We start from the raw sequence: 72089 nt of genomic DNA, 5'->3' as shown, positions 1-72089 counted from the left end.
GGTGTAAGTACTTTCTGATGGCTCTGTCAGTGATGCTTTTATCTTGGCAGGCTTGTTATTGGAAAGAAATGGTGGTTTAATTGACCCTGGTCCCCCAGTTGACTGCCTGCCCCTCTCCCAGCCTTTAGTCGGCTCGACGGAAGTTTCATCAACTTCTAGTGTATCTTTTTTATTTCAAGAAAGTTCTACTTGGGATGTGCTAGACTACTTTATGTAAAAATAAAAAAAAACAGCTGGGGCTGATTTGCTTGACCCTTTCTTGCTGCAGCTTTCCGCTACTCTAATTGCAGAATCTTTAACACATGTTTTACCTTACTATTATTTATTGTACCATCACAAGGGTCCTAAAGACGTCCCATATACTCCCCCTTCACAAAGGCGGTGACCCGTGTGACCTAAATATTTAGCGCCCCATTTCCAAAATGTCTTGCCCAGCAAAAATTCTAGAATCCTTGATAAATGCACAACTTAGATCCTTTTTAACTGTGAAATGTATTCTAAATGTACACTAGTCAGGGTTCAGACCAGGTCATAGCACCATCTCTGTTAATTCTTTGGTTTGAAATGATGTTCTTAACTTTTTGAACAAGAAGAAACATTGTGCTGCCCTTTTAATTCACCTGTCTAAAACGTTCAACACACATTACTTATTCAGAGGCTTTCATCAATTGGCCTGGACCAGGCTGCATGTAGCTGGTTTGAAAATTAGTTAAAGGACAGAACACAGTGTGTATTTACTAATGGTTTGGACACAACAAAGGGGTGTCCCACAGGGATAGATTCTTGGTCCTGTTCTTTTCACTATTTACATTAACAATGTTGGTTTATTTGTAAATATATAAATACTTTCACCTGTATGCAGATTAAACTATGCTATTGTCCCCACAGCTGACCAGGCTCTTTATCTGCATTTATTGCTCTGCACAAAGCCTGTGTTGAACTGAAATTGGTACATTATGCAGGTAAAATCAAATATAATTTATTTTCCAAATAATGTAAAAATGTTTCTGATGATTTATTCTTACGTACTTTGGATGGTGCCCTCAATGATGAACCCCCCCCACTTACAAATATCTGGGCTTTTGGATTGACGTAAAGCTATCCTTCAAAAGCATGTTGATCAGTTAATTAAGAAACAGGTCCACACCTGCAAACCATTTTTTTTAAATGTTATCTTTATTGTTGTCTATCACTTTTTTCTTTGGTGCAAATAAATATAACTAAAGAAAACAAAATTTAAATAAACAGGTCCTGGTTCTATACACTCTTAGACAAAAAGGTGCTATCTCAAACCTTAAAGGGTTCCCATAGGAGAACCCTTTGAAACAACATGTGCAAAAGTATGTGGACAAAAGTATGCTCGTCAAAAATCTCATTCCAAAATCATGGGCATTAATATGGAGTTGGTCCCCCCTTTGCTGCTATTGCAACCACCACTCTTCCGGGAAGGCTTTCCACTAGATGTTGGAACATTGCTGCAGGGACTTGCTTCCATTCAGCCACAAGAGCATTAGCAAGATCGGAAACTGATGTTGGGTGATTAGGCCTGGCTCGCATTCGCCGTTACAATTCATCCCAAAGGTGTTCGATGGGGTTGATGTCAGGGGTCTGTGCAGGCCAGTCAAGTTCTTCCATACCAATCTCGACAAACCATTTCTGTGTGGACCTCGCATTGTGCACGGAGGCATTGTCACGCTGAAACAGAGAAGTGCCTTCCCCAAACTGTTGCCACAAAGTTGGAAGCGCAGTATTGTCTAGAATGTCATGTAAGCTGCAGTGTTAAGATATCCCTTCACTGGAAATAAGGGGCCTAGCCCGAACCATGAAAAACAGCCCAGACCTTTATTCCTCCTGCACCAAACTTTACAGTTGGCACTACACATTCGGGCAGGCAGCGTTCTCCTGGCATCGGTCAGACTGCCAGATTGTGACGCTTGATTCATCACTCCAGGGAACGCGTTACCACTGCTCCAGAGTCCAATGGTGGCGAGCTTTACACCACTTGAGCCGATGCTTGGCATTGCGCATGGTGATCTTAGGCTTGTGTGTGACTGCTATGGAAAGCTATTTTGTTAAGCTCCCGATAAACATTTCTTGAGCTGACGTTGCCTCCAGAGGCAGTTTGGAACTTGGTAGTGAGTGTTGCAACTGCGGACAGATGATTTTTACGAGCTACACGCTTCAACACTCCGCGGTCCCGTTCTGTGAGCTTGTGTGGCCTACCACTTAGCGGCTGAGCCGATGCTGCTCCTAGACAACTCTACTTCACAATAACAGCACTTACAGTTGACCTGGGGCAGCTCTAGCAGGACAGAAATTTGATGAACTGACTTGTCGGAAAGGTGGCATCCTGTGACGGTGCCATGTTGAAAGTCACTGAGCTCTTCAATATGGTCATTCTACTGCCAATGTTTGTCTATGGAGATTGCATGGCCCTGGCTGAAATAGCCAAATCCACTAATTTGAAGGGGTGGCTACATACTGTATATATAGTGTATTTGTAGTGTAATTGTTGTTTATTAATGTGTTCATGAGGGCTCATCTGTGAAAGAGACTGTGGCATGATTCCTTGCTTAAATAAAGGTTCAATGAAAATACAAATAAAATCCTCTCCCACTCAGGAACAGTGCTTCCAGTCTTTTCTCTCTTTTTCTCTTTCTTTCTGTCTGTCTTGTGTCAACCTCTCTATTTCTATATTTTGCTCTGTCTCTTTCTCTCTCTCTTTCCCTCTCTCACTTTCCCTCTCTCTTTCTCGCTCTCTCCTTCCCTCTCTCTCTTTCCCTCTCTCTCTTTCCCTCTCTCTTCTCTGTCTCTTTCTCTCTTTATGTGTCTCTCTCTTCTTTTTTCTGGCCCTCAGACGATGGTTTCAACAAGCAGCTTTACGTCACCATGTTAAGGCCGCATTAAAGAGACGCCTGTAGCAAATCCACTCTCAGTCCCGGCTTAGGGGCATTTTCAGGAATTTAGGACTTTTAGTCTTTTCCCTGAGGCAAATTGCCTGAGCGATAATGACATATTAAAGTGACCAAAAGACCAAAAAAAGTTCAGCTACTATAGTTATTCTGTCATCCAAGAACAGAATCTCTGTTGCCTAATGGAAATGGACAGAAGTCATTTCCATACCTTTTACAACCTGAATTACATGACATGCTCTTTTGACCAAACCAATCCTCAAGAATCACCATCCGTTTCATTTTTTGTTGTTGTTCAATTCCAACGCTAGCACATGATCACATCTAAATGAGCATCTGGTGTGATAGTGATGGAATCTAACACAATGTGAAATGGCTGGTGGTCCCTGGTGATTCGTTTGGGAAAGACTGCTGCACAGTATTCTTAGGGGGACTGTTCTTTGGAGTATAACAGCAGTATAACAGCAATACAGGTCATCTTGTAAATCCGATTAAGAATGGTTATTGTTTTGGAATAGCTCTTGAACCGTATCTGGATGAGGAGAAGACGGATGGTTATTGAAAAACAGTTGCTGCTAGTAATGAGGTATCGTGCATTCGGAAGATATTCAGACCCTTTCACTTTCTCCACATTTTGTTATGTTACAGCCTTATTAAAAAAAAGAAATAAAGAATCTCTCATCAATCTACATTTAATACCCCATAATGGCAAAGCGAAAACAGCTTTTTAGAAATGTTTGCAAATTTATTACAAATAATAAATTGCTGCTATTAATGAGGTATACAGGTACTGTACCATACTGTTTTGCTACACACTGTTACGTCTCTTGATATCAACCCATAGTCAAAACAATTAAGACTTTGTATAACCAGACAAATCTGTATTTGCACTGCATCAAACCCGACAAATATTCTAACACACAAACACACGCTCTCACTCTCACACTAATGACTACATCTGTGTAAGCCAGTCAGTGGAGGATGCCCAGTGTGCCAGCCAGCTGTTAGTGAGATTACATGTTCTGTTAAATCATGATAAACACAGTCTTTTTCCCATGAACTGTTTTCAAACATTTTCTGCATTCCCTTCCACAGCCGTGGCTCATCAACAACTTTCTTATCAAGGATATTTCCAAAACTGATTCACACACAGTGGATTATTCCCCAGGGAAACATCCCAGTGAATAAAAACCCGAATTCCCATTGTAATGTGGAAGATGCAGCTGTATTGCTTGTACAGTAATATGACAATGAAATATGTCCTTCTGAAACATGACCTCCTTTAAATATTGCACTCAATTAAGGATCCTTGAACAAATCACCCTTGCTCGATACCTTACGGGTAAATCCATTTGAATTCAATCACTTTTTGACCTCTTTTGATTTTAACCAAACCTTTTATACATATTTGCCTATTGTAAACATGCTCTGAAAGTTACTTTTTGGACCTAAATGCCAAAACATTCAAGAGTTAAAGTTGCTCAAAAGTTAACCCATTTTGCATACCCTACCATACCATGAGACGTTCATGTTTTCAGCACTGGAAAAGATAAATGGTTGAGATTGATAAAAATTGTAAGTTTTAAAACATGGTTGTCAATCAATGTTATAATAGAAATGTTCAACTTTAACGTCAATTATTTAAAAAGGTGTAAAAAATATTTTTCATACTCTCATATGTTCGCTATTTTACATCATCAAAGGTTTGTGTGTAGTGCCCATCAACGGTTGAGACACAACATGTTCTTGAATACAGGGTGGGTGTCATGTTTTGGCTGATAAATGTGCTAACATGGGCATGAAATAGACATTTTAACTTTCAAATGGTACCACAAAGATGGTTGGTGGTCCACAAATCAGAGAATGTTGACTTGAATGGGAATATCTGTTTTAAATTATACTGTCAGTCTTCCATATGAAATCATAGAAATATACGTAATAGAATAGACATGACTATTTAAGTTGACATTCAATGGTGGGTGGATTGGTGATCATCTTTGTGGTAGCAATTAGAATAGAAATGTAAATGTAAATTCTATTTAAATGTCAATGTCAAATGCCAGCTAAATTGCAGTGGTCTGAAGGGAAATGTCCTTTCTATGAATTGTATTTCTATGATTGAAATGACACCCACCCTATTTTCAAGAGCATGTTGTCTCAAACGATGGCGGGAACAACACAAAAACCTCCAATTACATGAAATAGGAGTTTACACATTTTTAGATAATTTAAGTTAAAGGTTTAAAATCATGTACAATTTTCATCAAGAAATCATTCAGTTGTTTGACAACAGTGTTTGTTATCAAAGGGATGCTGTCAAAAAGTGATTGAATGCAAATGGATTTACCCTGACATGAAAGGTAACCTAAGTCCTCCCTCTCTTGACTAGATGAAGACTTCCTCTCATTGCCCAAACCAAGCTGCCTTCAGTCTAAAACAAAAGCTGCGTCTCAAATGCCACCCTATTCCCTGTAGTGCACTTCTTTTGACCAATTGGGACTCAGACAAAATGTTACAGAGGGGAGAGAGTGTGTCTGAAATATACACCATAAGATCCCGTGTTTATCTTCCCATGCTAGTGGAAAGTCCTGTAGCAAGGATTAGCGGTCGTTAATGAGTCATACTGTAGCTTGATAACATGTGGTTATACTTAATGGTCTTATATACTGTATTTTATGTTGCCATCTACTGATAAGATCAGAAGAACTTCTGCCACCAGAAGTACGTTTTTTTAGTAGTGTTGAAGTGTCAGGACCTAGCACCACAGTGAGTGTCTATAGAAGGTCACTCTGTTAGCCAGCCGTACTGTCGCATGTGAAAGTGGCGCAAGTGTAACATGTGACGAATGGGTGTAGAATGTTCTGTCAGCATTCACAGGGATAATTGACTATTCAAGCAGTGGTTTCTCCAGTCCTGGACACCCCTTGTATTTTTGTTGTCTTGGTCTCCGAAAAACGATCAACCTGTTGATGATTACATAATTTGGAATCCTATTGCATCCATACAGTGTCACACTTGATCTGTTTCACCTGTCTTTGTGCTTGTCTCCACCCCCTTCCAGTTGTCGCCCATTTTCCCCATTATCCCCTGTGTATTTATACCTGTGTTCTCAGTTTGTCTGTTGCCAATTCATTTTGTTTGTGAAACCCACCAGCGTTTGTTCCCCTACTCCTGCCTGTTTCTTACGCCTGCTTTTTTTTTGCTCCTTCCCGGTTTTGACAGTTCTGCATGACCCTGACCCTGACCCTGACCCTGACCCTGAGCCTGCCGTTTTTGTACATTACCACACCTCACTGGATTATTGACCCCTGCCTGCCCTGATCCTGCATCTGCCGGCTGTTTTGGACCTTTTGCACCCTCTCTTGATTATTGACCCCTGACTGTGACCTGCCGTTTCCTGCCCCTGTATTATTTATTTATTTTTTGTATTTGACCTTTATTTAACTAGGCAAGTCAGTTAAGAACAAATTCTTATTTTTATTATTAGAAATAAACATTTTTTTCTTCGACACTGTCTGCATCTGGGTCATACCTGATATACAGTATATTTTATATATTCGTCCCTCTATCAGCATAACATTAAAAGATATAAAACAGATTTTTTTAAACAGTTATTTTATCAATATTTAAACAAGGTCAGTCTTGAAATAGTTGTTTTATTTTTAAGTGAGGACTCGCCTAATTGATAAAAAAAACAATGCAGAGAGTCAGGAAATATGAGTTACGTAACGAGAGGAGAATTCACTGAGAAAACAGTACATTTCAATGTAGAGTGCATGTTCTTGGAATCTATCCATGGAATTAATTTCCCAAGCAATTACCACTTTGTCAAAGAATCTGGCTCTACGGTCAATACTATGTCAAGATGCCCTGGTGTCCTGGTAACCTTTTGTTAAGAATTTGCCATCTTATATTCTCGCTATTATAAGACAATCAGTATAGATTATTCCTAAATTAAATGTCAATGCCTAACAATGGATCTGTAAAATATGGCTGAAGGGAATGTAACAATGAAAAGATCATACAGAATTCACGATGAGAATAGCAAAGCCCAAGCCCTATTGTTATGAACTATAAATGAAGACACAACATTATATTTATACTAGAGTAGCTATAGGATTCAGATAAGTTCCCTATGAAAATAGACCTACAGTATTTAGTCATATTGTTAAATAGTAAAACACTTACACAAATTACACAATGGACTAAATGGAATGTTGTGGTTGTTTTGAATGTGTAATGTCATAGAAACCAGCTGTTTGTCTGACAGAACTGGCACAAAGGCTTCGTTGAACAGGCCAAATACTGTATCACAATGGTGACGCCCATCAGAGGAGCATGATGGGAGTATTCAATGGATATTCATCCTGCCCATGGGAACGTCAGTCTAAAAGAGCAGACGTTGAATATCCCTTTGAGTATGGTGAAGTTATTAATTACACTTTGGATGGTCTATCAACACACCCAGTCACTATAAATATGCAGGTGTCTTTCCTAACCCAGTTGCCGGAGAGGAAGGACACCGCTCAGGGATTTCACCATGAGGCCAATGGTGACTTTAAAACAGTTACAGTTTAATGGCTGGCTGTGGTAAGAGAAAACTGAGGATGGATAAAACATTTTTTATTAGTTACTCCACAATACTAACCTAAATGACAGAGTGAAAAGAAGGAAGCCTGTACAGAATAAAAATATTCCAAAACATGCATCCTGTTTGCAATAAGCCAATAAAGTACAACTGCAAAAAAAGAAAATGTTCTGAAAAGAAAGTGTTGTGTTTGAGGCTAATCCAACACAACCATCACTGCGTACCACTTCATATTTTCTGTGATAGGAAAAAACTGAGGATGGATCAACAGCATTGTACTTACTCCACAATACTAACCTAATTGACAGAGTGAAAAGAAGGAAGCCTGTACAGAACTAAACTAAATTTAAAAAAACGGAATGGCGCTAAGCACAAGGAAAATCCTAGAGGAAACATTGGTTCAGTTAATTACTCTTTCATCAGGACAATAACCTAAAACACAAGGCCAAATCTACACTAGAGTTGCTTACCCAACCTGGTCTCATAGCATTTCGTATTATTCTGTACGCAAACCCGAGACACTTGGTTTAATGTGATATGTTACATTTCATGTGGTATGTATTAATTTGTGGATGTCCGTCACCCATTTCATATGACGTGTTACAAATTTGTATAATATGTTATGATATTACTAAACATACAATATGTTTCAAATTCAGTAAATGTACATTATGTTACAAATTTGCAAAAACATATGACATGTTGGCTAGGTTACCAACGTTAGCTAGTTGGCTAACATTAGCTAGGCTAGGGGTTAGGGTTAAGGTTAAGGTTAAGTAGAGAGGTTAGGTTAAAGGGTTAAGGTTATGATTATGGTTAGGGGAAGGGTTAGCTAACATGCTAAGTAGTTGCAAAGTAGCTAAAAAAGTAGTACTGTAAGTAGTTGAAAAGTTGCTAATTAGCTAAAATGCTAAAGTTGTCCATGATGAGATTCAAAACTTGCAACCTTTGTGTTGTTAGATGTTTGTGTTATACGCCTATCCATCCAACCCAACCAACCACCCTACTTTCGTATTTTGCCTTAAGTAACCATCTTTCTTATGTAACCATACCGAACATATCACACCAATTTCAGTGTCCCAGATTTACATTTACTATGTTACGTCTAGTCATTGAGACCAGGCTGGCTCACCAAGAAGACGGTGAATGTTCTTGAGTGGCCTAGTTACAGATTTGACTTAAATTTTCTTGAAAATCTATGGCAAGACCTAAAAATGGTTGTATAGCAATTATTAACAACTAAATTGACATAGCTTGAACAATTTAGAAAATATTAATTGGCAAATGTTGCACAATCCAGGTGTGGAAAGCTCAGAGAGACTGACCCAGAAAGACTGCAATCACTGCCAAATGTGATTCTAACATGTATTGACTCAGGGGGTTCAGTACTTATCTAATCAGGAGATATTGCTGTTTTATTTTTCAGATTTTTTGTTTGTTCCACATTTACACGACAGGGCTTTCTATAGAGATCGTTGACACAAAAAAAAGTCATTTAAATCCCATTTGAATCCCACTTTGTAACACAACAATATGGAAAAAGTCAACGGGTGTGAATACTTTCTGAAAGCACCGAATCCTTTGATGTCGTATCTGTATGTGACACCATTGGTGTACAGATAGGGGTTCGTAAGAGAAAGGCTAGATAGTCATTTCTCTGAGGACTGAAGAGTAAATATGTTGGAGGCTAGAGGTGGATAGGCCTATAGAGGTTTGCCATTGTGACCACACTCTGCTCAGGAGGTTCACATTTACAGAATTCATGCATGGAACTCCCTTATCAAGAACAGACGGAACATAATGATAGATTATTGTCTTGTTCCAAGGCAGGGAGGATTTTTTGTTTGTTTTTTGAATACACCAGTTTTGTGTCATTTTCAAGTTACAGATGTAGAATAGAGTCAGGTTAGGAGTAAAGACAGACCCCCCCCCCCCCCCATGTTGACCTTTTTGGAAAATAATTTTGCTCTGTGTGTCTACGGAACATCCATTTGATATCACTGAGGCTCTAACCCCAGAAATAGACATCTGGCATCTCTTCAACAAAAAAAAGGAGAGACTGGGCAGAGCCAGAAGACTGACACACAGCATTTCAAATAGGCTTCCATCCAAGTGCCTCTGCAATACGCACCACCGCACCTCCATTCCTCCCTCCTTTCCCCCCACAATTATTGCACTGTCAATGCACCCCTTGAACCAAAATGGCTTCTGCATTGAATAAGATATATTCCACATGAGGCAGACATTGTAAAAAAATAAAGAAATAAAGTCATGTGGCTGAAAATTGACTGACCTACACCATGGAAACTTGGACCAATCACAACAGAGCGATTGGACCATTCATTGAGTCGATTGTTCCCTGCCACTGAGGTACAATGTGGGGTGATTGAGCCTCAAAGAAGTGTGCTACTCCAATGATTGAATTGTGTCTATTCTCAAACACTCACTTTTGACATAGAGAGAAAAAAAATAATGTTTTTTTATTTTCAATATTGTAGTACTTATACGTTAATACTGTATGAATGAAGTAGGCTAACCCACAGGGCACAGACGTCAGTTCAAATTGTAGTTTTGATTTCCATTTGGTTGAGTTTTCAACTAACGTGAATTCAACATGAAATCAACAAAAAAGGTCACTATGTCATTGGATTTAGGTTAAAAGTTGGGTGAAAAAAATACAAAATCCCCTTACGTTGATGATGTTTTGCAAATCCAATCAGTTTTCCACATTGATTGAATGTGGGGCGGCAGGGTAGCCTAGTGGTTAGAGCGTTGGACTAGTAACCAAAAGGTTTCATGTTCAAATCCCCAAGCTGACAAGGTACAAATCTGTCGTTCTGCCCCTGAACAGGCAGTTAACCCACTGTTCCTAGGCCGTCATTGAAAATAAGAATTTGTTCTTAACTGACTTGCCTAGTTAAATAAAGGTAAAATTAAATCACAGATTTTTGGGGTTTGAAATAACGATGTTGATTCAACCAGTTTTTTCCTAGTGGGATAGCATAGCTGCCAATCATCGTATTCATATACGGATTGTGAACGTTCAAAACTATTATTATGTGATTCATCATAATCCTATTCAAAGTGGTAAGAAAAATAAATGCTTGCTTTCCTTAAGTTGCGAAAAGTGGCTATAAAATCACCATTACACCCCGTCAATAATAATTTAGCTCATCCCTCTTAACCATACAATATTAATGCAGCTTGTTAGATCTTCCATTGATCCAAATGTTAGCACAGGCCTATAGCATATTAATATACATTCAACGTAGACACACCCTATACACAGAAAGACAAGCTAGCAAGAGAACCCCCATAGCCTGGGGAGGATCTAGCTAGCACCAGCTAGCACCCTGCTGTGGTGGCTCCCTCCATAGTGGGAGCTAATTGACGTGCGGGGACTAACAAGTCAAGCCTCCCTTTCATCTGTATAGGGATGAAGAAGCTTGAGCTGGGCTTGGGAAAGGGGACAGGAGGGGGGAGGGAACAGGAGTGGGGAGGCTGCCTAGTGCCGACACCCATAGACGGTCATGAAATATGTATGGTTGCCGAGCAGCAGGCAGCCAAAATTTATCAGAGGGCACCATTACGACGCCACACCCCTATTTGGCTGCACCTGTGGACCCTTCCACTCCATTACTCCTCCATGATGATCAGAGAGAGGAGACATCCCCTGACGAGTTATAGCCACGCTCACACTGCGCCTTGGGCCGGTTTAGTTGGTCTTCTTTACTTTTATGGAACGGTGTTTGGCTGCTAACCTTCAATGTTATGCAGTGTCTTTGCTAAGGTCGTTTGTATAGGGAGTGGACTTTAGTCTTCCCATGCAATACCGATATGAACACCGTGATGTCAAAATACCGTAAAAGTATTTTATTGATTAAATATGTAGAAATAGCTTAAAGAATTATAACTTGCAGTTATGCTAGTGCCTTTATTCTGTCTATCGTGCTATACAATATGGCTTGAGCCAATCTAGTTGCAGAATTAACTTTAATAATCATGCTATGCATAATATACATTGAATAACAGTCATGGGTAGCAGTGCTGGTCTTTAGCATAGCCATGACCCGTATCTGGTGTCTGTGTTTGCACACAGGAAAAGGTCCATATGTAATCCTATGGCAGCTGTCAGGCTGCGCATTCTAATTCATTTCATGCATTGTTAGCTGCCCCTCGATAACATAGAATAGTAATCAAATCAAATCAATAGTAATTGCACAAATGTGAAGGAGGACGGCGTGAGTTGTGTGTACCATTGGTGAACCCAATTTCCAGTTGTCGTGTGACGATAATCCACATAGACAGGTGAATTGAAGAGAATACCCTTGCAGATTGCATGTGTTTCGGTTAATCAATGGGTTGCAGCTGGGAGGTGGAGTGAGCCCTACTTACCCTCTGCTCTGACTGAAAGACATGGTCCTGACACTCTTCTATCGTTTTTAATCACAGATCTGAGGAGACTGGTGAGAAGAGCAACATGGTGGACATGGACAGGGTTCTGGATTTTGAGAGTTGGAGAACCATCGCTCCAAACCCAATGATTCCTTATCTATACAGTGCCATCTGTCAAGGCTTGTCACTCCAGAGCAGTAATCACCTTAAAGGGATGGAGGGTGGTAGGTAGGAATGCCTTTTTTTTTAGAAAAGGTGGACAGCCACTGAGAGATTATTGATTACCTTCAAAGTAATTGAACTCTGGGATAGAGGTAAAATAATCTGTTTATGGCCCTAAAATCACCATCAGTCCCAGTCTAAACCTATGAGCCTTCATAGACATTATGGCTATTATCATAATACATACCGGTATACTATAATTGCTATGATGATATACTATCATTGTATTATCGTCATCAACAATCATGGCAGTCCTTTTCTTTTTGCCAGTTACACTGTGGAATTGCTTTCAAATTTGTTTTATAGTTTCCGACAGTATGGGACAATGCGTTTCCATCTGCTGCATTCGTCAAATTGGGCCTCTGATTTTATAGAATAGTGCATTATGTACTGTCTGTAGCTAGTGGATGGCACTGCAGGCTCAATAACTCTGTCTGATTACAAATTGATTGCAGGTGTCACGAACGTCGTCAGGGAAATGACCGGACCAAGGTGCAGCGTGGTGAGCATACATTTATTTTTATTATGAATGTCACCAACAAAAACAAGACGCTTACTAGGGCTATACAGGCCACTAACAAAGACAACTACCCACAACTAAGGTGGAAAAACAGGCTGCCTAAGTATGATTCCCAATCAGAAACAACGATAGACAGCTGTCCCTGATTCAGAACCATACCTGGCCAAAACATAGAAACAGAAAACATAGAAATAAAGAAAATAGAATGCCCACCCTAGTCACACCCTGGCCTAACCAGAATAGAGAATAAAAGCCTCTCTATGGCCAGGGCGTGACAGCAGGCCTTGAATCACTCCATTTCTGTTTATTGGTATTCCTCGGATTAAAGTTTGTTGCCTACTGCATCTGTTCCGCTCATTTCTATCTCCCTGCTGAAAAAATGTTTATTCAATGTTTGATATTTGCATACAAATGAAGAACGTTCTATTGAGAAGTTTTACAAATCAATGAACAAGTGGAAAAAGTATCCAATTGTCATAGTTGAGTAAAAGTAAAGATACCTTAATAGAAAATGAAAAAGGTTAAAGTCAACCAGTAAAATACTACTTGTGTAAAAGTCCAAAAATATTTGGTTTTAGATATACTTAAGTATCAAAAGTAAATGTAAATGTATAAATAATTTCACATTTCTTATATTAAGCAAACCAGAGGCCACTCTGGGGCCACTCCAAAAAAAAAAGTACATTGTTTTCTTTAGGAATGTAGTTAAGTAAAAGTAGTCAAACATATGCATAGTAAATGACATATACTCCCCAAAAAATACTTTTGCAGTACTTTAAAGTATTTTCACTTAAGTACTTTACACCACTGTCAATGACTCAGGTGTTTAAAGACCAAGAAGTTTCACCTTGGTTTCCCACGTCATTATTGGAAAAGTGTGCACTTGTACGCTAAGTATTTTCTTCATGTTAAAAGTACAACTTCATCATCTTCACCTCATTATGCAACTTTAAAGAACTCTGCCAAGCTTATATAACCGGATGTCGATACAAACAGATGACAAAAGTTCTTAGAATATTCACCATTCGGTCGTGTATCTATAGGTACAAAGATGTGCCAGTCTGAAAAGTCTTCCAAGGCAGCCATTTCTGAGCTGAACACGACCATGACACGCTGAGTTGAATTTCATTGTGTACACCAAGGCTGTGGGATGTTTGGTGCATTGTTAGATGTCATCTTATTTCCTCCCACTGTTTCCACTTCTTGTACTGGAATCCCGAGTGGTCTAAGACATCTCAGTGCAAGAGGCGTAATTGCAGTAACTGGTTTGAATCCAGGCTGCATCACATCTGTCCGTGATTGGGATTCCCAAAGGGTGGTGCACAATTGGCCCAGCTTCATCTGGGTGTGGCCGGGGTAGGCTGTCATTGTAAATAAGAATTTGTTCTTAACTAGTTAAAGAAATAAATAGTGTCAGTGAAGTGTGTCATAACAAACATAGGGATGTAGTTAGATTTGTTAACGTGTGTTTAATAGAGCCTGTTGTTTATGTCAAGTACATGTAAAATGTAGATATGATTACAGCAAGCTTCTCAGTACTTCTGTTTAGAAATATTGAATACATTTTACTGGAGCTGACTTCATTCTACAAATGTCCTTGACAGCTTGAAAAGCAGATTGAGGTATACAGTATAAACAACTTGTTCATTTGTACAGGTTTATTCACGAAGAGGATGTTGGGTGAAGTTCAGGACCAAAGTTACATAACATAATTTCCCACAACAGAAAAAAATGAAAGTTAGTGAACACAATTTAGAATAGATTACACCTCTCTTTTGTCTACTTAACACCCTGAGTGCATCAATCTCTACATGTTTTTAATTGGTTGTAAAAATGATACTAAATTATACTTAATTCTCAGTTTCATGAAGAAAGACCATAGTGGCCTACCAACTTTAAATCAATACAGTGGAGCAAAAAAGTATTTAGTCAGCCACCAATTGTGCAAGTTCTCCCACTTAAAAAGATGAGAGAGGCCTGTAATTTTCATCATAGGTACACTTCAACTATGACAGACAAAATTAGGAAAAAAATCCAGAAAATCACATTGTAGGATTGTGTTTGGAACAAGTTGTCTAAATATGTATATTTCCCTAAAAGAAGACCAAAAGGTCCACAGGCTGACATTTAAGGAGCAACATCTTGAAAAATAAAAGACGTCGTTGGAGGCCAAAATCGAAATGATGAGCCAAAGAAGAACAACGCAGACAAGCAGTTATACGACTGAGAATTGACCCATGTCTCATTAAAAATGCCCTTTCTTTCACTGTTCTGTCGTTTTTTGTGTGCCTGAGCAGTAATTTGTTCCAGGGGCGTTGATGCGCATGTAGTGCATAGCACCCTAATGGATATGTGAGGGGGTGGTCTGTCCTCTGAGGGCCTTGCAGTAGCTCCTACCTATGACTCAGCCATTCAGAGCTGGCCTGCATACAGGTTTCTCTCTCTTCCTGTTCTGATCACTGTTTCAAGGTGATAAAGTGTGCTGTTAAAACATGCTTTCATAAAAGCCCACTTTTGTATTTGTCTGTTATACAGTTAGAGTACATCACATATTGCAGGTAGTTGTTCATAATGAAAGGTTTCTGTTTATCACAGTCCCCGGTTATGACAAACAAATAACATTATCAGACCAACGCTCACTGAAAATAACTCACAAATACTATTAGATTACAAAATAGATATATTAATTTATTGTACATATAAGTAACTGCCAAAATAAGGGAAACACCAACATATTTAATTAACCTTTGTTTAACTAGGTAAGTCGAGTTAAGAACACATTTTTATTTACAAAGACTGGCCTACCCCGGCCAAACCCTAACCCGGACGACGCTGGGCCAATTGTGCGCCGCCCTATGGGACTCCCAATCACGGCCGCTTGTGTGACAGCCTGGAATCGAACCAGGGTCTGTAGTGACACCTCTAGCACAGACCGCTGCATCACTCGGGAGCCCCATAATGGGGCAATTATATATAAAGTATCTTAATAGGGTGTTGGGCTGCCACGAGTCAGATCAGCTTCAATGCACCTTGGCATAGATTCTACAAGTGTCTAGAACTCCCCGTTCCAACTCCACTCCACAAGAAATACCATAATTTGGTGTTTTGCTGATGAGGGTGGAAAACGCTGTCTCAGGCGCCGCTCCGGAATCTCACATAAGTGTTCAATTGGGTTGCAATCTGGTGACTGCGACGGCCATGGCATATGGGTTACATCGTTTTCATGCTCATCAAACCATTCGGTGACCATTCGTGCCCTGTGGACGTGGGCATTGTCATCCTATGGAGGCATAGTATTGGTTGACAAAATAATGGCCTGCCCACCATATTTATACATGACCCTATGCATGATGGGATGTTATTTGTGTCATGACCTCCGTTGATGTCACCGGCCTTCTAGCTATCACCGATCCACTTTTCATTTTAATTGGTTTTGTCTTTGTTTTCTACACACCTGGTTTTTATTCCCCTCATGACATGTTCATTTATTTACCCTCCGGGTTCCCCCATGTTTGTGTGCGTGTTTGTTTTACTGTCAGGCTATGATTCTGACGGCTGGTATTATTGTTGCCGGGTTTTGTTGTTACACCTGTTTATTCGTGGTTCCGGTATTTTTCCTGCACCATTGTATTGTGTTTGTTCTGGTGTTTACTTTATTAAATACCTTGTCCACGCATCTCAGCTCTCCTGCGCCTGACTCCTTTTCAACAGTTACCCACAGCCTTGACAATTTGCTTAATTAACTCAGGAACCACACCTGTGTGGAAGCACCTGCTTTCAATATACTTTGCATCCCTCATTTACTCAAGTGTTTCCATTATTTTGGCAGTTACCTGTATTTCCTTTCTGTCAAGTGCTGTAAACACAGCCAACCCACACACATACATACAAACTACACATGCTATAGCTGCACCACTCGCAATAGCAAAGCTAGCATAGCATTACATTATTAGTAATTTAGCAGACGCTCTTATCCAGAGTGTGTGCATACATTTCATACTTTTCAACATGCAATTACAGTGCTACATGTGTTGATTTGGTTTAATTTACTGCATGTTTGAGGGGTGGAATAAACATAGGAGAAAACTCTCAGAAGAGAACCAATTAGGAATGATCTCAGGTTGGCTAAAACCTGTTAGTGATGCTCAGAAGCTGTTGTTGAGGCAACACTCCATAATTAGTGTGGCTTTCAATTAATGATTATTCTCCACTGAAGTGTTGTTATGCGGCTAGTGCCACTTATGCAATTTTCAATATCCAGTCAACATATCAAACATACACTCCTCTCTGTATTCATTTCCCCAGTGAAGCTAAAACGTAAAAATGTGTCTCTATACTCCAGCATTTTGGAATTGAGTTCAAATATCTCACATCTGGCAACAGTACAGAATGTTACCTTTTATTTTAGGATATTTTCATACATACTGTATCTGTTGTACCATTTACAAATGAAATCACTTCATGTATCTAATCCCCCCCTCCATTTGAGAATGTCACAAGTATTTGGACATTCTCTTATAGTGTATTAAAGTAGGCAAACGTGTAGTATTTGGTCTCATATTCGTAGCACGCAATGACTACATCAAACTTGTGACTCTACAAACTTGTTTGATGCATTAGCAGTTTGTTTTGGTTGTGTTTCATGTTTTGCTCAATAGGAACTGAACGGTGAACGGTATTGTGTCAATTTGGAGTCACTTTTATTGTAAATAAGAAGTCTACATTTTACATGAATGTGAATGCTCCCATGATTAGAAATAATCATGAATGAGTAGCGAATGATGATGATTGAGAATGTTACAGAGGCACAAAGATCATACCTCCCAAAGAATGATTACCTCCCCTGTTATTGGTAATGGTGAGAAGTTAGCATTTTGGGCGGGGGGGGGGGGGATGATCTTTGTGCCTCTGTAACTTTCTCACTCATCATTGTTGACAATTCATTCATGAATCATAGGAAACATTTGACCTCAAATTCAAAATGCTGGAGTATATAGACAAATGTAAACATTTTAGCTCTGCTGTCCAAGTAAATTTGGAGAGGAGTGTTTTGGCCTACATATTTTGTAAAAACAATATATCTATAGTTTAAACGTAGCAGAGAACTTACATCAAAGAAACCTTGACAAAGAGGATGCATCACGTGTGGGATGCAAAACCAAAGAAAACATTGCCACGCACGTCTCCTCTTGTGTGGGACATCCATTTCGCAAGACACCTATCTCTCCTTTTAAACCCCACTGGCCTCACAGAAAGTCAAAATGAACAGATAGGAAAAGATCTTGCCTGTAGTTCCATTTATATGTTAATCTGTTGCAGCCTTGTTCTTGGGCCCTTGAGTGATTCTCGTTTAAGGCAAGGTAATGAATTCAGCTGGATATATTCTACCGGTCATGTAGAGCCTATACATGCTTTTAACACAGAGGCAATCCATCATTGTGTACGTCCTGCGGTGCATTGGGTTCAAGACTCTATAATTGTCCCATTTATTTAGAAGATAACTGGTGTAGAGCTAAATGACTGTTGAATTTAAATCAGCCTTGTAACCATGGCTAATCATAATCGTATCCCGAGGACAAAACATATGAATTTGCCTTTTGTCCAGTGCGAAGGATATACTGTACGTTCCTATTTCTTTAAAACTCACACTGAAGGTGAAGAAGAAATGGGAAGTGATATTCTTCATGGACTACTAACTAAAACCCAGCACTATTGAGTCTTACCATTTGCATGATGGATTGTACCTTTTGTCAAAGTGAAGGAGCATTGGACCTGTGCTGTTTCACCCCCTCAAACACTACTGTACATAAAGGAATTTCAACACTCCTGTGCATTTGAGCTCATATGACATATGAATCCTTCAACGTGTGTGTGATATCCCTTCTAAGCTCCATGTAGCCCACATACGCAAGATGCCTGAAACGTCAAACCCAACATATTTGTCTCAATTACTCATTCCAAATAAACAGTGTGGAACTATCATTTGAAACCAGTTTCAGACACGATCAAAGGGACAAAACTAATTGTTTCATACATCTATCAAGAAAAGTACACAGAACTACAAAGAGTGGTGTAGTCTAGGTTAAAGTACAACCCAAGGTTACGTGTTGTACATGTAATTATGTCCACCGCAATTCAATATGACTACCACAAACTACCAAAGTGCAATTGTGGCACATGTATGTGTACACATAGTCTGCAGGACAAATAAACCCAGGCTACTTGAGAGCCCTTACCTCTTCCACAGCCGTGCCTCTGTGGCTAATGAGTTCAGACTCTATGTGCTGCTTGGCTGCCCGGGGCAGCAGAGGGGGGCCCCTTTACAAGAAGCCAAAGGTACTGACCTGGAATAGGGGTTGCTAATAAAGAGAGGGGAACGTAAGGGGCCACGGGGCCAGTGAGAATGTGCATTTGTGGAGCGCTGAGTCGGAAGGTCATGCACTGATTGTGCTGAATGACGGTCAACTTTGAGGGTCAGTCAATGCACGGCTGGATGGGGGTGGCAGGTTTTGACGGGGCGGTCAGTGAGCAGGGCAACATGTCTGTCTGAACACTTTGGCTGCCCATGAGTTAGCCCTTTCTGTCTCGCCAGTTTGTCATCGGGAGACTATCCAAATATATATTTCTTCGGCCATGGAGTCATGGGGATAGTGGGTTGGTTAGAATAACTCTTATTGGTGTCTAATACCCTCAGACAGGTTTGGGCTATGTAAAATATCGTCGAGAACCACGAATTCACTTCCCCCGGTGTCTTCGCTACGTTGATTTCCCGGACCCTTCCATGCTCACGCTCAATCCCTTCATGCACGGCCACTGCTTTCAGTTTCTTCTCCAGAATTCTCCATCTGTCCCAGTGCCCCGTTACACCCAGGACTTTGATTCGCTTGAAACGCCGTGGAGAGCAGCGCAGCGGAGTCCTGAGCTGAACCCTGCAGCAGTCGGCGAGGACTGCTTGCTGACAGAACACCAGGGAGAGAAAGAGTCTCCGCTGTCAGCGTTACTAACATTCCCCAGCTCCTCACTGTGATAGCTCAAACAATAAGCTGTGCGTGTAGCTATTCAATATGCATAAATGCGTGCGTTGAGTTATTCCTCAATTTCGTGGTTGGATAGTGAATGATATGTGCGATTGAGTCTCCATCTCGTTCCGTTGTGCACAATGTTTATAGCTGAAAGGGGGAAGGCGAATCTGTTGATGATCATTCCCAGCTGTCTCTGTGAGATTCCCAGTGCCCTTGTGTCCCAAACACGTGAAAAAAGAGAAGCTATCACAAGCTACAGTATCAACTGCTGTAAACAGCAGTTAAATGTAGCCCTCTGTCTTGGCCACTGGGACAGTTGGGCTGTAATGCAGTACTGTTTATTGTCTTTGGCTTCATCTGTAATGAGTAATGACGTCTGTGTGGTACAATGGTACAAGAGTACTGAATATGGGCTATTCACATACTAAAGGCCAGCCTTTCAAAACGACTGTCTCTGCACATAATCTACAAGTATTGTGAAGAAATGGCAGATATGAATGTTCAGACATGAGGGTATAATCAGAAAAGGGGGAAAATATATACGATGCCGTGAAAAAGTATTTGCCCCCTTCCTGATTTTCTCTATTTTTGCATATTTTTGATGCTGTATGTTATCAGATCTTCAACCAAAACCTAAAATGAGATAAAGGGAAGCTGAGTTTATAAATAACAACAAACAAAATAATCCTATGTGTGAACAAGTAATTGCCCCCTGACACTCAATAGCTGGTTATGCCACCTTTAGCTGCAATGACTGCAAACAAATTCTTCCTGTAGTTGTTGATCAGTCTCTCACATCACTGTGGAGGAAGTTTGGCCCACTCTTGCATGCAGAACATTTGTGGGTTTCAAACATGAACTGCTCGTTTCAAGTCATGTCACAACATCTCAATTGGGATCAGGTCTGGACTTTGACTTGGCCTTTCCAAAACGTATCATTTATTTATTTTTAACCATGTTTCATGTAGACTTGATTGTGTGTTTTGGATCATTGTCTTGCTGCATGATCCAGCTGTGCTTCAGCTTCAGCGCACAGACGGATGGCCTGACTTTCTCCTGTAGAGCAGAATTCATGGGATGCAGAGCAGAATTCATGGTTCCTTCTATTAAGGCAAGTCGTCCAGGTCTTGAGTCAGCAAAGCATCCCGAAAACCATCACACTGCCACCACCATGCTTGACCGTTGGTATGAGGTTCTTACTGTGGAATGTGTTTGGTTTTCACCAGACATAATGGGACCCATCTCTTCCCAAAAAGTTGACATCCTGGAACCACCTGGATGATCATCAAGACTCTTGGAAGGACGTTCTACGGACAGATAGGTCAAAAGTATAACTTTTTGGACGACATGGGTCTCATTGTCACGTGGCTGTGGCTTGCTATATAAAGCAGGCAGACGAGCAGTGAGGTAGTCAGTTACTGTCAATTGAATGTTAGAATGGGCAAAACGAGTGACCTAAGAGACTTTGAGCGTGGTATGATCGCCGGTGCCAGGTGTGCCGCTTCCAACATCTCAGAAACGGCCGGCCTCCTGGGCTTTTCACACACGGCAGTGTCTAGGGTTTACCGAGAACGGTGCAACAAAACAAAAAAACATCCAGTCAGCAGCAGTCCTGTGGGCGAAAAACAGATAGTTGATGAGACTTCGAAGGAAAATGGCAAAAATCGTGCAAGCTAACAGGAGGGCCACAAACAGGCAAATAACAACGCAGTACAACAGTGGTGTGGAGAACGGCATCTCGACACACACAACTCGTCTGTCCTTGTCACAGATGGGCTATAGCAGCAGAAAACAACACCAGGTTCCACTCCTATCAGCTAAACACAAGAAGAAGCAGGTCCAGTGAGCACTCGATCACCAACACTTTACAATTGAGGAATGGAAAAACATTGCCTGGTTTGACGAATCCCGGTTCCTGTTGCGTTATGCTGACGGCAAAGTCAGGATTTGGCATAAGCAGCATAAGTCTATGGCCCCATCCTGCCTGGTGTCAACGGTACAGGCTGGTGGCGGTGGTGTTATGGAGTGAGGAATGTTTTCTTGGCACACGTTAGGTCCCTTGATACCAATTGATCAAAGTTTGAACCTTGTCGAATCCATGCCCCAAAGAATTCCGGCTGTTCTGGAGGCAAAGGGGTGTCCAACACTGTACTAGATGGGTGTACCTAATAAACTGGCCACTGAGTGTATAGACGGTATATGCATATTATATTATTATTTTACGTCAAATATGAGTATTATCTGTCTAGAGCCACCTGCCTTTCAAATATAGCCATATAGCTACCTTTATTGAAAGAAGGCATGTTTTTAGCATTGTAGATCAATATTTGGTTTGATGCTACCTTTGGTCAAAAAATGAAAAACATATCTTATTAAGTTTGACACGTATCTCTTTGAAATAATGTATTTTGTACCCTGTCACTCATGAAGTCCCATTAATTAATTCCTCATCTTAGAACACAAGCAGACTTTCCCCATGGCTTTTATGATTGCAGCATCTTAACAGATGACCGTTGAACATATTTGTTTAGTATAGGTTCAGTCACGTCGTCTGCCTTAATTAAAATGTTGCCTCATAAGAAAATAAACAATCCCTTTCACAAATGTACAATTAGGCTATCGCAGCATCAGCTCCCAAGCTCATGAGATATGCAGCAGGGCACGTATATAATGCTGCTCTGAAGTGCATTTGCCGCCTCTATCTGCGACATAATAAATCTCCATCCAGCATGGGCAAATCATTACCTTTTCCTCCAGTCAATTATCATGTAATTGCAGGACCGTTCAGCAAAATTCAAAATCTTTTTTTTTCACAATTTATGATTATTATTAAGAAAAGCCTAGCAATGGCAACCTCTGAGAATTTCATTTGAAACCCAGACCGGTACTTTTTGTCATAAAAAAATGTACACAGTGTTTCCCATTGAGATATTTCTCCACACCCTTACACTACTACCTCCTCACCAGCTCCTACAATGATCTGTTAAACTGGAGTATGTAGCTGTTTGTGCATGCCCATTTCCTTTAACAGTAAGTATGTCTGGGCAGACAGGAGGGGCACTACTTCACACCAATCCAGCTCATCCACTAATTGAACTCGTTTTGGAAGAAGAACACAGCAGCATATTGTCCCATCACATGTCCAAAGATCACTCACTTGAACAGACTGGCATCAAAACATGCCATGTGTGTGTCCATTAGAATGCAACACCTCTTGAAATTGGTCTACGGGAAACAATTGTGCTCTTCTCAGAGGTTGTGTTGTGAGAGATTGTTGGGATCCAAAACAAGGGCGGAGGAGGAGAAACAGATGTGGTCGCTGTGGAGTCCAAGAGACAGACATAACCACGGACACTCCTTTTTACAGCGCATGATGATGTCATCGCCAGCTGGTTTGCTCATTAACACCCTGGTTGAATCCCCAAACACCTTAACACAATCTATAGCCGAGGACCTACAACGTGGAGCTGATGTATTACTGGCCTATATGGCAGGGTAGGCATATCAAAGACCATGTCCCCCTTGTTTTTAGTTGGAAACTCTGTAATCCCAAAAAGCAAGATTCGTTTTTTTATTTATTTGGAATGAGATAAAACAGTTCATTGCCCTTGTAACATACAATACCATCCCTGTGATTAGACCTCTTGTGGATCTCTTCCTATGCGGTGGACTTAGTGAAGCAGAGCTGTGATGGAGCTTGGCACAGAACCTCTGTTCCACTTCAGTTTGATCCAAATGCTGCGATGCATGCAGTGTCCTGGTCTGGCCCTCCACCATCAACTGCACGGTGGGGAAAATATCCAGTGTACCCTGTGGTTATGCAGCTTTAATAACAGGAAAATCTGACCCTTTTCTACAGCTACCTTCTGGAGTCCTGACAACATGTCCACCCCACTGGAGGCTACTCAATCAGGCCTTTATTTGACTTGATATATCGGTCTGCTCGGATGAGTCAGCTAGAAATAACTACAGTTGCTATACAACCTTGACCTACGTGTCATTGCCGAAGTAAACGGTAGACAGCCAGGTATTAGTCATAGATAACACAATTGACACAAGGTTAATTGGGAAATTACTATCCCAGAAGGTGACATTCTTCTCGGGTGTATACAATTATCTGGTCAATCTACGTGTGTATACGTAGGCTTCTTGAGAGTCGAGGCATTAAGGCAGGCAACACTGCCAAAACAGGCAATTATTTGACGATCAATCGATCAAAATGTTGGGTTAATGGTTGCTTAATGCTTAGGGATGCATGTAATGGCCTTCGATGTAAGGTTAGCCAATAGGGCATAGACATGGCATAGTATGGATCTCTGTTAAGTGTCTGCTCAGTTGTACAGTGATTTAAAGGATACATTGAGAAAACGGTAATAATTCAATTACAACGATGTGACAATAGAGAACCTGTCATTTTGCAGCAGTAAAGCAAATATGTTTATTAAGCACTTTAATATACATCAGACCATTCTGCTTAATATAGTACAGGAAATACATTTTTGAAATGAAAAGTTCAATGTACATGGTAAGTTATTTACAATCAGTTTAGGGTCAATTCAAAACAAGAGGTTTGAGAGATGGCGAAAGAAGTTTGAATACTGTCCAGAATTGATCCTAAAAATGAGTCCTTCTTCCTTTATACCTTCATAGCACACCTTCAAGCTGTACGGGAGAGCGGAGGGCTTCGACTTGGGTTTATACAGTATGTTTGTGACGGCGTTTCCATTTTTCCCCCCTTCTCACTGTTAACATTGTGAAAAGCCTGCAAAAAAAAAAACATGACACACAAATGCTCACACAACATAGTCCATGAAAAACAGATGTTTGCAATCCGAGAGCACCATCTTCAAGCCCCTCCCTCTACGGCGGAGCTACTGCTGGGTTAACTGACATGCAGCCGCTCAAGAGAAGAAGAAAAAAAATGCTGGCTTGACAGGTATACATTTCAAACCATCCTTTAAAACCATAATATTATTGAAGTCTCCTACTCAGTGAAGCCGTGACGAGTGAACCTTAAGCCGTTTTGTGTGTGTGTGTGTGTGCGTCTTGCTCCGAAATATACATCAAGTATCAAAATATAAGCGACACTGCAATAATAGGGGAAACAAAGTTTGAATTTTGTTTCTTGAATTGCAGGTTATAATAGTAATATATCCACCAACGAATGCACTCGAATGCCGCTTTCGCTTCAGACTTTTGCATTTAAGCCCCAACCTCCGTAGTTGACAGTATACACAATGGTTATTTTAATCATATTCAAATGCACACAACAACAAAAAAAACATGAAAAGTCCCACAGGGACAAAATGAAGTCACATGGGTTTAACGTTTTCAATTAACTCTCTCCCTTAGGTATCTTTAACACTACAATACACATAGCAAAGAAAATAGTATCAAGACGACCAAAATGGAGTCCAAAATAACTGCAGGCAACTTTTGAACACAGCACCATGATAGAGCATACAATACAACTTAAAGTGGCTTTTTCCTAAATAAATATGGTTGGTTATACGTGTATAGTAAATTGCCTTAGCTATTAACATATTACACACAGCATATGTTTAGTACACCGAACGAGGTTAACACAGATTATTTGGGGTCTTCAGGAAGGCAGAGTACCAATGCGCATAACATTATCCCATGTCATCGATTATCTTGATGTCCTCTGGTAAGATGTGATGATGCACTCAGCGGTACATTGCTGTCGGTGTGTATGATTGCAGGCAGGACAACAAAAACAAACATACAGTATAACACAAAAACAATGTATGATTTTTTTTGGAACAATTAGTTTGAAACACAGGAGCATAAAGGGGAGGCTGAACAAATACATGTTTGTCATTTTCTCTATGTAAAAAGTGCATACACTGCATATTAAATATCAATACATTAAAACGATAGTGTGCATGATTACACTGAGAAGGCTGTAACAGATGTAGGCACATTGAAGTATCAGTTCATCTAGGCCTTGTGCAGCGATCAACATTCTTTCCTAGGTTTTCTGAGGTGTTCCACTTGAGAGAGTGGATTTTATTTTATTTTATCATTTCTTATGCAGATGGGGGGAAAAAAGTTGCTTTGGCACATTCCCTCCCGATGTCTCCGTGACGAATGGCATTCAAGACATCTGAAATGGTAATGGAAATGATTTGTGTTAGTGCTGAGTTGGGAAAAAATTGTCGTCTTTTAGGCCAGAGAAGTGCATTCTTTGAAATCCATCATTTGCGTAAGTTTAAGTTCTACTAATGATAGGTCAATGGACCGTAATAAAATATTGACAAGACAGTGTTTTCAGTAGTGGTGAGTGAGTCATTCAATTGTAATTTAATAACAGCATACTGTATCAACAATGTGGCCATGAATCCTAGAAGTAATATAAAGACATTCATAATAGCATACAGGGATTCTGATTTTTCAGCCTACATACCATCCCTGGATGCTTAACATATACTTCTACTATCTTCACGACGAACCCGTTTAAAATCGTAATGAAAATAAAGCATGTCTGACCTGATCTACTTCTAATATAATGAGTAAAACAATTATGTTGAACATTAGAATAACTCTATAGCTGGTGGTTAATGCTTAGAAAAAATGTACATTCTAATTACATCAGATTTGTTTGAGAATGAAAACTTACCAGCTATAATGGTGTCTCCTTTTTGTAGTTAAACCCAGGGTCTGATCCTTCTATCTGCAGTTTCAGTGCTTGTTTAAGGCTTAATTCAGTCTCCCCTATAGGGTAGTTCTCCAGGACATCCTGGTGCCCTCTATTCTGTACAGTCCTTGGGACAGAAACCCTCCCGAGAAAAACCTGATTGCCCTGAAGATGGTAGTTGGGGTTGGTCATAATTCCATTTCGCTTCTTCTCTGCAATGCTCTGCTGTTGGATGAATAACTGCTCTTGGGTCAGTCCCCCATCTGGCTGGGTGGAGCCGCCAACCATGATCTTACAATGAGGATCCTTCACTGCAATGTTCGCTACAGACTTGTTGAGCGCAGTCCTCTTATCAAACTGGGTCATCTCATATTCCTGACCCTGGGTTGAGCCAATGCTCTTGAGCCTTTTCTTGTCTCCTGATCCCCCTTTGCCGTTGGATGTGTCATTTCCAGGCTTATTCCCTTTGGTCGACTTGAGACCTGGCTTAACCTGAGCCCAGTCAAATTCACTTGATGGAGACCCCTGATGATGTCCAATGGACTTGGTGGTGGAGGAAGGTGAGACGATGGACTGTCGGCTCCGACTGCGAGGCAGAGAGTGTTGCTGGATTTGCTCGGTGAAGGTCATTCCGTGGAAACTATCTATGGGCACAGTCTGTGCAGTCGCGGTGGACGAGGTGGTTCTCAGTGAGTTTTTAGAACTTTTGAGGGAATTATTTGAGAGAGAGGATTTCTGTCTGTCCACGGTAGAGTCAGGAGATTCTGAAGGGGAGCTGAAGGCGTGGACAGGACCGTTCTGTAGACCACGTCCAGATGAATGCATGTCTCCAGCTCCTGTGCTGCCAGAGCTGTTGGATTTAATTGTGAGAGACTGCATTTTCCCAGCTACAGAGAGTGGGGTTTTTTGCTCCATAGTGTGTACTGGCGAAGGACTACAGCCATTAAGACTTGAGGCCCCATACTTCTCAAGAAGTTTGATGATCATTGAATGCCCCCCTTTTGCAGCCACTCGCATGGCTGTGCGTCCAAACTGGTCTGCGTGGTTGGGGTCAGCGCCGTGCTCCAGAAGGATCTGCACTACATCTCTGTGCCCCTCTTGGGCAGCAATGCCAAGCGCTGTTGCACCCTGATTACATGTGTGATCCACGTGAGTGCCATTGTCAATCAAGAACCGCACAACCTTTGTGTGGCCTTGCCAAGCCGCTGACTGGAGGGCGGATCGCTTCTCGTTGTCACAAGAGTTCACGTCGGCATGATAGTTGATCAGCATCCTGACCATTTCTACATGCCCTTGCCAGCAGGACACATGGAGGGCCGTCCTTCCCTCTGTGTCGCTGACTTCCACATTGGCCCCATTTTCCAGGAAGTACTCTGCCATTGCTAGTTGATTCTCAAGTGCCAATATGTATAATGTCGGGCGTCCGTCTGCGTCTTTACAGTCTATATCAGCGCCATGACTCAGCAACAGTTCAACAATATCCCTGTGGCCTTCCAGTGCAGCCACCCTGAGAGAATTCCTCCCATCATATCCTCTTTGGTCGATGCAAGACTTGTTTTCCAGAAGAATATGGACACAGTCATAGTGACCCTCTTGCGCAGACAATATCAGGGGTATTCGACCATCGTTATCCACCTCTGTGCATCGGGCACCTTGCTCAATGAGGGCATCGCATACTTGCCGGTGACCCTCAAATGAGGCCATGTGCAGTGGGGTCCAGCCTGCGTCATCTCTGTGATTCTCGTCCAGCCCTCTGTCCAGCAGAGTTCGGACCACCTCTACGTTCCCTTGAGCGGACGCTATGCTCAGAACAGTCCTTCCTTCACTGTCGATGCTGTCTACAGCTGCACCCCAGAAAAGCAGGGTATTGACAACAGAGGCATGGCCCATGGACGCTGCAGCAAGAAGAGGCGTTCGGCCATTGTTGTCAGTGTGATCCACGTCAGCTCCACCTTCCAGCAGCAGATCAACTACGTCCACATGTCCTTCATAGGCAGCCACAAGGAGGGGGGTCATGCAGTCTTTGTCGCAGTGGTCCACCTCTGCACCCCTGTCAATGAGGAGGCTTACGACAGAGGCATGGCCTTTACTGGCAGGCACACAGAGAGCAGCAACTGAGAGGGCTGTCCTTCCGTCCGCATCACCATGGTTCACCTCTGCCCCATGCTCCAAGAGGTGCTCTACGATTTCTCTGTGCCCCATGTATGCCGCTGCAATGAGAGCTGTCCTTCCTTCATTGTCTGCTTTGTTGACTTCTGCCCCGTGTTGGAGGAGGTTCAGCACGATGTCTTCATGACCTCCCCAAGCTGCGGCTCTTAAGGCCGTTCTGCTGTCGGCATCAGCACAGTCAACTTTGGCACCGGCGTAGAGGAGAGCAGACACTACCTCCGAATGCCCACCCCAGGCTGCAGACCTAAGGGCGGTCCACCCATCGTGGTCTGTGTGATTGATGTTTGCGTCACAGCCGATGAGGCAGTTTACGACCTTAGTGTGCCCTTGTCTTGCCGCAAGAGTAAGTGACGTTTGTCCATGGTTGTCCTCCATCTCCATGTTTGCTCTTCTGGATATGAGAAAGTTCACCACATCCAGGTTTCCACTGTATGCTGCATTGGCCAGCAAAGTTCTCCCGCTAGAGTCACATTGGTTCACAGAGGCTCCATTGTCTAGCAACGTCCGAATGGAATCCTCTCTCTCCAGTGCCTGCTGCACTATGCAAGAGGCATGGTCGTCGTCGTTGTTGACGTGAGCTCCAGCTTTGACTAGAAGCTGCAGCACCTCCTGTTCTTTAGGTATGGAGATGGAAAGAGAGTCTTTGGCGGGTGTACCATTCCACACCATCCAAAGAGCCAGGTTGAAAGGCTCTATCTGCAGGTTGGAGTTGATCAGATGCAAGGCAAACTCCTGCACCTCCAGCGGTTTGAGCTGCTTGGCCCTGCAAGTGTAACTCATCGCCACCATCCTATGTCCCTCCGCTGCATTACACAAGTACTTTTGTGTACAATGCTTAACATCCAGGAGCCACTCGGCAAAACTGTAGTGAAAGAGGATCCTAGTACCTCCGAGGCCATCAACCAACAACTTGGAGAGGATGTCCATCTTCTTCTGAAAGTCCTCCATGGTGAGAGTCATGTTTTTGGTCCAGACAGCATGGTAAAGCTCCTTGAAAGTAAGTGGCCTGCAGGTTGCAAGGATCACGTTGAGAATAGGCTGGACTTTGGCAAACTGCTTCCGAACAAACAGCCTTTGACAGAGCCACAAGTAGAGGCCATTGAGCGTGCCGGGGATGTCGCGGATCTCTCGCAGCACGATGAAGTTCTCCACCACCCCGTCTAGCACACGCTCCAGGTACAGGAAGCAGCCGCTGCTTTTGATGTGCAGCTGGTTGAGCATCTCGGCCGTCTCCTTGGTGAGGTGCTGGCGAAGGGCCTCCTCCTGGTCGAGCCGGTGGAGGATGTACTGCTGCACGTCCTTGACGATGTAGGCCTTGCGAAGGTCGTCCAGGCTAATTTTACGGAATCCTAGAAAAGATTAAAAAAATAACTATTCGTTTACCACATCAAAAGCAATGAATTAAACATCAACTTCTTTCAACACATTTCCAAGATTAATATGGCTGTGTTACAGTTTATCAACGTAATACAGAGAGGGCATAATTAGTCTTTCCACTGAGTTTCAGTGCTCATAGTGATCATACGAAGGTGACTAATTCCTTTTTTACATGATGCCCTTATATTCTCAAATAGATATCTGACCTTCAGAATATAGTCACTCCATTTTCCCATTGATCTTTTACCTTTGAAGAATTCTATTACACCAACCTTTAATTTCCTAAGGCACAGACTAATTAGTGGTGAAGCCATGTTGTTAAAAATAAAACCATTCAAAGGAATTGAGAGCATGACCCTGGTCTCTGGCAGAGTAATCAGTAATCAGTTCAGCATCAGTATGACAGATCTTTTGTGAAGGACTATGGAAAACAAAGCTGGCGTATTTGATGCTCTAGAGGGGTATTTGATGCAGAAGACCTTTGATTCTCCTAAGAAAGCGCAGTACATTATCATCCCAGCCATACATTTAACTAAAGAAATATCAATACGATTGCAAAAGTATAGAAGAAAGAATTTTATCTACATATCAATATATTTAAAGGGGTAATCAGCAGTTGAAACAATGACTAAGCAGACTCCCTGCCTGTTTTCGGTAAAAAACTGAGGGATGGTGCTGGAGAAAAGTAACCACTCTCAAATTCATGGACAGCGCTATGGGTGCAAGGACCGTCCTTGATATCAACAATATAGTTTAAAACATGTTTTGAGTCTATATAGTGTTTGTTTACATATACTTTGTTAACAAACAGTGGAGTAAAATCAGCTTATATTTTGGGTTCTGGTGGGGTACGAACTAAGCTCATGCGGCATTAATAGCTATATTCGTCAAGAATCAATGGGTACATATCATGAACTTATACGTCCAAAAAATTGATGTAACAACTGCAGATTGCCCCTTTAAAGCTCAAGGCCCAACTTATTATTTAAAAGGCCTCTCCTCACATATTTGAGAGAAAAACACAAAGTAGACCCCTGGAAGAGCTATTTCCATTTCATAGCATACAAATGGCCATAAGACAACTCTATTGTTTCACACATTAACAGTCTACCATGCCCAGAAACCTGCTCCTCTTATTCTCTGTCCCCAACGCTCTAGGCGACCAGTTTTGATAGCCTTTAGCCGCACCCTCATACTACTCCTTCTCTGTTCCGCGGGTGATGTGGAGGTAAACCCAGGCCCTGCATGTCCCCAGGCACCCTCATTTGTTGACTTCTGTGATCGAAAAAGCCTTGGTTTCATGCATGTCAACATCAGAAGCCTCCTCCCTAAGTTTGTCTTACTCACTGCTTTAGCACACTCTGCTAACCCTGATGTCCTTGCTGTGTCTGAATCCTGGCTCAGGAAGGCCACCAAAAATTCAGAGATTTCCATACCCAACTATAACATCTTCCGTCAAGATAGAACTGCCAAAGGGGGAGGAGTTGCAGTTTACTGCAGAGATAGTAATGTCATACTTTCCAGGTCCATACCCAAACAGTTCGAACTACTAATTTTGAAAATTACTCTCTCCAGAAATAAGTCTCTCACGGTTGCCGCCTGCTACCGACCCCCCTCAGCTCCCAGCTGTGCCCTGGACACCATTTGTGAATTGATCGCCCCCCATCTAGCTTCAGAGTTTGTTCTGTTAGGTGACCTAAACTGGGATATGCTTAACACCCCGCCAGTCCTACAATCTAAGCTAGATGCCCTCAATCTCACACAAATCATCAAGGAACCCACCAGGTACAACCCTAACTCTGTAAACAAGGGCACCCTCATAGACGTCATCCTGACCAACTGGCCCTCCAAATACACCTCCGCTGTCTTCAACCAGGATCTCAGCGATCACTGCCTCATTGCCTGTATCCGCTACGGAGCCGCAGTCAAACGACCACCCCTCATCACTGTCAAACGCTCCCTAAAACACTTCTGTGAGCAGGCCTTTCTAATCGACCTGGCCCGGGTATCCTGGAAGGACATTGACCTCATCCCGTCAGTTGAGGATGCCTGGTCATTCTTTAAAAGTAACTTCCTCACCATTTTAGATAAGCATGCTCCGTTCAAAAAATGCAGAACTAAGAACAGATACAGCCCTTGGTTCACCCCAGACCTGACTGCCCTCGACCAGCACAAAAACATCCTGTGGCGGACTGCAATAGCATCGAATAGTCCACGTGATATGCAACTGTTCAGGGAAGTCCGGAACCAATACACGCAGTCAGTCAGGAAAGCTAAGGCCAGCTTCTTCAGGCAGAAGTTTGCATCCTGTAGCTCCAACTCCAAAAAGTTCTGGGACACTGTGAAGTCCATGGAGAACAAGAGCACCTCCTCCCAGCTGCCCACTGCACTGAGGCTAGGTAACACGGTCACCACTGATAAATCCATGATTATTGAAAACTTCAATAAGCATTTCTCAACGGCTGGCCATGCCTTCCGCCTGGCTACTTCAACCTCGGCCAACAGCTCCGCCCCCCCGCAGCTCCTCGCCCAAGCCTCTCCAGGTTCTCCTTTACCCAAATCCAGATAGCAGATGTTCTGAAAGAGCTGCAAAACCTGGACCCGTACAAATCACCTGGGCTTGACAATCTGGACCCTCTATTTCTGAAACTATCTGCCACCATTGTCGCAACCCCTATTACCAGCCTGTTCAACCTCTGTTTCATCTCGTCTGAGATCCCCAAGGATTGGAAAGCTGCCGCAGTCATCCCCCTCTTCAAAGGGGGAGACACCCTGGACCCAAACTGTTACAGACCTATATCCATCCTGCCCTGCCTATCTAAGGTCTTCGAAAGCCAAGTCAACAAACAGGTCACTGACCATCTCGAATCCCACCGTACCTTCTCCGCTGTGCAATCTGGTTTCCGAGCCGGTCATGGGTGCACCTCAGCCACACTCAAGGTACTAAACGATATCATAACCGCCATCGACCTGTGCAGCCGTCTTCATCGACCTTGCCAAGGCTTTCGACTCTGTCAATCACCATATTCTTATCGGCAGACTCAGTAGCCTCGGTTTTTCGGATGACTGCCTTGCCTGGTTCACCAATTACTTTGCAGACAGAGTTCAGTGTGTCAAATCGGAGGGCATGCTGTCCGGTCCTCTGGCAGTCTCTATGGGGGTGCCACAGGGTTCAATTCTCAGGCCGACTCTTTTCTCTGTGTATATCAATGATGTTGCTCTTGCTGCGGGCGATTCCCTGATCCACCTCTACGCAGACAACACCATTCTATATACTTTCGGCCCGTCTTTGGACACTGTGCTATCTAACCTCCAAACAAGCTTCAATGCCATACAACACTCCTTCCGTGGCCTCCAACTGCTCTTAAACGCTAGTAAAACCAAATGCATGCTTTTCAACCGGTCGCTGCCTGCACCCGCAAGCCCGACTAGCATCACCACCCTGGATGGTTCCGATCTAGAATATATGGACGTCTATAAGTACCTAGGTGTCTGGCTAGACTGCAAACTCTCCTTCCAGACTCATATCAAACATCTCCAATCGAAAATCAAATCAAGAGTCGGCTTTCTATTCCGCAACAAAGCCTCCTTCACTCACGCCGCCAAGCTTACCCTAGTAAAACTGACTATCCTACCGATCCTCGACTTCGGCGATGTCATCTACAAAATGGCTTCCAACACTCTACTCAGCAAACTGGATGCAGTCTATCACAGTGCCATCCGTTTTGTCACTAAAGCACCTTATACCACCCACCACTGCGACTTGTATGCTCTAGTCGGCTGGCCCTCGCTACATATTCGTCGCCAGACCCACTGGCTCCAGGTCATCTACAAGTCCATGCTAGATAAAGCTCCGCCTTATCTCAGCTCACTGGTCACGATGGCAACACCCATCCGTAGCACGCGCTCCAGCAGGTGTATCTCACTGATCATCCCTAAAGCCAACACCTCATTTGGCCGCCTTTCGTTCCAGTACTCTGCTGCCTGTGACTGGAACGAATTGCAAAAATCGCTGAAGTTGGAGACTTTTATCTCCCTCACCAACTTCAAACATCAGCTATCTGAGCAGCTAACCGATCGCTGCAGCTGTACATAGTCTATTGGTAAATAGCCCACCCTTTTCACCTACCTCATCCCCATACTGTTTTTATTTATTTACTTTTCTGCTCTTCTGCACACCAATATCTCTACCTGTACATGACCATCTGATCATTTATCACTCCAGTGTTAATCTGCAAAATTGTAATTATTTGCCTACCTCCTCATGCCTTTTGCACACATTGTATATAGACCCCCCCTTTGTTTTCTACTGTGTTATTGACTTGTTAATTGTTTACTCCATGTGTAACTCTTTGTTGTATGCTCACACTGCTATGCTTTATCTTGGCCAGGTCGCAGTTGCAAATGAGAACTTGTTCTCAACTAGCCTACCTGGTTAAATAAAGGTGAAATAAAATAAAAAATAAAAAATAAAACTACATGCTACCAGCACAGACCTTTAGGAAGAAATCACCATGGGGGTCTTAATTAATTACCACTAATGTGCAGTAGCAATCCTTTCCCAGACATAAAGGGGTAACTTTCTCCAGGTTAGAGCAGTCAGATCAGGCTACACACTCAAGGGCAGGGGATAGTTTTATTTACTGTTTCCATGGTCTCAGGCCTGATGGGGGACGGGGGACGGGGGGGACACGGCGGAGAATTGTTCAATGCTGTTGTGATTTTTCTCAATTCTAAACTTGCCTCCTGCTGTGGGAAACAAGTAATACATTCTTTTGTTTTATCTAATTACCTATATCATGAAAAACAAGCTGCTTCTAAATGTTTCCTGAAGAAATGGGCTCATTTACTGCTGTCTGGGTTAGGATAACCGGTTAATTAAAATGTGCATCTTAAATTAAGCTACCTTAAACACCCTCAATGATAAATAAACCAAACACTACAAAATGGGGATCTGAGAGACTAATGACAACATTTAGACAAAATTAACAGGCCTATAATCAATCAGTGCAGTAAGTATTCTAAACTGGATTGCTTGGATTATATAATCAAAGTTTCTCTGTGTACAAGTCTCAAACTGTCGCAAAGCCTGAGGAGTAGTTCCCTCCATGAATGGTTTTGTACAGAAAGAAGACTATGAAATCTTACCCCACACAGGGGCAATGTAGCCACACCAGTAGCAAAATGGGGTGGTAGGGTCTAGGGATGTTACAAATGGACAATTTTGCTTAAAGTTTAAACTGCAAAAAAAATAAAAATTTAAGCAATAAGAAATAATCTTATCTTACAAATTTGGTCTTATTACGTACACTACCATTCAAAAGTTTGGGGTCACTTACAAATGTTCTTGTTTTTGAAAGAAAAGCACATTTTTTTGTCCAGTAAAATAAAATAAATTGATCAGAAATACAGTGTAGACATTGTTAATGTTGGAAATGACTACTGTAGCTGGAAATGGCTTTTTCTTCTGCCTAAAAGGCCAGCATTCCGGAGTCGCCTCTTCACTGTTGACGTTGAGACTGGTATTTTGCGGGTACTTTTTAATGAAGCTGCCAATTGAGGACTTGTGAGGCGTCTGTTTCTCAAACTAGACATTCTAATGTACTTGTCCTCTTGCTAAGTTGTGTTCCAGCGCCTCCCACTCCTCTTTCTATTCTGGTTAGTCAGTTTGGCTGTTCTGTGAAGGGAGAAGTACACAGCGTTGTACGAGAACTTCAGTTTCTTGGCAATTGGTAGGGTAGCCTAGTGGTTAGAGTGTTGGAATAATAACTGAGAGGTTGCAAGTTCAAATCCCTGAGCTGACAAGGTACAAATCTATCGTTCTGCCCCTGAACAGGCAGTTAACTCACTGTTCCTAGGCTGTCATTGAAAATAAGAAATTGTTCTTAACTGACTTGCCTAGTTAAATAAAGGTAAAATAAAGTAAATACAATTCTAGCATTGAGTAGTCTTAATTTCTCAGAACAAGAATAGACTGACGAGTTTCAGAAGAAAGTTCTTTGTTTCTGGCCATTTTGAGCCTGTAATCCACAAATTCTGATGCTCCAGATACTCAACTAGTCTAAAGAAGGCCAGTTTTATTGCTTCTTTAATCAGCAATGTTTTTAGCTCTGCTAACATAATTGCAAAATGGTTTTCTAATGATCAATTAGCCTTTTAAAATGATAAACTTGGATTAGCTAACACAACATGCCATTGGAACACAGGAGTGATGGTTGCTGATAATGGGCCTCTGTACGCCTACGTAGATATTCCATTAAAACAAATCTGCCGTTTCCAGCTAAAATAGTAATTTACAACATTAACAATGTCGAAACTGTATTTCTGATACATTTTATGTTATTTTAATGGACGAAAAATGTGCTTTTCTTTAAAAAAAAAGGACATTTGTAATTGACCCCAAACGACCATGCTAGGGCCGGGCAATCAAGTTATATCTATTACGACCCTTTGGAGACAGAACACAGCTACAGTAACATGTCAATAGCGACAATCGATAACTTTTCAGGTAATTAAAAAATGTGCCGCCGCATCAGAAGAGTCTGTATCTTTTCAGACAGTAGAATTCTGCTCCGGCATATAATGTTCTATAGTTTCCCTGACAACAATAAATGTTGCTGATTGATGTGCTGCTGTGTTTTGTATGCTGTGTTTAATGGCAGTGTAGCAAGATGTGCTCTCTTTTCCTCTAAATGTATTGGTAAGTCGAGGTATTTAAAAAAATTCTAAGTACTTTTTTAGGAGTGTGGTCTGCCGGCAGGCAGCAGGCAGGCTGCGTGCAGCAGCTTGAGATGATTTGATTGACAGTTATGGTCGCCTAGCGATGGAAGTTAGTTCTGCTTCAGAAGCAGCATTACTTTACAAATGCTGTTCATATCTCCAGAGGAGGTTTCGTGACGGCATTTAAAAAGCCGTAATGTTGCCTACCCTAACAGACAAACAAAACATGTTGTACCTGAGGCGTTTTGACGGACCACAATCCATTATATCTGAAAAGGGTAATCGATACAGGCTACATGTAGCTGCAATTTCATATTATGAAACAAAAACAACCCCAACCCACCAGGGCTGGTCCTGGCCGTTCTGCCGCCCTATGCGAGACAAACAAATTGCCACCCCCTGCAAAATTACAATAGTCCCTATAAGAAAAATGACGTTGAAAAGAAATCAAATAAAATATGTATTTTCCGGACATTTAGAATGCATATTTCCCGGGAGGTTGAAAAGGTGTCTTTTATGGATGTTGAAAGTACATATTATTTTACTAATGCCCATCCATGTGGTAGGCCCAACGTTTGTTGAACACCAACAAACAAAAAATGACGTCCGGTACGGACAGGACCAAAAAAAGACGTCCAGCAGACGTCGGCCCATGCATAATCTGGTGTAGCCTACGGTGTCGGCCTGCAATGGAATTTTATGAATGCTCATCCACGTGGTAGGCCCACCGTTTGTAAAACAGGCTGTTGCATTGGCTTTATTAATCCTGATTCCTGTGACTAATCCATTTGGCCATTTAAGCTCTGAATATCAGCTACCCAACTTCACCAGGAGTTATCCTGAGCCTATGTGTTTACACAGCGAGAAATGCAGAAGTACACTGCTCAAAAAAATAAAGGGAACACTAAAATAACACATCCTAGATCTGAATGAATGAAATATTCTTATGAAATACTTTTTTCTTTACATAGTTGAATGTGCTGACAACAAAATCACACAAATATTATCAATGGAAATCAAATTTATCAACACATGGAGGTCTGGATTTGGAGTCACACGCAAAATTAAAGTGGAAAAGTGTGTGTGGTCTCCACGTGCCTGTATGACCTGCCTACAATGCCTGGGCATGCTCCTGATGAGGTGGTGGATGGTCTCCTGAGGGATCTCCTCCCAGACCTGGACTAAAGCATCCTAATACAAGACAATGCTAGACCTCATGTGGCTGGAGTGTGTCAGCAGTTCCTGCAAGAGGAAGGCATTGATGCTATGGACTGGCCCGCCCGTTCCCCAGACCTGAATCCAATTGAGCACATCTGGGACATCATGTCGCGCTCCATCCACCAACGCCACGTTGCACCACAGACTGTCCAGGAGTTGGCGGATGGAGTGCGACATGATGTCCCAGATGTGCTCAATTGGATTCAGGTCTGGGGAACGGGCGGGCCAGTCCATAGCATCAATGCCTTCCTCTTGCAGGAACTGCTGACACACTTGCATTTTTATATTTGATTGGGCGCCATTTAGTTTAGGTACTTTGATCTGAGAAATCTGCGTGCTGTAAAAAGTGTACACCTCGTTACATTATCATACACTTCATCTCCATCCTGTAGACTACAGAAAAGGCCACATACTCTACAATATCCTATATCTGCTACGTGATTTATGTTAAATCATTTTTTGGACGGAACGCTGGTGGAGTGCCACAGCGATGCATGTATCCAACAGAGAGGCACACTGGGAATGGACAAGCAAAATATTTTGTGGCCCTGCCTTTGAGAAAGTGGGCACTGCTTATGGCATCAGCGCTCACCTAAAAAGCCCATATGCCACTGGTTGAGAAAAAAAACTTTAGTGAGGCTTTACATGTTGTTGGAGGTCAGTTTAGCACAGAAAATGCCGACCTCGTCAATCTGCGCCATAGCCGGCCGCCTAATCCTGCCACCCACCCAGTAATGAAGAGTACCCAGTGCTCGCAAGACTGTCCTGAAGATACCTCTGTATCCCGGTGACATCGGTCCCAGATATCCTACAGGCAACAGACCGAAGACTGAACACACACTTGTGTCATTAGCAAAGGGAAAGAGCAGGTAGCCCAGTGTGAGGGGGAGAGAGGAGGAGCAGGCAGAACCAAGTGCATATGTCTTGGTACTATGCATCACGCAATGTCTTGTCGTGCATGCCTCGCAAATTCACCAAAGTAGCCTAGTCAGTCTCTTTCTCTCTGGTTGTATTTAAATATACACAACTGTCCCCAGTCTAGTTAGGCTATAACACCAAAAATAATATGTTTTGTGATAACTGCACTGTGATTTTAATTATATGGGGGAAACATTGTTCATGAGATTAGGGTTTTTTCTTAACGTTAAGGATCCAAACTTCGTTTAAACGTTTAGAGTGTTCACACCACTAGTAGGTACCCCTCTAATCATCGCCATTGTAGCTTTCGATACGTGAACCTGGCAGTACTCAAACACGTGTGAGAAACCTATCCCTGAGGAATATAAAGAAACAATGTTTTTTTAATGACAAATTATGTTCTAAAATGTCAGCCCTAATTAACAAAAACATTTGCGGTGGCTACCTGTGGAACGCTACCATTCCGAGCTATAACGGAAACGACGAAAAACAACGCATCTAATCTGTCCTACACCATGCAGTCACCACCAACAGAGTACAGTAGGATTATAATAACCCAGTGACCCAAAGCCTCAGTGTCAGTCAATGTTTTTAGCAACAAAGCATTTTCCACTGCCTCTCCCAGGCCCTGTGACCTCCTGCTCCACCTCAGACTGATTCTCCACTAAGCATTCTGGATGCCTTCAGCTGAGACAGGAAACCCACTGGCCGAGAGGAAGAGGCCATTAAGAGGGGGGGGCTGAACGATATCTAGGACAGATAACCTAAAAGTCCATTTTAGCCAGCCGGGAGCCTTTGCCTCAGCATGTTGTTTTCAAAGGTTGTCTCAATGTTTAATTTAGATGTGTGTTACCCACCAAGAGAGTATCAGTGAATCAGACTACACTGCCCAGGAAATCGTAGAAGTTTTTTTTTTTATTCAGACAATGATTAACAAATACACTCCTTCTCTCCTACAGTTTTGAGATTAGTGGCCTCCCACAGTTCCCACAAAATTGATCATATGTAAATTATGAACACTTTGTGGTGTGGAAAACCCAAGAGGAGGAAAAGAGAGACAGCGAGTTAACCGCGGCCATCTTGAAATAGAGCATTAGCCTTGAAAACCCTTTAAAAATATTTCCAGAGGCCCATAGAAAGGGAAAGAAAGAAATGAACAAGCAGGGGCCTCCAGTCTGAACATGCCAAAGAGGCCTTTTCATTCAATTACTATAAATGGAGGAAGCTGACCTACAATTTCCACTTGAGCCATCACAGACATCACTTCATATGGCCTGAAACTCTGCTGTGCAGTCATGGCATTATCATTGTCCTCCTCACGTGGCACAGATAAGCACAGGCGCAATGAGAAGAACTTGCAGTAGCAGACGTGGTCACTAGCTACACAATGAACGTGACTAACGTTGCACACATCTTCCAAGAAGATTGTTTTCATTTAACTGCAGGCAAGGACATGATGCCTGGCCTTGACACTTTTCCAGGTCAACTGGAACCACAGTAAATTCTAACTGGGGGGGGGGGGGGGGGGGGGGGGGGGGCTGCAACAGTACGAGCATGGACGGCAGAGGTCTGAACAGAGAGGGACTGCTAAACAACCAACAACTGATGCATTCATCAGGGCAAGGGATGCAGCCCCGAGTACAGGCCTCGGAGCCAGCTGCTGCTCGTTACCAAACTGGATAGTAGCCAGGAGAGACACGGCCCTATGTACAATGAGGAACTGTTTTCAGATGACAAATGAGGCAGGGTGTGTGTACGTGTGCTTGGAGTGGGGGGGGGGGTTACAGGTTCTGGCCCATGGACCTGGTTCTGAGCATCAGCATCTCAAATGTATCGAGTTCTTAGCGATCCACCATCTTTAATTCATAAGATCCAAAAGATAAACAGAAAGCCAAGCTCATCTCCTCTAGCCTGCTGTAAACCCCCACCCGACAAACGCCTGTACAACAGCTGCAGAGGTCTTGGCTCTGAAAGCGAAAACGGCATCCTTCCAAACACAAGTACGTGGAACGAGAGACTGCTTAAACCATCTGTAGAAAAATATGTTTTTTCTTTTTTCAAAGCTCCAGTTGCCTTTTTCCTTTTGAAAACTGTTCGCTGCCTTCTCCAATGAACAGTGGAAAGATGCTGTAGTCCATTTGTTATTGAGAAAGGAAATGGTAGTTGGTATTTATTTAGGCAGTGCGAAGCAAACTGTAGCCTACCCGCAGTCGGGTTTATTTGTTGGGAGAAGCGTTATTATGTAATTGATACAGAATTTCTCCCTCCAATTCCTATGCCATTTTTTGTCCGTGCACGGGCACCCTGACATGAGATGCGGCATCAAATGTGCAACTGGAAAACAATTACATGCACATTCAAAACAATTAACTTGCAGAGTGGTTATCCTGGCGACACAAGCATGAACAGTTTTTTTTGCCTGAACTTGTCCTCACCTGAATTTGAAACATGGGAGAGGAGACCTTCCAGTTAGACCTGCTGGGTTTACTGAATGAGAGCTGAGCGCAAACGAAGATTACACCGAAAGGGATATACTCAAGGCCCTTCAGTACGGCCTAGCGTTACAGTCTACAATCCAACAGTCCTATCAAGCCACCTTCATGAAAACGCATCATGAGCTGCAGGAATACATCCAAAGATGATTTACGCGAAACACTGCAGAGCCTGGCGACAGATGGGTGGAGATTTCCAGACAATGAAACATTGTATTGTACTCCAGATATACTTTGAATGGAGTGAGGGCCAGAGCATAGTGGTATGAGATTAAGAAGGCAGCACATCCAAGTGCCTATGCTCAACTCACTCTATGACCCACAATGGGTCACTATATCTACAGCTGGGTTTCACTGCGACATGAAACCTCCTTACTGCATGCAGCTGCACCTTCATTAAACTTATGGAGATAAAAATACTACCATGTTTTACAACTAAGAGCCAGACATTTCTCCTGACCACATGCCTAGTTATCAGAAAGAACAGTCTTGTTTTGGTTACGGTCTTGCCATGACTGAACTCTTAGTGACCTCATTTGGCCCACTCGCCATGATTTCCTGTTCTCCTGCACAGTAATGTGTTCAGTCCTGGATGCCAATCATGTTTTATTAGCCACGTCAAATAAACTTGTATCTGCTACTGGTGTGCAGTCTGGAACCATTTTGGTCAGCATGTCCACACAACAGATTTAATGGAATTTTCACAGAGCTCGCTGTAAAATCAGGTACTTGCAAATGTATTCTTGGCATGCAAGTCGGCGGCAGTTTGGGATACCACCCTGTCTTTAGCAAACTTCACCCCCTGTTGCAAGGTGAACCATTGGCGTGCCAGAAATTACAGGGCATTTATTTTCCTTAAATAAAATTAACACCTAGTTAAAGATCTTCTCTATCGAAACGAGAACCGACATGCCTCTCTACACAGAAACAAAATAGGAATACTAATCTTGTATATGAAACCGGGATTGTTGGAAGAGGCCATGCTGCATACGAAAGGCCCTCACCGAGGAGGCAAAGAGACCCAATTCTTCAACCATGTCTCGAGTCACATTTCTGCAGTGCAGCAACAAAGATGTTATAGACCTGTAATTTGATTGGCTGTCAGACAGCTCGTGGTAAATACAGCATTCAGGGGTATTATGGTTGTCTTCGGTGCAGCCAGAGTATCAACTCAACACGCAGACCCAGAGGTTAGCCAGCATACAGGAATACAGACCGGATGCACAATCTGCATGTCTAAACACCAACTCAGGTGTTAACAGCAACTGGCCTCTTAAGATATTAGCTAATTATAACCTAGATCTAAATATGGTTAACAATTAGATGGCCTCAATAGTGTTAGAGACAAACACATCTAAATAGTCCCTAGTCCAACCAAATACTATAATTTTAAGTATATTTTTTGTCTGTTGAGGCTATGCGTTCTTAGAAAATAAGTGGTCCACATATCTAGCAGGAAGTTATTTGAAAAGTCACTTCCACTTCTAATGATTTTACCCATACCACATCCAAGCTTCCTGCATCAATGACAATGATAGGCAGTCCAAACACCGCCTTCGCCCCCTCTTCGGGGAGCATTCCACTCCTGGCACAGAATAAATAAACAGTCTTAGATGCTTTATAGCTGTATTTGTGTTGTCAGCAGGCCAGAATACAGTATATTGAGGTCCCTCAAGTGAGGCCTCTCCACTTGCCCAAATAGTATGAAAAACAATTCCCAGGATATAGATGTTAAGAGTGCTGTGACCTTCTTGCTGAGGTGCCCTATACTCTGCAAGCCCCTCGTAGCCACACTTCGGTCTGCGGACAAGAGCTGGTCTGAGAGCCGTGTTGCGGGCTGGAGAGTGGGGCAAGCCCACTTCAAACAGGCCTGCTATTTTAATTTCTGGTCAGTGGTGGTAAATCAGGCCTGTCACCTGGCCTTGGTGCAGAGAAAGGTCCATTCATGGCTGGAGCTGCGGAGAAGGAGGCACAGCTCCTCACTAGGGTGGGCTTGAGCCTCTCTCTGAAGATATGTGAGAGAAGGAAACAAAAACACACACCTACCCGAAACCGGACGGTATAAAATACAGCAGATATCTTGACTTGCCACTCAGTATATCAGCAATGTTCAGAATTGTACAATAATATCATTGTCGATTGATGGTCTTTTTAATCCACTATCCAGAGTCAGGAACAGATGAAGATTGTCAATATCTCAAAAGATGGTCTTAAAATCAAGATGTCTGCAGGTCTCAATCTCAAACGAATGAGGGAAATGGCACCATCTAATAAGATGTTTTTTTTAGGGTGGAGGATGGTTTAAGAGAACAGATGTGGCATAAATACGGATACACGAGCGTGGGGGGAGTTGAGATAAAGGTATGTATGTTGTAGACTTCAGCTATGGGAAAGATTTGTGCTCAAGAGTCCAATGGATATATCTCAATAAAATAAATGAAGTGGAAAATATTTTGTTCCTATGGAGGGCAGAATAATGTCCCCTGGATGGGTTTAGGCTTTCAACCACCATTCCTGGGTGAGTAACTGAAATATGCCCGTCTTAAAATCCAGTTGCTATACATAGCCAAAAGGAAAATACCATAATGTGTGTGTGTGTGTGTGTGTCAGCCAAACTTTATTTTGACAGATGGTACCCATTACCGTTCAGTGACACTTCTTTGATATGGAGATCACACAGGAATGCATCATGCATTTTGAATGAGTTTTCACGTGATTAGTCAGTCATTTTCAATGACGACCTCAATGTTTCAGCATCAACGGGATGCACATTAGAGGTCAACCAATTATGATTTTTCAACGCTGATACCGATACTGATTATTGGAGGACCAAAAAAGCCGATAACGATTAATCGGCCGATTTTATTTATGTATTTGTAATAATGACAACTACAACAATACTGATTGAACACTTATTTTAACTTAATATAATACATCAATAAAATCAATTTAGCCTCAAATAAATAATGAAACATGTTCAATTTGGTTTAAATAATGCAAAAACAAAGTGTTGGAGAAGAAAGTAAAAGTGCAATATGTGCCATGTAAGAAAGCTAACGTTTAAGTTCCTTGTTCAGAACATATGAAAGCTGGTGGTTCCTTTTAACATGAGTCCAATATTCCCAGGTAAGAAGCTTTAGGTTGTAGTTATTATAGGAATTATAGGACTATTTCCCTCTATATAATTTGTATTTCATTAACCTTTGACTATTGGATGTTCTTATAGGCACTTTAGTATTGCCAGTGCAACAGTATAGCCCCCCCCCCCCCTCCCTCGCTCCACCCTGGGCTCGAACCAGGAACACAACGACAACAGCTACCCTCGAAGCAGCGTTACCCATCGCTCCACAAAAACCACTCCAAGTCTCAGAGCGAGTGATGTTTGAAACGCTATTAGCGCGCACCCCGCTAACTAGCTAGCCATTTCACATCGGTTACACCAGCCTCATCTCGGGAGTTGATAGGCTTGAAGTCATAAACAGCGCAATGCTTGTGACACACAATGAAGAGCTGCTGGCAAAACGCATGAAAGTGCTGTTTGAATGAATGCTTACGAGCCTGCTGCTGCTTATCACCGCTCAGTCAGATACTTGTATGCTCAGTCAGATTATATGCAATGCAGGACACGCTAGATAAACTAGTAATATCATCAACCATGTGTAGTTAACTAGTGAATATGATTGATTGATTGTTTTTAATGACATAAGTTTAATGCTAGCTAGCAACTTACCTTGGCTTACTGCATTCGCGTAACAGGCAGTCTCCTGGTGGAGTGCAACGAGAGGCAGGTGGTTAGATTGGGTCCCCCGAGCTGACAAGGTGAAAATCTCCTGAACGAGGCAGTTAACCCACCCTCATTGAAAATAAGAATGTGTTCTTAACTGACTTGCCTAGTTAAATAAAGATTAAAAAGATTAAAAACGGCCAAATCGGTGTCCAAAAACACTGATTTCCGATTGTTATGAAAACTTGAAATCGGCCCTAATTAATCGGCTATTCCGGTTAGTCGGCCGACCTCTAATGCACACTGCTAACAAAGAGGGCAGGGCAAACAGATAGTAGGACAATCGAACAGTCCGCGAAGAGGCTGTTTTAGCTTAAGTCTTCAATAGACTAGTGTATATCAATCCCGAAAATTACATTTCTTCAAAAAGTAGGACCTTTCGTCTTCGGAGAGACCGAAGAGTGTTAAATGTCTTCAGATAGCTGTTACATTAGTGGTTGAACAGACTTTTTTTCAGAGGTATTGTGCTAAACTACCATCTTTAACCCTGATCTTGTTAACCTTCAGGCCAAATTTATTGCAAAGTCTGAGATATTCCACATGTATTAGCGATGAAGATATCTACAGTTGAAAATAAATGGTCTGTTTCTGTTTAAAAGGCTTTTCCTTGTCCCGCCAGGCCCCCTTCTCCCTGCTCTCCTTTTGCCGAAGGCCCAGTTAAATTGGCACAGATTCCACCCAGCTCACAACCAGAATCGCTGCCTAAGTGTTTCCACCTCACTTGCCCACCGATGGCCTTACAGTAGCACAGAAAACATAGGGGGGAAAGTCAACCATGCTACAATAGGCCGCCTGACACACAATGTAAAAGAGCAGCCTTGCAACACATGTACAACCTTATGTGCCTTCTTCCGGCAGACGGTCACAGAGCATACAGTACACAGCGATCATGGAGGGTTTGTGAAATGGACTACAATCTGACTCAGACTAAAAGGATTCTTTAAAAAAAAAAATATATATATTTAAGCCTCTTCACAGATGGCACATTCGTTTGTTTGTGTAGCATTAGCAGAGCGGACGTGATGCTGCTGGCTAGTCGGTGGCTCACTCTTCCTGCATGGTCTCTGAAGTGTTGAGACTTCCCAAAGCACATTCCTCTCGGAGAGAGAGAGAGAGTAAGAGAGACAGAGACAGAGAGCGAGAAAGAGACATAACAGTTGAGCAAGTACTTAATACAAGTAATTCCAAGTTTGCTCCTCAGGTAGAAAAGTAAAAGTCATCCTTAATAACGGAATTCCTTTTGAGTTCAAAGCCATGCAAAACTGTGCCTCCCATACTGAGATGACAAATGTAGGATCATTTATAAGGATCATTTGAGCTGGATGGTGGCCCACCCAATGCTTTAGCTTCGGAATCACCTTTCCGTCAGAAGTTGTTCTCCGAAGGCAATCTTTACTATATTCATGCGACCACAAAGTTCACACAACCACAAAACAGTGTGTACTGGTCTTCAAACATCTCCCCCACTCAGGACAAAAGGGTTATTTCCAATAGTCACATTTGGTTGCTTGGCAGATAGTGTAACGCATGACTCTGCCAACAAACTGGCCTTGTAAACAATATGGAGGAGTGTTTTTTGTGTATGCTTGGCCTCAACAAGTCTTTTGGTCTATTTTCGTCATGCGCTACAGGATTTGTAAGTATTCTCACAGCAGTTATAGTAAGCCAGTGTGTCTAATGGAAGATAAAGTAAGTGTGTATGTGTGTAGAGGGGCTGTAGAGCTGAATGGTAGCTGACGGCGTGTAAAACACAAGGCACTGAATACAGACAGAACAAAAATGAATAGTTTGAATACATCAAGAGATTGGAGTTTGCATTCGGTGTAGAATTTGTGAATGTTACACCTATCACAGAGTGGCAATTCAGAAGCACAAGCCACTTTATTGGATGTGTAGACTTTGATTCTGTGACAGATGGTACAATAGCTGGGAGCATTAAAAACATGTAACAGACAGGTAAAATGTACCTCCTTTTTTAATTCTGTGTGGTATTTACAGTGACAGTAGACATGGGTTTGTCCCTTATCAAAAAGACAACAAAAGGGAACGAGGAGGGGAGTCAAAGCGAAAACACAAGAGATAACTGTTGTTTATCAGATTGTTCCATGGAGAATAATCCTCTTAATTAAACCATATCAAAACAACCAAAACACAGTGCTGTCTGTTTAAGCAGCGAGCAGCTTTTCAGAAAGAATCCCAGTAATAATTCAAATCACTATTATATCAGGAAGCAACTTCCTGATAAAGATTATCAAGTGAGATTTAGATTGGTGGCATGTACCAGCGGTAATTCCATCACCAACCTTTGGTGTTGTCTCAAATTAAATCCGAGGATCTATGGTTGGAGGCAATCACAACATTCTGATACATTTCCGCTCAGGATGAATGGAATAATTGAAAAGTGTCAATTGTATGCAAATTGGACAAAGCCTTCCACTAGGGATGTGCATCTTTCCCTTTCAAGACAATTCTATACGTACACTACATGACCAAAAGTATGTGGACATCTGCTCGTCGAATATCTCATTCCAAAATCATGGGCATTAATATGGAGTAGGTACCCCTTTTGCCGCTATAATAGCCTCCACTCTTCTGGGAAGGCTTTCCACTAGATGTTGGAACATTATTTCTGCGGGGACTTAATTCCATTCAGCCACAACACCATTAGAGTGGCCGGGCACTGATGTTGGGAGATTAGGCCTGGCTCGCAGTCGCCGTTCCAATTCATCCCAAAGGTGTTTGATGGGGTTGAGGTCAGGGCTCTGTGCAGGCCAGTCAAGTTCTTCCACACCAATCTCGACAAACCAACTCTGTATTGACCTCGCTTTGTGCATAGGGGCATTGTCATGCTGAAACAGGAAAGGGCCTTCCCCAAACTGTTGCCACAAAGTTGGAAGCACAGAAACATCTAGAATGTCATTTTATGCTGTCGCGTTAAGATTTCCCTTCACTGGAACCAAGGGACCTAGCCCAAACCATGAAAACCATGTGTGGCCTACCACTTTGCGGCTGTGCCGTTGTTGCTCCTAGATGTTTTCACTCATAATAAAAGCCCTTACAGTTGAACGAGGCAGCATAGGGAATAAAAATAAATGTTTTATTGCATGGTGCAAGATTGAATGCAATTCATTGATTATTGAATGTTATGATGGACACAGCTTTGTAGAACCAAAACACAGCCCCTGCTCGACAAACTGGAACTCGAGAACGAATCATTTGGGGTGCTGCAGTTCTCAAACAATATTGTGTTATTACCCTCATGCAATGTTTTACACCAAGTCTTTCATAATCTAGTCCAATTGCGGCCACAACTAGACCTTGTTTGAAATGTATCATAAATAGTTTAGTTTGTAGGCCTAGCAGTCAACAAATGTACATTGTTTAAAGCACACTTGAACAACTCTCAGTCACAAATGACAGCTCTAATAAGCCCCTTGAAGTGAATGACATGTGAACGAGATGCTTGTATAATCATGACTCTTTCGAGTTTTCAGTTCATCGTTCGCCGATAGGGGTCCTGCGTGCTCTGGGCATTACTGTCTGAAATGAACAGAATGAGTTGAAACATTCATTCTTTTGACTGAACCAGTTGAAGAGATCTGAATCAGTAAAAACAGCGGAACTTTCCATCACTAGTATGTGTGTGTGTGCGCACACGTATGTTATGTATGTTGTGTATACTATGTAGGCACCTGAGCTGAGCCATAAGGGAGACTAGGCATCTACCACCCTCACTACACTAAAGATGTTTTTGGTCCCCCCCAGTCTGGGTTCTGAAATCACCATCACCCACTAATTAACTTGCCATTTTTGCAGATTAAGTGTTTGAGCTAGTAATGTATCAATATTTACTGTTTACAAATGAACTATGACATTTCAACCCCCCCCATCTCAAAATCGAAGGGTTTTGAACATTTGAAAGTTTTCACATAGTGATCTTCTCGTCTATCGCTTCGGCCATGCAGTGCGCCTCGCAAAAGTGATTGCCGTCATCGTTATGAAATTAAAAATTTGACCTTGTATGCCGAAAAATTACCATATACACTGATTGTTTAAAGCAGAATTACCACAAAATTACCATGTAAACTGATTGTTTAAAGCAGAATTACCACAAAATTACCATATAAACTGATTGTTTAAAGCTAAATTACCAAAATTATTGCTGATGGTAACCTCGAATAATCCAAATGAAATCTATTTGCAAGCCCCGTTCAGCAGTTATAGATGAGAGTTGTCTCCTGTAGCATACTTTTAATCTGGCAAAACACATTTTCAACATAGATAACAATAACCCAGCAAACTACATAGGCTGTCACTCAACTAATAAAGCCTATTTCCACAAAATCCATGTAGCATTAGAATGCTGAAGGTGCCGTGCAGATGTGCAAGATCCGGAACAAACTGCCTGCCTCGCGTTGGTCAGCGAGCGAAGCTGAGCACAGTGCGCAGTTTGACTAGGCTACTGATATTGCCTGGGGTTGTCCGAAATGCAAAATGACTTGGAGATCAATGACTGTCAACAGTCGTCACAAAAGATGAGAGGTATTTTCGGAAGGTTAGATAGAATGTAATACGAGCGACAACTAAAATGTGAACCAGCTATTTGTAACGTTTGAATTTTCTGACAGACTCATGCTACATTTGGTTAGGTTTGGGGTCCCAGGACTGCACTTGTGTCTTAAACATTTGAATCGGGGCGGATGTGTATCGGTGAATCATTACATCCCTACCTTCCTCTCAGATCCATTTCAACAATGTACCTGTGTGTTCTGTGGGTTGATGATGGTATGAAAAGGAGACATGACAGAGCTATGATTCACCTGCTGCTATGTTATGTTAAATCAAGACTGTTAGGCAGCAGGTCCAGGTCACCGGTGTAAACTGGTTTAATAAGAAATAAATGCCACTGCAGACCTTCCGACAACTGTTACATTTAATTGTCTCGGTGCAATGCTTCCATTTTCATTTCAGATCTATTTTATGTCCATCGGAATTAACATGCCGGATCCACAATAGGTTCAAAATATCGATTAGGGGGAAAAAAATCCTCAAGCAAATTCCTGTTCATGTTATCGCCGTACAAAAGATAACACTGCCATAGAAGAGCTTCAGGCAGGTTCCCAAAACCCAAAGGTTGCTTTTGATCCCTATTCGATCCCAAGTCTTTAACTGAGATCCAAGTTAGTATTTTTACATAGCGCATGTAAATATATTAGAATCTCTCTAGACATTTATTGTGATGTGTTTGCCCAGCTACATTCATATTTGCAGTTATTTGGCAGAATATGTCAGCACATCTTCTTGTTCAAAAGTGCCAGATTCCCTGCATTAACCCTGTGCACAATGCCAGAAACACTCACCTAAACTAGCATTGCATAGGAATTCTATTCAGGAAACAAAGTGTTATTATCAACCACTTTCTGAACAGAGCACAGAATGAGCAGAGGTGTTTAAACGGGGTTTTACATAATGTTTCAAGCAGCAACAGGAGGACATCTGAATTCCTCACATGTTGTGTTTGGAGAGGTAAAGGGGACACACAAACGTGCAGGTTCTGCGGCGGGTATTACACCCACACTCTCTCTTTCTGGTTTGATTAATGCTACGCCAGCATCTCTGCTCATCACCCAATAGTGGGCTGGCATTCTGACAACTAGATAATGGCTGCTAGTTCGACTTGTCATGGCGTACCGAGCAGTAGTCGTTTCCGTAAGGCATCGTGATATTTAGACGTTCTGTGGCAGGCCCTAATCTTTTTAGCATTTGATGATGTTAAAATGTCTTCGGAATTAGCCTTTTCTGAGCGACTCGGCTGGAAGCACAGCATGACGTGTGCTTTGTTTAATAGCTGCAGAAAAGGCTGACATTTATCACAATACGCAATAGAAAAGTTTGTTAGTGCGGAAGAACAAGGCATAACCTGCTCAGTAAGCGTTTAAATAGAAGTGAAAAGACTAGGCTTTTGCAAGGATCGCCTTACAGAAGACACAAAATGAAATCCATATATCTCTTGAAAAACATCAGATTAATGTATGCAAATGAAAGCAGAATTCTGTTTTCTTCTTCAAGGAGACAGACCAGTGTCAATACAAAATGCCAAATCCCAGTTAATTGTTTGCGTGGCCAGGTGTTCTGTCTAAAGGGAACAACAATTATTTTGCAATACATTTTCCTCCTTTCGATGATAAAACAAACACATTTTACAGTAATACCAAATACTGAACAAAAGCATCACCATATGGATCCCAGATATGGGCCCCATCACCCTTCATTTGGGTGCCTGTATGAACTCACATATTTATTTATTTTATTTTTTTACCTGTGAACAGTTTGGTGATGGCCCTGTTCTGGCGGCGTGCTGAGCAGATGAGAAGGAGCCAGGGTGGGAGGTACTCGTGGTGGCTGGCCAAGAGCTCAGCGATGGTCCTGGGGGTGCCTGAGCCTGAAGACCTCTGTTCTCCCTCACCCAGCTGACAGCCTTCATCGATGGAGTCAACCAGGAGGAAGAGGGCCTGCTGAGGTGGCTTGGCACTCAAGAGTGGGAGGAGAACACACCTTTAGGGCAAGAGAGAAGAGGAGAGAGATTTAGAACTCTCTCTGTGCACCTAGCGCTTTCCACTGCGAGCTGATGCTGTTGAAGAGAGTTGAGGATGATTGCAGACGTACATCAACAAAAATAGATTTAATGTCGGTCTGAGTCACACGTTTGACTGTATCTTAGTAACTGTCTCTCTATCCACAGTTCAGCTTTCAGGCCCTTGACAGGCCTTCACAGTGCAAATGCAAATCTTTAGGGAATTGAAACCTGCAGTTATAGATAACAGGTGACATGGCCCCCCAAACGCTTCTGAAAAAAGTCCTGGGGAAAACACTGGACTGTATGTACTGTATATAGACTGTGTCCTAAATATTTGTTCTTAGCCGGGAGCTGAAATAACTGAATTTCAATTGAAAGCAGACAGAGCAGGTCCATATTAATCAAATGATGACGTGACAGTTTACAAGGCCGACGACTGTCTGGAATAACCAGGAAAATTCTTTTGAAAGTCGTTAAAAAAACACTGTCTGTGTTTGCGCCTACACACCCCAAAAAAAAACAGCCTCACTACACTGTGAATAATGTACAGTATTAAACCACATCAATCCTTGTCTGTACTCACAAACCCAAGGGTTTAAATGCTGCATTAACCTTGAAATAACATGAGCGTGAAAGCCAAAGGGAAAAGTAAAAACCCCATTTACTCGAATGATAACGTGTATTATGACTGCGTGCATAAATGCCATGAAGCCAGCATTGTATCTGTTCCCGTTTTATTTTCCCAACCTGCATGCTTGTGCTGGCAAAACTTCAGTGCCTGTGTACAGTACAGAGCTGCTACCCCCAGCCTGATTCCAGTCTTGAGACTGTTGTTTTGCTGTTGTAAATGCATATCCCTCGCTGATCCAATTGGAGCCTTTTAAACACGACTTTTAGTCAGACTGCAATTCCAATGCAAGGGCTCAGCAAACACTTTCCAGCCAAACCTCCCCTCCAATCCTCTATTTTTCCAACAGCTCAATTTCTCAAGTGCAAGAAAAAGAGGGTAGTGCGCAGTCATCAACCTGCAAGCTCCATCATTACATCGCTCCATCTCAGAGAAACATGGCCGATTGCTCTTTCTGACGGCTGCAGCCCCACATCGAATCTGCAGCACAGACAGGAAAATCAGCCAAGAGGAATGCCAATCTGCAGAGTTTGTGTACTGCAAACAACTACAGCAACGCCGCCTGCAGACAAACAAATTCACAGAGACAGCAATGCGGGCCTTGTTATGAGACAAAGAGCTATTCTTTTCCTTAAAATCAACTGCTTTCAGAACTGTTGATAACTGACCTCCCTGCAGGAAGAACAGGGGCTTGAAATGAGCACAACAATGGGCTGGCTGCCAGACTAACGTCCGAAGAGCCTCAGCCAATGATGAGTGTATTTGTGACGCATCCTTTGCCCCGCACGTTAACACTAACTATTTTGGTTGTTCTAATTCCGTCTTCGACATATGTAAATAGCGGAGAGCAATTATCATTTAGAGAAAGAAAGAGAATGTGAAATGTCCCTAACGCACCCACCATCTGTTGTGCTGCAGTCCCCATCTTCCACGGCCCGTCCACATTATGCAATGTGGGCTTCGCTTTGAAGTTTCAGTGAAGATGTTTAGGCCGACAGGCAGCCCTGGGCACCTTGCTCACGTCTTACACATTTACTGAGACGCTTTTATGGGGTGGGGGCTGAGCCTGAAATTTCCTTCATCATGCAATGGCGCAGGGAGACTGTGGCTCAGGTCCAATATACCGTGCATGGCCGGCCATGACACCATTCTATTAATGGAAAAGAACAGCAGGTGGGTCAACTAGTCACTGCAGAGACCCCATTGAAAAGCAATAGCGACTAGCACAGGGTCCACTGGAAACCTGAACGAAACTCTTTTAATTAAGAAAATTAAGATTTCTTCATTTCACGATTCCATTTGGAGAAAAAAGCCTGCTCAGCTTCTTTGCCTTAGTCAGGAGAGATTAGCAGAAAAAGACTGCATGACAACAGCTGACTCATGGCCCCATCAGGGGGTGGAGAAAGAAAAAGCAACCAGCTCCCAATCTGGAAAATGCATATTATTCATTTATACATAAAGCATGGTGTAATTCCAATCATATTCTCCTAACGAGTCAACCTGAGAGAGACAATGTGAGGGCTTCTGCTGGGAGCTATGTGGATTCTGAGAAGTTTGCAAAATGGCAGCCATGACACAGCAAGCGCTGTTACCCCATTGCATTAGCAATTCTCTCACTTCCTCCAAAATCAGAAAGGAACTCATTTTATTCCTTCTTGGACTGAGTGATTTCACAGACTTACATTGACGGTACATGTTGCTCAGCTTGTCATTGGTCAAGGACAGCAAAAACAAAACCAACAAGAACATATGAAAACCAACTAAATGTATGTAAGCGGTTACAAAGAGACTTCAGAGTGCTTCATGAAAAACAAAGCACTTTCCACACCGAACATATGCCATATTTATGCACGGGTGAATTGGTAACATGCCAACTACGCTGGAATGAATAATGCTAGCATTTTGTCAAAGAGGAGTAAAGAACGTACAGTAAAGTGTTTATAAAGTGATGGGGCTCTCAGACATGTCAACACAACACCATGTGAACTGGTGCTGCAGAACAGTGCAACCATGTCTAAAAGTTCAAACAACTGCATCTCCACAACCCACAAGCCTCTACAAGCAGAAAAACATATATATATATATATTTAGCATTTTCTGATAAACTGGCATAAAGCTATTCGATCCACATTTCATAACTCCATGGGCTCCCCCCATGGATCTTGTGATGTAGGTTCTCCTCACACACACACACACACACACACACACACACACACACACACACACACACACACACACACACACACACACACACACACACACACACACACACAAGAACTAGACAAATTTAAACCTGTTTGCTTTTCCAGAGCATAACAAACAGTGATGTGGTGTTCTTTTTTTAATTACCAGAACACAATCTCTTAATGAAATTTGATACAGAAATGTAGCCTATTAGAACGGTGGTCACCAAATGGTTGATCGCGATCGACTGGCATATCTCCAAGACATTCCTGTCTTGCACTGTTGGCAGTAGGTGCACTTGTTTCAGCAGCCCTGCGTGCCGGTAGGCAAAGTGTTTCATGTGTCTGAAGGTACAAACTCTGCATACTTGGCATGTCCAGAGAGCAAATCAAGTGCACATATTAGAGGTCGACTGATTATGATTTTTTTTTACGCCGATACCGATTATTGGAGGGCCAAAAAAAGCCGGTACCGATTAATCGGACAATTATTATAATTTTTTTTGTAATAATCATAATTGCAACAATACTGAATGAACACTTATTTTAACTTAATATAATCCATCAATGAAATCAATTTAGCCTCAAAACAATAATGAAACATGTTCAATTTGGTTTAAATAATGCTAAAACAAAGTGCCATGTAAGAAAGCTAACGTTTAGGTTCCTTGCTCAGAACATGAGAACATATGAAAGCTGGTGGTTCCTTTTAAAATGAGTCTTCAATATTCCCAGGTAAGATGTTTTAGGTTGTAGTTATTTTTGGAATTATAGGACTATTTCTCTCTACACCATTTGTATTTCAATAACCTTTGACTACTGGATGTTCTTATAGGCACTTTAGTATTGCCAGTGTAACAGTATAGCTTCCGTCCCTCTCCTCGCCGCTACCTGGGCTCGAACCAGGAACACAACGACAACAGCCACCCTCGAAGCAGCGTTACCCATCACTCCACAAAAGCCGCGGCCCTTGCAGAGCAAGGGCAACAACCACTCCAAGTCTCAGAGCGAGTGATGTTTGAAATGCTATTAGCGCGCACCCCGCTAACTAGCTAGCCATTTCACATCGGTTACACCAGCCTCATCTCGGGAGTTGATAGGCTTGAAGTCATAAACAGCTGCTGGCAAACGCACGAAAGTGCTGTTTGAATGAATGCTTACGAGCCTGCTGCTGCCTACCATCGCTCAGTCAGACTGCTCTATCAAATCATAGACTTAGTTATAACATGATAACACACAGAAATACGAGCCTTGGGTCATTAATATGGTCGAATCCGGAAACTATCATCTCGAAAACAAGACGTTTATTCTTTCAGTGAAATACGGAACCGTTCTGTATTTTATCTCACGGGTGGCATCCATAAGTCTAAATATTCCTGTTACATTGCACAACCTTCAATGTTATGTCATAATTACGTAAAATTCTGGCAAATTAGGTGAACCAAACTGTTGCATATACACTGACTCTGGGTGCAATGAACGCAAGAGAAGTGACACAATTTCACCTGGTTAATATTGCCTGCTAACCTGGATGTCTTTTAGCTAAATATGCAGGTTTAAAAATATATACTTCTGTGTATTGATTTTAAGAAAGGCATTGATGTTTATGGTTAGGTACACATTGGAGCAACGATACACACCGCATCGATTATATGCAACGCAGGACACGCTAGATAAACTAGTAATATCATCACCATGTGTAGTTAACTAGTGATTATGATTGATTGATTGTTTTTTTATAAGATAAGTTTAATGCTAGCTAGCAACTTACCGTGGCTTATTGCATTCGCGTAACAGGCAGGCTCCTCGTGGATTGCAATGTAATCAGGTGGTTAGAGCGTTGGACTAGTTAACTGTAAGGTTGCAAGATTGAATCCCTGAGCGGACAAGGTAAAAATCTGTCGTTCTGCCCCTGAACGAGGCAGTTAACCCACCGTTCGTAGGCCGTCATTGTTCTTAACTGACTTGCCTAGTTAAATAAAGGTGTTTTTAAAAATGGCTAAATCGGTGTCCAGAAATTTCCGATTGTTATGAAAACTTGAAATCGGCCCTAATTAATCGGCCATTCCGATTAATCGGTCGACCTCTAGCACATATGCCTACCGCTAACCAATCAGATTGCTCAGATCACTGTGTCTGCAGCTTCCTCGTTGATACTGTGATTTCAAAGCGTCTAAAACCATGGCTAGTGAGAGACTTTCAACGAAAATCTACTTCTACACCAGCGGTGTGACCTGCACTGCTGCTTCAATAAATGAGGCAAAGTGTATAGATAGACCTGTGTTGTAATTATTAGAGTCTGTGTGTTTTTTGTAAGAATATTTCCCTTTCTCTGGTCATACAAATCAAATCAAACTTCATTTGTCACATGCGCCGAATACAACAGGTATGAAATGCTTACTTACAAGCCCTTAACCAACAGTGCAGTTCAAGAAGAGTTAAGAAAATATTTAACAAATAAACTAAAGTAAAAAATTATTAAAAAGTAACACAATAAAATAACAATAACGAGGCTACACACAAGGGGTACCGGTAACGAGTCAGTGTGCGGGGGTACAGGTTACTTGAGGTCATTTGTACATGTGGGTAGGGGTGAAGTGACTATGCATAGATAATAAACAGCGAGTGGCAGCAGTGTACAAAAGAAAGGGAGGGGGAGGGGGGGTGGTATCAATGTAAATGTGAGAGGTGCAATGGTGCAGTGTATTTTAGTCTTTCGCAGTAACTTGATTCAAGGTGCAAACAGCAAATTAGTTGGTTTAAGGACAAAAAGGGCATCTGGTAATGGATGTTGCAAAATAAAATACAAATGTTCAAGCTTCCTAGAAAATGTCGTCTAGAGCTGTCTAATAAACAGTGCTCAATAGACAGCTCAGTTAATGCAAGATAGAGACAGAAGTGGCTAGCGTATACAATTAAATAACCTGCACAAAAGCAAATTATTTTGTGCTTTGGACCAAGAAAACAAAACACGAGATCAATTTGGTATAAACCAAACCAAATTCCCAGGTCAGATGGACAATTATTCAACACTGTCAGTGGGATCTGAAATGTCATCCCTTCCAACTCCACGACCCCCTGCGCCTTCTTCTATACCACTGTTATATTTGACTCTGGGACACGCAACACAGTACACAGCATGCTAGATGTCTGACAATGACAATGAGATGGTCTCCTGTATTTCAACCTGATGAGGAAACTCAAGATAACATAATGTGCCAGACAAAGCGTAAGTAACTGCCTCCCCTCCCATTCACTCTGGTCAGAATGAGACAGAAGAAGAAGGCTGATATCCTGCACAGCATTGCACGATTGACATCCTCTGAGAGCACAGAAGATCAACCGCAGCTGGGGCTTTCATTTCACATCACTTAGCGACCTCCTAACGTGCACAGGCAACAGCTCCGTTAACATTTAACCCGTTCGTCATGCAAACACGCAAAGGGGATCTGATGCACATGTTTGGGCTTTTTAGTGTGATAACACCCCCTCCCATACCCACAGCCCCTGTATGCCAAGTCAAAGCGACGTGGACAGGGAGGCTGGCTCCAGAATGCTGAGTCATCGCGGCATCCTTTAAAAAGTGGCCTAATCTGTAGTGAGTCTTTCTGCAGCCAAGCAACGCATGACGGGCGCGCAGCATTTCATCTTCGATTAGCATCCTCTTTTTTCGCTCCAACTGCCGCTCTGTAATCCCCAACGCCACTAGCAATTACTAATTGAAATGACTACAATAAGAGTAAAAGTACTGGTACAACTTTACAATAAGTGTCCCTTATAATATTGTATTTCCATGGTGTGCAGGTACAGTGTTATCCTAGTGAAGGTAAACATGGTTTCATGGTACTTACCACTGTTGCACCTGTAGAATGCACAAATTCAAGAATTTGCCAATAAACTCAAGAGTTGAGATGCATTTTTAGGATATATGATCATGACACAGGTTTGTGAGGTTAGGACAACCATGTGTGACTCACCACCTGGATTCGGTCTTATGTAGCAAAATCTGAAATTTTGTTTTTTACGTTGGATATAAGTAGAGACTCAGAGCTACAAAATGGTATATCATACACTGTATTTTTGAGAAACAAAAAGTTGAAAGTTGATAAACTTGTAACTCACTTTTGAGAAATGGCCTTTGAATGTTTTGGTATCTAGTGAAGAGCTCTTCTTTATCTACAACCATTCAGCATCGTTTACACCCTCTTAAGCTTTAGCCCCACCCATCTCGTTTCGCTCTCGGAGCATCCAGAGCGCACACTTGGTGCTCTGGCTGATAATTTGTTAACCTCTGGATAACATGAAAACAGCGAGCTAGACAGGTAAACAATGAACCTAGCTAGGTAAAAAAAAAAGTGTAAGATCACACACATCACGTAACGTTCGCTAACGAGCCAGCCAGCTCACGTTAGCTAGTTAAGGGCTTGTAAGTAAGCATTTCACTGTAAGGGGATTTCACTGTAACGTGATGTGTGTGATCTTTCACTTTGTTTACCTAGCTAGGTTCATTGTTTACCTGGCTAGCTAGCTGTTTTCATGTTGTATTCCGCGCATGTGACATAAAATTTTGATTTGAAAGTGGAGAGCAACGCTTATGCAGCTCCACTACACAATACCTTTTTTAAAAAGATGAGTTCGACATGATTACCAACACAGACTGACCAGCTCAAAGACAGATCCATTCTACATGGCAGACCAAACCGAACTCCTCTCTCGGCATGTTCAGCCCACTCATTATCTCAGCCAATCATGGCTAGTGAGTTTTTCTGTGGCTTAACCAACAAGGCTGGTAATTTAACAATTATATTCGTATTTACAGATGGCATACAAGGTTGTTATTAAGGCACATTTTTATTTTATTTTACCTCTATTTAACTAGGCAAGTCAGTCCAGAAAAAAATCTTACTTTCAATGACGGCCTAGGAACAGCTGGTTAACTGCTTTGTTCAGGGGCAGAACAACATTTTTTTAACTTTGTTAACTCGGGGATTCGATCTTGCAACCTTTTGGTTACTAGTCCAATGGTCTAACCACTAGGCTACTTGCCGCCCCACATGAAAGTTAATTTTGATAAAAACATATTTTCAGGTCACATATGTCATGAACATATAGTGTCAGCAGAGTTTCAATAGATCCAGGCAGGGATGGGTGATACGTCCTAAAAATCATATGTAGATTTGTTTAAACTTATGGACGATTCAAAATATATCTCAATTTTTGTTTTTTTACATTTTCTCAAAATAAGCTTTGTTGCACGATTGAAGGTAAATACACTGCATTTCAAACAGTCAGCAATAATCTAATGAATTCAGGGCTTATACCTAGGCAAAATTTTTGCCTTCCACAACCCACTAATGATTCAATTGTTTTATTACAAAAAGTGTGAACTGCTTTTTTGCCATAATCACTGACCTTGCTTTCAATTCTCTCTATGAAAATGCACTTTTTGTTACAAATGTAACCAGAACCATGCACAATGACCAACTTCTGGTAGCAGGCATTATAGAAAAATAACAAAGGTCTTAAAAACAATCTCTCAAGCACAAGCCCACGTGCTACTGAGTAGTCAGAATTCATCTATTTGCTTACTTTTATGAATACACCTTCCTGTCCGTCACTTTGTTTAGATGTTGAAATCAAGTGGCCAACCTGGTGAAGAAGATGCTTATTTCTCAATACGAGATTGTGTTACCAATTGCGTCTTTCTATGCTCATTACACATTTAAAAAACAAAGACTAGACAGCTAGCGCTAACAGTCTGTGGCGAACATCCTGCTAGCGGTACGTGGTACCGCAATGTCGTGCGTCACCAGTGGTGGGAAAAGTACCCAATTGTCATACTTGAGTAAAAGTAAAGATACCTTAATAGAAAATGACTCAAGTAAAAGTGAAAGTCGCCCATTAAAATACTACTTGAGTAAAAGTTTTAAAGTATTTGGTGTTAAATATACTTATGTATCAAATGTCAAAGTATAAATCATTTGGCACAATAGATTTTTGTTTTACCAATAGCCAGTGCACACTCCAACACTCAGACATAATTTACAAACAAAACATTTGTATTTAGTGAGTCTGACAGATCAGAGGAAGTAGGGATGACCAGGGATGTTCTCTTGATAAGTGTGTGAATTTGAAAACTGTTCTGTCCTTGTAAGCATTTGAAATGTAATGATTACTTTTGGGTGTCAGGGAAAAAGTACATCATTTTCTTTAGGAATGTACAGAATAAAAGTTGTCAAAAATATAAATTGTAAAGTAAACAGATACCCCAAAAAACCACTAAAGTAGTACTTTAAACAATTTTTGCATAAGTACTTTACAATACAGTGCTTGACAGAAACTGAGCATTAATTTTCCACAATCATGTTCATTGATACGCACATATGTGAGTTGTTGGGAGTTGAGACAAAACAAGCATATCGTTAGAAGGTTAAGTTATCCTCTAATACAGTTAAATAATGTCTCATTGTGTTTCGTTGTCCATATGACCGATTCTGTTGGCCCAAACCTGGAATTGAAATAGTGAGTTGAAACTGCTTGTTGTCAGTAAGGAAGAAGTGATCTTTCGTCTTTGTTGTTGTGAGTGGCAGGGGAGAGGCTTGGAGTCTGTGTGGGAGTGGGAAGGTGCATCGTACACATAGCACCGAAGGAACAAAACCCCCAAAAATGAGTTTCTTGCTATACAGACATTTGGAACATTGCGCTAGAACATACATTTGAATTAATCAAATTAATTGGATATATCGCCCAGCCCTACATCCAGATCGCATCCATAATTTACAGAGTTTCTGAAAGTTTCTCCTTTATGTTACTAACAACATCTGAAGTGCCAAATTACAGTAGACGAAAAGCTGCATATTGCTGTCAAACTTGATTTGTAAATGTTAGCAACAAGCTAGTCATTGCCTACAGCCATTGCATGTATAAAGATTTAGAACATTACCTTGCTCTGCTAGCTGTAGGCCTATATATTTAAAATATATATATATATATATATACACTACCGTTCAAAAGTTTGGGGTCAGTTAGAAATGTCCTTGTTTTTGAAAGACAAGCTAATTTTTCGTCTATTAAAATAACATAAAATTGATCAGAAATACAGTACAGACATTGTTAAAACTTCTTATGGCTGCAGTGGCAGTATTGAGTAGCTTGGATGAAAGGTGCCCAGAGTAAATTGCCTGCTCCTCAGTCCCAGTTGCTAATATATGCATATTATTATCTTTGGAGAGAAAACACTCTGAAGTTTCTAAAACTGTTTGAATGATGACTGTGAGTATAACAGAACTCATATGGCAGGCAAAAACCTGAGAAGAAATCCAAACAGGAAGTGAGAAATCTGAGGTTGGTCGATTTTCAACCCAGCCCCTATTGAATTCACAGCGGGATATGGATGAAGTTGCACTTCCTAGGGCTTCCACTAGATGTCAACCATCTTTAGAAACTTGAATGAGGCTTCTACTGTGTTGTGGGGCTGAATAAGAGCTGAATGAGTCAGGTTACTGGCAGAGAGCCAGGTCCTGGTCACGCGCAATTCACATGATAGCAACCTGTATGGCTTTTCTACACACAAAGGAATTCTCCGGTTGGAACTTTATTGAAGATTTATGATAACAACACCTTAAAGATTTATTCTATACTTAAGTTTGACAAGTTTCTTCGACCTGTAATATAAGTTTTTGTCCGACGTTCAGATGGACCTGCACGAGCGTTTGGATTTGTATACCTAAGCCCTAACAAAAGTAGCTACTTGGACATAAATAATGGACATTATCGAACAAGCATTTTTCAAGCATTTATTGTGGAACTAGGATTCCTGGGAGTGCATTCTCATGAAGATCATCAAAGGTAAGGGAATATTTATTATGTGATTTCTGGTTTCTGTTGACTCCAACATGGCGGATAATTTTATTTATTTTCTGAGCGCCGTCTCAGATTTTTGCATGGTTTGCTTTTCCATAAAGTTTTTTTGAAATCTGACACAGCGGTTGCATTAAGGAGAGGTATATCTATAATTCCATGTGTATAACTTGTATTTTCATCTACATTTATGATGAGCATTTCTGTAAAATGGTGGCTCTCTGCAATATCACCGGATGTTTTTGGAACTAGTGAACGTACCGCGCCAATGTAAACTCAGATTTTTTTATATAAATATGAACTTTATCAAACAAAACATACATGTATTGTGTAACATGAAGTCCTATGAGCGTCATCTGATGAAGATCATCAAAGGTTAGTGATTCATTTGATCTCTATTTGTGCTTTTTGTGACTCCTCTCTTTGGCTGGAAAAATGACTATTGTAGCTGGAAATAGCTGATATTTTATTGAATATCTACATAGGCGATTAGAGGCCCATTATCAGCAACCATCACTCCAGTGTTCCAATGGCACGTTGTGTTAGCTAATCCAAGTTTATCATTTTAAAAGGCTAATTAATCATTAGAAAACCCTTTTGCAATTATGTTAGCAGAGCTGAAAACTGTTGGTCTGATTAAAGAAGAAATAAAACTGGCCTTCTTTAGACTAGTTGAGTATCTGGAGCATCAGCATTTGTGGGTTCGATTACTGGCTCAAAATGGCCAGAAACAAAAGACTTTCTTCCGAAACTCGTCAGTCTTCTCAGAAATTATATTATTATAATTTATTATTATTTAATATTACTAATATTACTAATATTACTATATTACTATTCCGTGTGAGAAATTGCCAAGAAACTGAAGATCTCTGGTCTTCTAGGCAGAGATGCAAAGAAAAAGACATATCTCAGACTAAAAATATATAGATGGGCAAAAGAGCAGACACTGGACAGAGGAACTCTGCCTAGAAGGCCAGCATCCCGGAGTCGCCACTTCACTGTTGGCGTTGAGAATGGTGTTTTGCGGGTACTATATAATGAAGCTACCAGTTGAGGACTTGTGAGGCATCTGTTACTCAAACTAGACACTCTAATTTACATGTCCTCTTGCTCAGTTGTGCACTGGGGCCTCCCACTCCTCTTTATATTCTGGTTAGGGCCAGTTTGCCCTGTTCTGTGAAGGGAGTAGTACACAGCATTGAGGCTGGGCGATATGGCCAAAATCTCATATCCCGATATAGGTCATTTCATATCCCGAAACAATATATAGCACGATATAGCACATTTTCTGTCAATTCAATGAATAAATAGTTTATATAAAATGACCACATGTAAAGGCCTTCTTATTACATTTTGAATTATACTCAACAAATAAAAGGTACATACTCATATTTGAATATTTCTCCTTTTATTTAGAACCGTTGTGCAAATTTTCAAATAAGCATGTAACAAAATATAAAATATGAATGTATAAATTCTAAAAAGGGTAAATAGAAAACACTTCAACTATAGTTGCAAACAAAATAAATATAGGCCTAAAATATATATATATTTTTGGGAGCTTTTCATACCCAAACCACGTCCATGCGACCGAAGTAGCCCCTCTTTTAGGTACGAGCTCCGTGTCTCTGTGCTCTGTGTCACGTTCACTCTTCTCCATGTTTGTCTGTACTGCAAATTTCCTCCCACACGGCACGTGTAGAAGAATACAAAGCGTCGTCCAATTGACGAAAAATATTGCCCGTAAAGAGTGTGATTTGCGACACAATGAAATAAACTATAGAGCATAATATGAAACGATAGACGTTTTTCTATCGTCACACAATATATATTGTCATATCGCCCAGCCCTACACAGAGTTGTATGAGATCTTCAGGGTTCTCTAATGATCAATTAGCTTTTTTGAAATGATAAACTTGGATTAGCTAACATATCGTGCCATTGGAACACAGGAGTGATGGTTGATGATAATGAACCTCTAATCGCCTATGTAGATATTCCATTAAATATCAGCTGTTTCCAGCTAAAATAGTCATTTACAACATTAACAATGTTCTGATCAATTGGATGTTATTTTAATGGACAAAAAATTTGCTTTTCTTTCAAAATCAAGGACATTTCTAAGTGACCCCAAACATTTGAAGATAGTGTATATATTTTGACTAATGAGTCAATTCAATTAAGTGGCTAATGTTAATTTGGAGGAAAATAGGAATCTAATTTTTAGAAAAACTTCCTTCAACTTTCTTAGCAAAAGGATCATAAAGGAAAACACTTTGACCCACTGAGTGAACAAAATACTGCCAAGAAACTCAAACCTGGTTATCAGATTCAAGCCATGATCACTTTCCAAGGTTCCTTTGCTCCCAACACACAGATTTGCCTGGCAGTTATTCAAACTACTGCACGCTCATTTAAAAATCCCCCTTACAAACAAACCCCAAAAGCTCTCACCTTGCCCTTTCAGCACATTTCCCAGTGCCTTGAGCTTTTAGAGTGCCCACATGACTGAGTTTATTCCACCTATTTATTTGTGCTCTTTTGTCCAGAGGGAAAAGCTAGACATGTTGCAGGGAGACTATTTGATAGTTTCAAACGACAAGGTCAAATTAATTCCACTGTTAGTACTCTGGTCAAAACACGGTAGAGGCCATTGCTAGAGGGAAAGCATGTTGCAATTAGATGACATGGGTAAATTGGTGAGATTCTATTGTATATTGCCAAGTTTGTGCAGTTTTGTTGGTTATCAACAGTCCTACACGCTGCTTGAATTCCACCCCACCCACCTTCCTCCCGGGTTTTCACACTTTGTTGTTGTTTCTATCTAGATGAAGAGTAAAGGTATATAACTTGTTCTGGTGACTACAATAGCACACACAACGGTGAATGGAGAGGATGGCAGTGCATAGGATGGAGACCAGGTTGAACCAGGTTTAATGTATTGACACAACCAGTGATTACGATCAACAAACATGCTTGTTAGGCCAAGGAATTTGGCCAACCCCTCTGGCATTCACATGCTGGTAAGGCCTTAAAACAGAGTCTGAGGTCAAGGCTCCACCAGTCTTGTTTACCAGGAGCCCAACCTTTACAAATGAACACACTATTTTTCATTATTGAGCAACAATGTAGCCTTGTTTTTGGAACATGTTCACCTGAGATGAGATTCCATTTCTAAAGTAAATTAGGGGAACCCTAAGTTTGGAAAAAGAATACACTTTTATAATCCTCCATTGCTTGCTTTGCCTATTGAACATGTCCGGACACAAAGATCGAGCGGTGGATATTGGCTGTGATACAGATCTTCCACTTCCCAACTTTCTGCAACCTGATAGGATCTAGTATTTGTGTACAACAGTGCCCAAGATTCTTTTACACCAGAGATGGTGATAAGACATTCTCCAGAGTGCATATTTACTCCACAAACAAAAGGCTGTAATCTTCGTTGGATAACAATTCTGTCTGTTGTCCACGGAGTCTGAACCAAACCTCAAGCGGTAAAGAAATGCACTTGTTTAGGCCAGGCTGGGTTGGTGATGCTGTCTGTGAGAAGCTTTCCATTCCCTTGACACTGACCAGAACTGGACCTCTGTCTGTCCACTGGTTGTTTATGTCCCCCATGTTAACCTGCCTTCTATCGCAAATGTCACAGTCAAGTCCCAGGCATCAATAGTGGCCTTATTACTATAATAACTGACACAGGGCTACTTCCTCAGCTTCTTTTGGGAAAGATGTGAAAGACCGGGGAAATCAATGAGTCCATTGGCCATTTAAAAATGATTTACCTCGCCGAACGTTTGACCCACTTTCCCAGTGTGTGATGTAAAGACGGTGCAATAAGCATCGCCAGATGGCCAGACAAGAGGCATGTGTGTTCAACACCGCATTCCATCCCATGTGTGTATAGTATAGACTGGTTGACCCATCGTGCTGACAAGTCGTGCAAGTAGCATACACACAAGGCAGTTCCTTTACAAATATAGGTTCAAACCCCTTTTTAAAGACCCAGTCTTACAGAGAGAAAAGTCTGTGTGGATCACATTATATGACCAAGCTTGATCCTGTACGGTACTTTGTCTCACATGTGCAGCCCACATCGTCATATAGGGCAGTCAGTCACACACTTCCAAGCAGTACATTCTTCCCTCCAGCCAACTGAGCCTGGGTGCCACTTAAAATAACTGACCTTTTTCTCAACTAAGGGCTAGCGGGGACAGTCCCACAGCATGCCACAGAACAGGAAAACAACAACACAAACACTATGTCAATGGGTAGCGGGACAGAGGACTGCTGGGGTAGGGTTAAGGGAAGTGTGTGAGCAGTAAATGTGGGAGGGGTGGGGTAAGGACAGGGGGGTGGAGGGAAGTGGGTGGGGCAGCAGGCTTCACCTACCTCTTGAAAGCCTCAGTGGGGTTTCTTTCACACTCCCCGGGCTGCAGGACGCTCTGCACCGCTGGATCGCGCACCTTCTCCTCGTAACCCGGCAACAGGCCGCTCCGGCAAATCTGGGCCACCAGACCTCGGATGAAGCCGCCCAGGCAGAGTGTGTCCGAGTCGTCCGCCCGGCAGAAATGGAAGGCCAGACTCTGCTGCTGCAGCCCCCGATGAGTGCCCTGGGCTGAAGAGGGCCACAGGAGCTCCGTGCACAGGGCCGTCTTCCCACTCCCAGGCCCCCCCACCAGCAACACCCCCCAGGCGGTGGCCTTCGCAGAGCCTGCTGCAGAGCTGCCACAGGGGTTAGATGCGCCAGTGCCGGAGGCACCGGCCTGCTTGCTGGGAGTGCTGGTCAAACCACTCAGGCCATTAGTCTTTTCCTGGAGACAGTGCTGGATCTTGTGGAAGACCCACTCCCTGCAGTAAAAGCGCTTCCCCTGCAGCAAACTGGTTTGGGCCATTTTGAGATACTGCTGTTCTGGCTTTTCCTCATAGGGCTTTCCTTGCCCTCACATTTTCAACCCAGAGTAGGCCAGCTGTAAATTTGAGTATCCATTTTTTTTTGCCTCCACATGTGCCTTTCCAAGTTGATTGCAGCTGTCCTTAGTGTTGTGATAAAGACAGTGTGCAACTGAAGCTCCCTTCTGAGAAAACAGAATGGCTGTGGGCGAGAAAAGCAGTTTTTGGGACGTCGCTGAATATCTGGGGCAAAAAAAGAGTCACAATTGAGGCTTGTACTGTACATTTCCCACTAACTTCTTCCATGGCTTTCTCATTGGCTGGACTGAATGCTCAGTGTTATTCCAGGTTTGTTGCTTTAACATGGTGTTGTGCATGACAGGGCACAGGGCTTTGAGTGCATCCACTATCAAACTCAACCACAGCTTGATCAAATTAGCCCTGAGAGTCAGTGATTTGTTTCCCTTGATACATTTCATAGGGAAACTGGAGCAGGTATATAGTTTCCATTACATTAACATTTGAGAGTGCCAGAGTTGTGTTGGTCTCTCCAATAACATTGATTGCCTGGTCACTTTCCTGGAATAAACAGAAGCTTGCTGTAAAAAAAATAAAAAAAATAATAAGATTACAGATTCAACTTTTATCTAGCCTATACAATTACACAGTTCACTCTCACTGGAAAATGCATAGCTTTGCAGAATGGGGGAGCGTGTTTATAACGCAGTAACTAACAAGACATTGTAGACGGTCCACACTCTTGGAGTCTTGGCAAGGTTTCGTTCTGTATCTCTAACCTACTCACTGATCTCCCTTCCTTCCAAGGTGGCTTTAAATCGCAAACATTTCACATCCGGGGAAAAAAAACTCCAAATGAGAGGACCCCCTTTTATCTGCATACAGCGACATTAACGTTCCCTATCCCACGATGCAATAATGACTCAAATAAATAACTTGGAAGTGTGGTTTCTTTTCAGATCGCCAATACAGTGAGTGTAATATGTCTATCAATTTAAAACACGTGTATTATGTCTGTTAAATGTTATTCACCTTTCTCCTGTTTTCTAGGCGCCCACCTCATCGCGTAACCAATAGCCTGCTACAGCGCTCTCATTTTGGAAATACATGACAACGAGGCAGTTTTAAACTCATTAAAGAAATGCAACCGCAAGCAAAAGCCTACAAATATGTATTAGGGGTAGTAAACTGTCATAGGTATCGATGAAAAGTGGGCCAAAGACTGGTCGGGCTACGCCGTCTTTTGTATGACAAAAAAAAACCTCACCCATTTCAAATGGAATAGAATTTAACACCTTTAGTCAGTCTAAAAACCTACACTATCTAAAATACAATGGCATTCCTACAAACAAAGAATAGGTCAATGAGCTGAACGCGGCCCTTAATCTTGTAAAATACAATGTAAAAAGTGTTTTTTAACTTCAAGCAAATGTGGAACGTTTGCCCATTTTTCAATGTTACAGTTTGAAATACCGTATAGCCTACGGCTTCTCACCTCTTGCTGAATCCCCCTTTTCATTTGGTTGCTGTGTCCGTGATTAAACCATTTGTCTCTCTAACCAAATGCTATGCTTCAAAAGCAATATTTGATTAGCTTAATCTGTTTCTAAACGCAATCTTCGAATTTTTCCATCAGCGTCTTTGCATTCTCTTTCTTTCAGCAGCCGCGGCTCCTCCTGCTATCCAACACAGCGCTGCAGCCTACTATACTTAACCAGTCTCTCAGCCTCCAAACATTCTAATATTCTATCTCTTGCATTCAGAGCACACACGCAGGATGGACGCAAAGTCTGATGGGAATTAGAGTTTTATAGGTACCGAAGCCGCCATTATAAGGGCCTTAAAATAAGAAACACATTGACTTTCTGCATTATAGAACATTAATAACGAGTGTAACGTTTTTGAGTTGAAACCACTGCAGCAGCATTTCTCTTTATTTACATAGATGTTTCACAATGCTAAAATAATTTTATTAGAACAATGTTGCATAGAGTTAATAAAAGGGACCGTTTCAGACATTCCCACACGCCTTATAATCACTGATGAAGGTTGACCATTGAAATAAAGGCAAAAAAAATAAGTACTTTGCAGTTCCAACACATGCTTGCACATTGTGATTAAAACTGGTGCTTGTGCCTGGTACATTTTCTCTTGCAGATCACACAGAGTCTAAATTAGTGTTTAAATTTCCTAGTAAATACCTTTCCTTCGTGTAAAAGCGTTGCCTGACTCTCACCACCTGGAGAAGGTATGTTTATAGAGATGCCCCCAGCGGACGTGCCAGAGAGAGATAAGCAAATCTATATATTGAACCTAGCCTTTCTCCCATGATCACACACATACACGTTAATCTCTCCTCTGTCTATTCCTCCAGTGCTGTCAACCTCTCATTAAAACAGTATGCCATGCAGTTTCTCCGCAGAGAAGTAGGAATCTGCGTATCATCTGGCTGTTCACACAAAAATGACAAACACAATCAAATCCAAAAACACCATTTACTCCATAGAATCAACATCTGCATGGTGCTATTGTGAGAGAACAGGGTTCTTCATGTGCACTGGACTCCATTCCAATGTCAGCTGGAGTTTGTGTGTTACGAGTTCATTCCCTTAAGGTGTGGTAAAGCTGCAGGTTGCTGTTCATACCATGCACAAACTGCTCAGTGGGGGTATCCAACAATGCAGCCAAGCCAATCTGCGAAATTTGGGTAATTGCAGTGATTTCCCCTCTCTGTGCCAGTTAAATACCAACGGGTTAATTTTTGCCCAAAACACAGGCGTTGGCAGTCATTGTGTGCCATAATAATGATTATCCTTTGTAAATATGTCAAACATATTCAGATTAAATGTGGCCTCAACAGTGTAACCCACTTGGTGTGTACAGGCTGGCAGCGGGTTATTTGTTTAGGGAAATTGATGTAGAGCGAGAGCGTCCATGTCTTTGCCATTTTGTATTTCTTACTGAAATGTTAGCGGATGCTCTACTGCCCTGTAAAAAGGTTGTGGGTATATAGGTATCTTAAACACACACTGAGCCCTTCAGGGCCTGAGAGGGTAGGATAATGGGTTACTGCTGGCTCTTCATATTGCGCCTTCTTGCCTTGCAATGTAAGGCATGAATAATGGGACCTTTAAAATGGCAATGAAAACAAAAAGATATTGGCCATTTGCTGATGCAGAATTCAGATCTAACATTTGTAATATAATTAATCTAAATTACTAAAGATAACAAACAAAGCCCAGTGGACTCCAATTTGCATCCTACATTTGAGTGAATCCACTTCAAGCTTATTCCACTCAAATACTACAGCATGCTTTCCAAAATATATGTTTTTTTTGCACAATCATGCATGCAAATGTATGTATTTCACAGTGAAGTCAATGTAACAATGATGAACAGTAAGGGCATTGAGGGATTTTTTTTTACATGCAATATCGCTCGCACTCTCTGAACAGTCTCTGTCTAAAATGCAATTGACAATCACGAATCCCAGCAGCAGGTCAGCGTGTGAATAATAATTTGCAATCACTCGATGTGGCTCCTTGATTTGAGCATGGTCCAAGAACAAGTACTCTTTTTAAGGTGTGTGTGTGTGTGTGTGTGTGTGTGTGTGTGTGTGTGTGTGTGTGTGTGTGTGTGTGTGTGTGTGTGTGTGTGTGTGTGTGTGTGTGTGTGTGTGTGTGTGTGTGTGTGTATTTATTACCATATTTACCAAATGAGAATATCCCATTAAAGGGACATATTTAGAGACTAATGACATTTAGGTTGACGCTAGTGACATTTAGAGCGTTTGCATAGAAAATAGATGCAACAATTGCCTGCTATAGTGCGTTTCCATTGAACTGTCTCGTGTCGATAAAAACAGCTGGACGTAATGACACAAAAAAAGGACAAAAAATGCAGTGGTTCCATTATCCATTTAGGCAAATTGTGCGTTAATAAATAGTTGATAGTCTGTGCCATGGTGAAACGTGCACTCCTGCAGCCTAGAGCTGAAATAATTGAATGGTTAAAACATGAATCTGCCAACCAAAAAAGTATGGTGAAGCAATTCAGGCATTCTTGAAAGTCAAGACAATCCTTGGCTTGTCCTGCAAAGAAACATGATTTGTTATAGATGAAAAATAGACTTTGCAAGCAGTGGGCATTTTAGAATAAACTGTGGAGTGGAGCTTTATAGTTACGTGATGATATCACGTGACCCAGCGTACCTTAAACATGATTTGGCAATCATTTATTCTAAAAACACAGTTTCCATTAACATTTTTCTCAATAAAGAAATTGAGACAAAATAAAAAATCCAGCCCTGTCGAATGGATAAAAACTGTGTCAATCTTTAAAACATTTCTCCTATAGCTGACAGTTCCATTACACATGTTTTTTGCAACATTGCTTTTGTCTAATATACCTGGGTCAATGGAAACCTGCCTATTGACATGACCTTCTCGCATCTTCTCTAATTGTAAATATGAAAAACACTTAGATACAAGCATGTGTTTTAACTAACATTTTATCTTCTAAAGGCTTGACATGTTGATGATATGTTGACACTAATTCCTTGCTGTTGGACCATTATTGGAGCTAAACATGTTTCATGTGTTACGCTTTCCTCTCAATGTCAGTTAGAAAAATCCTTGGAAGAGCAAAGTCCTCAGGGCTACAGAAACCAGTTGAAAGGAAAACGGCATGATTCAACAGAGTCCTACGACCCCTCAAACAACGAGGGTAGTTGGCATTTTCAAGGTGAGCTCCACTCGGTTAAATATCATTGCCTTTCGAGGACCATGATGAATTAGCTGCCATCAGGACAGGGAATTAAAATGCAATAGGCCTACTTTTTGTTGTTCTACGGTGTGAATTCACCTCAACTGACATTATTTCCTTAGACAGGATGTCAGAAATCACACCAAGGCCAAGCCAGGTAATTAATACAAC

At 41.8% G+C, this 72089-nt stretch overlaps 1 protein-coding gene across 1 annotated transcript; it reads right to left on the bottom strand.

Moving 5' to 3' along the window:
* Positions 1 to 24063: 24063 nt before the first annotated feature.
* ankrd50 (ankyrin repeat domain 50) lies at positions 24064 to 68868 on the bottom strand. Its single transcript, XM_020502512.2, has 5 exons — positions 68650 to 68868; positions 66636 to 67735; positions 51315 to 51550; positions 26300 to 29835; positions 24064 to 25786 (listed from the first exon to the last, which is right to left on the bottom strand). The coding sequence occupies exons 2-4, from the start codon at positions 67136 to 67138 to the stop codon at positions 26303 to 26305; spliced, it is 4272 nt and encodes a 1423-aa protein (XP_020358101.1). The 5' UTR covers positions 67139 to 67735; positions 68650 to 68868; the 3' UTR covers positions 24064 to 25786; positions 26300 to 26302.
* Positions 68869 to 72089: the final 3221 nt, after the last annotated feature.

This window comes from Oncorhynchus kisutch, linkage group LG15 (genome assembly GCF_002021735.2).
Source record: "Oncorhynchus kisutch isolate 150728-3 linkage group LG15, Okis_V2, whole genome shotgun sequence".
Lineage (NCBI taxonomy): Eukaryota > Metazoa > Chordata > Actinopteri > Salmoniformes > Salmonidae > Oncorhynchus > Oncorhynchus kisutch.
The sequence above is the reverse complement of the archived record's forward strand: the minus strand, read 5'-3'. Positions and strand labels throughout refer to the sequence as shown.

Excerpts from the sequence above, each read along its gene's own strand:
- ankrd50 (XM_020502512.2), bottom strand. The coding sequence starts at position 67,138 with ATGGCCCAAACCAGTTTGCTGCAGGGGAAGCGCTTTTACTGCAGGGAG. Across the intron at positions 51,551-66,635 it reads CCCACTGAGGCTTTCAAGAG|GTGTGTTCTCCTCCCACTCT; the intron begins GTAGGTGAAGCC and ends CTTGCCCTAAAG. Across the intron at positions 29,836-51,314 it reads CATCACCAAACTGTTCACAG|GATTCCGTAAAATTAGCCTG; the intron begins GTAAAAAAATAA and ends AATCTTTTCTAG.